Genomic DNA, 72,089 nt, shown 5'->3' on the forward strand with positions numbered 1-72,089 from the left:
ATCCGTGTGTAACCCACACCATCCTGAATCAATCCTGGAGGAGCACGAATTGTTCCAATACTGAGTGTACTGGTGGACAATGGATGGGTGATGGAAATCTTGCTGTGGGATGGTACAGATTTAACAGGTAAAGTGAGGAGATAATCACTGAGAAACTGGACACAGAAGGGGAATGTAAACAGGGGAACAAGGGATGTGTGAATGGGAAATGCAGGGAGACCGGGATCATCAGTGACTACACTGAGATGGGGAGTAAGTACAGGGAGAGGGGAGATCACACATTCTTGGGGTAGAGACAATGGGGAGGTACAACAGAGAGGGGATTCCCAGGATTGGGGGGTTATTGACCAGAGACAGGGTATGGACAGAGTGAGTGTAATTTCCCATGTCTCTCCGAGTGAATAAACTCCCTCAGATCAGAGGCTGACTCTCTGGTTGTTGTTTCAGTTCCGGAGGATGGAAAATTCCCGAGATGGTCATTCCACAGGATCACTGCTCCGGGCTGTACCCAGGCTGGTTAAATGGTAAGGCCAGAGTTAACATCAGTGGGGTTTGGTTATGTTTGGGGAGTGTCACAATAACAACATCAATCTCTTCAGAGGACCCTAGCATGGACACAGAACCCCATCTCCCTGAGAGGTCTCCCCACAGTCACTCAGCCCGCTCTACGGTCCTGTATCGTCATGGAGTCCGGTGGAGGAGTGACAACTTCCTGGAGTTGGGATACAGAACTGATCTGCCCACTGACCCCATTCTGGATACGACCCGGATGAGTTTCAATGAACCAAGACTCATTTCAGTGGTGGGACAATCTCCAGGGAGTTAGGGGAGTCTGCAGGCATCATCGTTCACCAATTAGAGGGATGAATTAATGGTTGCCATGGTAAATTAGTGGTTACTGAGTCACTATTATAGCTCGGGGTGTCAGAGTTCAGAGTTCAATTCCAGTGTCATCTGTAAGGAGTCTCTGTCCATCCTCCCCATGGAATGCATGGGTTTTCCCCGGGTTCTCCGGTTTCCTTCCACTGTCCAAAGACGTACTGGGTGGGTTCATTGGTCACTGTAAATTGTCCCATGATGACGATCAGCTTTTTTGGGATTGTTGAGGGTTGCAGAGGGAGTGTGGCTCAAAGGGTCAGAAGGCCCTACTCCGTGTTTTATTGCCAAATAGATTAATAAAACAGATTTAAACTTTTGTTGAATGTCGAGAAACAGGAATAATCCTGGAGAGTACACTGTGGATCGAGCTTTCTGAGCAAGTGGTGGATGCCATTTCAATTTCAATGTTTAGGTGAAGTTTGGTTGGTACATGGATGGGAGAGATGGACGGCTGTGGTCCGGGTGCAGGTTGATGGGACAAAGCAGTTTAAATGGTTCAGCATGGACTGGATGGGCCGAAGGGCCTGTTTCTGTGCTGTAGCTTTCTGTGACTCTCTGACCAGTCAGTCTCACGTCAGTGGTAGGGAAGGCAGTGGAGAGGATTCTTATGGATGGGACTTCTGAGCATTGGAAAGACCGTGGGTGAATGAGGGATGGTCACAAATGACACCCCCACAAATCAAATAACCTCTCAACCTCCACTTTACATTTATAAATGACGTGACCTCCACAGCCGTTTGTGACAGTCTCAAATGACACCCTTGTACTCGCGCACAAAGCACTACGAAAGGAACACAGGGAGGCAGAGAGAACTGAACTAGGAATGACTTTACTGATTCAAACTCACACGCTTTAATCTCCCCTCCCATGGGTCTCTGTGACCAGCGGAGCAGATGAGATATCAGACCGTCCCCGGAAGGTCTGCCCCGATCGGGCGGCGCGCCTGCCTGCGGCTCCCGATGGCGGTTCGAGTCCCGGGTGTGCGGACCGCCACACCACACACCCCCCCACCCCAACAGAAATGTCCATCGGGGGAGTGGGGCCCCCAGTCTGCGTGGTTTGCCTGGGTGGCCTGCCCCACTGGCGCGGAGCGGGTCCCCTCACTGGTTGCTCAATGTCCAAGTGCGCCGGTTTGAGTCGGTCCACTGTAAAAGTCTCTTCCCGGCCACACACCTCCACGACACACGTGGATCCATTGTGCCAGATCACCCTGAAGGGTCCCTCGTACGGCCGCTGTAGAGGTGACCAGTGCATGCCCCTGCGAATAAAAACATACTCACAGTCTTGGAGGTCTTTAGGGGTGAAGGATGGTGTGGGACCATGCCTGGAGGTCGGGACCGGTGCCAGGGTCCCTACCTTGTCCCGCAGCCTCGTGAGCACCGCTGCTGGAGTTCCATCCGAACCTCGGGCCTCTGATACGAACTCGCCTGCGACCATCAGGGGAGCACCATAGACCAATACCTCCGAGGAGGTGCGTAGGTCCTCCTGGGGGGCTGTACGGATGCCCAGTAGGACCCATGGAAGCCTGTCTGTCCAGTTGGGGCCCCTGAGATGTACCATCAGTGCTGACTTGAGATGCCGGTGGAATCGCTCTACCAAACCGTTGGACAGGGGATGGTACGCTGTGGTGTGATGCAGCCGGGTGCCCAGGAGCTGTGCCAGTGCTGTCCACAAACCAGACGTGAACTGTGCCCCTCTGTCGGAGGTGATGTCCGTTGGCGATCCAGTTTGCAATAAGCGTCCTGACGCAGGACTCAGTGGACGTGTCTGCGAGCGGTACGGCTTCCGGCCATCTGATGAACCTGTCTACCATGGTAAAGATATACCTGGCACCCCGGGAGACTGGCAGGGGGCCGACGATGTCCACGTGGATGTGTTGGAACCTCCTGTGCATCAGCTGGATCTGCTGGAGGGGAGCGTTCACGTGCCGCTGGACTTTGGCGGTCTGGCAGTGTACGCAGGTCCTGGCCCAGTGTCCGACCTGCTTGTGCAAACCGTGTCAGATAAATCTGTCTGCTACCAGCTTGATGGACACCCGGATGGACGGGTGGGCCAGGTCATGCAGCGTGTCGAACACCCGGTGTCTCCATGCTGCTGGTACCACGGGTCGGTGTTTGCTGATAGACACGTCACACAGGAGTCGATCCGCTGCCGGGTTGATGGAGACGTCCTCCAAATGGAGCCCCAAAATGGTGGTGCGGTAAACCGGGATCTTGGTGTCCGACCGTTGTGCTTCCGTCAATGCTGCGCAGTCTATTCCTGAGGACGATACGCCTACTGAGTGGAGGCAGGGGCGAGATAGTGTGTCGGCGACGACTTTGTTCTTCCCTGCGATGTGGCGGACGTCCGTGGTGAATTCTGAAATAAAGGACAGGTGCCTCTGCTGCCGAGCCGACCATGGGTCAGATACCTTGGTCAGTGCGAAGGTGAGGGGCTTGTGGTCCGTATACACGGTGAACTCCCTTCCCTCAAGGAAATGCCGGACAGCCAGGTGGAGCGCTAGCAACTCTCTGTCAAAGGCGCTGTACTTCACCTCTGGTGGCCGTAGGAGCCGGCTGAAGAAAGTGAGTGGTCGCCACTGGTCCTCGACGAGATGGTCCAGGACTCCGCCAACTGCCGTGTGGGAAGCGTCAACTGTGAGTGCCGTGGGTACATCAACTTTCGGGTGCAATAGGACGGCCACCTTTGCCAGCGTCTCCTTGGTCTGCTCGAACACCTCTGTGGACTCCACGTCGCATGCCACTGCTTTAGCCTTGCCGGCCATCAGGCTGAACAAGGGTCTCATGATGTGGGCCACCGCCGGCACGAACCGATGATAAAAGTTGACCATCTCTACAAACTCCTGCAGGCCCTTGACCGTGCTGGGCTTGGGGAACTGGCGGATGGCCTGGACCTTGTCCCGTAGGGGAACTGCGCCATGTCGGTTGACTCTGTGGCCCAAGAATTCAATCTCCGTCAGCCTGAACTGGCACTTCGCCAGATTGATTGTCAGTCAGTGGTCGCTCAGGCGTTGGCAGAGCTGGCACAAATATCCCATGTGCTCTTGGTGCAAACTGCTGGCCACCAGGATATCATCCAAGTAAATGAAAACGAAATCCAGGCCGTGTCCCACCGAGTTCATGAGCCTTTGGAAAGTTTGGGCTGCATTCTTGAGACCGAAAGGCATTCTCAGGAATTCGAACGAGCTGAACGGGGTGATGAGGGCTGTCTTGGGCACGTCGTCGGGGTGCACTGGGATCTGATGGTATCCCCTGACCAGGTGGATTTTCGAGAAGATGGTCGTTCCGTGCAGGTTCGCCGTGAAGTCCTGGATGTGGGGTACCTGGTATCTGTCGGCGGTTGTGGCGTCGTTGAGCCTTCTGTAGTCTCCGCAGGGCCCCCATCCTCGGCCAAGAGGCAGTTGGCTCGTAGGAAATCTGCCCCTAGTAGTGGCTGTGACACCGCTGCCAACATGAAAGTCCAAGTGAAACGGCTGGACCTGAAATGCAGTGAGATAGTTCGCAGGCCGTACGTCCGAATACTGGTGAGTTCGGGGCCTGGGATTGCGTTACGAGTGTCCATGTTTGGGGGGGGGAGGGAGGAGAGTATGTTGACTTCGGCCCCGGTCTCTAGCAGGATGCGCCGCCCGGACTGTCGGTCTGAGAGGTACAGGAGGCTGTCTCAGTGGCCAGCCGTCGTAGCCATTAGTGACGGCTGAGCCCCATCTTTGGTGATAGAAACACCATTGTTCGGAACTTTCGTTGTTTCCCCCCGTGGGTCTCGGCAGCTTCGGTTGTGGGGCCTGGGATTTGGGGTGCGTGATCGTGGCTAGGCCAATGGAGGCTGCTCCACGCTGCATACCCTGCCAAAGGACGTCTGCTTTAGCCGGGACACTGTGTGGGTCGCTGAAATCCTCACTCACGAGGAGGAGGCGAACGTCCTCTGGCATTTGCTCGAGGAACAACTGTTCAAATAAAAGGCACGGCTTATGGCCGTCCATGAGCGCCAGCGTATCGTTCATGAGCTCGGACGGCGTGCGGTCTCCCAGGCCGTCCATGTGTAGGAGCCGCGCGGCCCGTTCGCGGTGGGACAGTCCGAAGGTACGGATCAGGAGCGCTTTAAACTTAGTGTACCTGGTCTCTGTTGGTGGCTGGCGTAGGAAGTCGATGATCCGGCCTGCCGTCTCCTGGTCGAGCACGCTGATCACGTAGTAATACCGCGTGGAGTCGGCCGTAATGTCTCTGGTATTGAACTGGGCCTCAGCCTGCTCGAACCAAACGTGGGGTTGAGTGGCCCAGAATCTCGGGAGTTGCTCAAACTCATGGCTGGCTGCGGAGTCGCCGGTTCCAGATGCTGTCTGGAACGTCGGGGTCACCAATGCAGTCGCACGCAAAGTGCTACGAAAGGAACACACGGAGGCAGAGAGAGCTGAACTCAGAATGACTTTACTGATTCAAACTCGCGCTTAAATCCCCCTCCCATGGGTCCCTGCTACCAGCGGGGCAGACGTGACGTCAGACCGTCCCCGGAAGGTCTGCCCCAATCGGGCAGTCTGCCTGCCTGCGGCTCCCGATGGCGGTTCGAGTCCCGTGTGTGCGGACCACCACACCCTCACACATCAAAAAACCTCAACCTCCACTTCACATTTATAAATGACGTGACCTCCACAGCCGTTTGTGGCAATGAAATCCTCAGATTCACCACCTTCTGGCTAAAGAAATTCTCCCTTATCTCTGTTCTAAAGGGAGGTTCTTGTGTCCTGAGGCTGTGCCCTCTGGTCCCAGACTCCCCCACTATAGGAAACATCCTCTCCATGTCCACTCTATCCAGGCCTTTCAATATTCGATAGGTTTCAGTGAGATCCCCCAGACGTTTGACAAGGTCCCTCATGGGAGGCTCATTCAGAAGATGAAGGTGCTGCTGCGGGGAGGGTGGGGTGGAGAGGGAGAGGGCAGCAGCTCAGTGCTGACTGAGGCCGGACCGGACCGTGGGTTGTGAACCACTTATTTACAGTGGGTCCTGATTCACATTCCCCGCTGTACTGTGGGACCGGGTACATTTTACAGTGTTTATAAATCTCATTCCAGGTCCCCATCCCAATGTGGGAGAGGGGGAGGTGACCAGGACCGTCTGCTTCACTGAGCGTGAAAACACCTGTTACTGGAGACAGGAGATCAGGGTGAAAAGCTGCTCCGGTTACTTTGTGTATTGGCTGTGGCCGACACCCAGGAATAACTCTGTGTACTGTACAGGTAGGTCACCGTTCCCCAGTGACACAGCAGTGTGGTAGTTGTGGGGAAATTCTGGGACGTCCTGAGTCACCAACACACACCACGGGCTGAGTTTTCCAGTCGGCTGCCCTGCCCGTGGTCTGTGATCACCTTTCCCGTATCCCCCTTCACACCGGGGTCAGAATGAAACTGCCCAGTCTGACCTGTGACAGAAATCATAGAACACAGAACAGTACAGCACAGCACAGGCCCTTCGGCCCACAATGCTGTGTCAGCTGCCGGGAGAGAGTCTACCCATCCCCTGGAGTGAGGGAGGGTGAGGCTGTCAGGAAATGGAGGGAGCAGTGATGAGAGTGAGGGGAGGGGGGAGGGAGAGAAAGATAGGGAGAGGCCGAGGGGAGAGGGAGGCAGGGAAAGGCCCAGGTGGGAGGAGGCAGGGAGAGGCCGAGGGGAGGGGAAGACAGGAAGTGGCTGAGGGGAGGGGAAGACAGTGATAGGCAAGGGGAGGCAAGACAGAAAGGCAGAGGGGATGGGGACACAGAGAGAGGCCAGGGAGATGGGGGTCCAGGGAGAGGCCTAGGGAAGGGGCAGACAGAGATGCCGAAAGGGAGAGGACGAGTTGATAGAGAGACTCTTGGCAATGTGTAGGATCAGAGGGGGCTTGGGGTCCGAGTCCATAGGACACTCAAAGCTGCTGCCCGGGTTGACTCTGTGGTTAAGAAGGCATACGGTGCATTGGCCTTCATCAATCGTGGGATTGAGTTTAAGAACCGAGAGGTAATGTTGCAGTTATACAGGACCCTGGTCAGACCCCACTTGGAGTTTGGTGCTCATTTCTGGTCACCTCACTACAGGAAGGATGTGGAAACCATTGAAAGGGTGCAGAGGAGATTTACAAGGATGTTGCCTGAATTGGGAAGCATGCCTCATGAGAATAGGTTGAGTGAACTCGGCCTTTTCTCCTTGGAGCAGTAGAGGATGAGAGGTGACCTGAGAGAAGTGTATAAGATAATGAGAGACATTGATTGTGTGGATAGTCAGAGGCCTTTTCCCAGGGCTGGAATGGCTAACACGAGAGGGCACAGTTTAAAGATGCTTGGAAGTAGGTACAGTGGAGATAACAGGGGTAAGTTTTTTTACTCAAAGAGTGGTGAGTGTGTGGAATGGGCTGACGGTGACGGTGGTGGAGGCGGATTCAATAGAGTATCTAAAGAGATACCCAGACAGGAACATGGAACTGAGGAAAATAGAGGGCTATGGGTAATCCGAGGTAATCTCTAAGGTAAGGACACGTTCAGCCCAGCTTTATGGTCCGAAGGGCCTGTATTGTGCTGTAGGTTTTCTGTATTTCTAGAGCTGAGTAGGTTAAAATATTGACACAACAGTGTGGGCTGAAGGACCTGTACTGTGCTGTAGATTTCAATGTCCCATCTGTCAGAGTGTGCCAGTGAAAGAGTGGGAAGGCTTTGTCTAAACAGCCAGAGGCACAGAGAAGAAGAGGGAAGCCCTTTTTTTCAGTACAGAGTATTTAGGAAGGAACGATCCTCCTGTCAGATGTGGGAATTCAGGTTACCTGACTGTTTCCCTGATGACTACATCTGTGGGAAGTGCACCCAACTTCAGCACCTGACTGACCAGGTGACGGAGCTGGAGTTGGATGTAATTAGGATCATCCGGGACACTGAAGATATTACAGATGAGATATTTGAAGAGGTGGTCATACCCGGACAGCAGATGGGTGACCATCAGGAGAGATGAGGGGATTAGGAAGTCAGTGCAGGGTTCCCCTGTGACCATTCCCACTTCCAGCAATCCCCCTATCTATCCCCTCACCTCATCACAAGACATTTTACAATCCCCAATTAAACTGCCAACTGGTACTCCTTTGGAATGTGGGAGGAAACCGGATCACCCGGAGGAAACCCACGTGGTCACGGGGAGAACGTATAAACTCCTCACAGGCAGTAGTGGGAATTGAACCCGGGTTGCTGGTAGTGTAAAGAGTTGTGTTAACCACTATGCTACCTTGCTGTCCCCTGGGTATTAGCCACTTCCTGGGGAAAAAGTCTCTGGTTGTTCATCCGATCTATGACTCTTACCATCTTGTCCACCTCTATTAAGTCACCTCTCATCCTCCTTCAGTCCAAAGAGAAAAGCCCGAGCTCACTCAGTCGAGTTTCATAAGATGTCAATCCAGGCAGCATCCTGATAAATCTCCTCTGCACACTCTCTGAAACTTCCACATCCTTCCTTCACTGATGTGACCAGAACCACCAAACCCTGATCTGCCCTGGCACACAAGGGGAGCACGGGAAGATTGTAAAGGTGGAGGGTGGAAGGGAATGGAGAAGAGTGAAGGGGAATGGAGGGATAGGAAGAGAAAGACTGGGGTGGAGGGAAGTGGGAAAGGGGAGAGAAGGTGACAACAGGATGGGCAGCAGAGGGAGACCGGAAATGGGGGTGGAAGAAAGATCTGGTATGTGGGATGAAGAGAGGGGACTGGAAGGAACCATATTTGGGGAGTGGGGCATTTTCTGCAAGTTTCTGGCTGAGCCATACACTACCGTGCCTTGGAAATACATTGCTGCTCCTTCAGTGTCACTGGGTCAAAACCCTGGAACTCCGGATCATCATTGTGGGTGTCCCCACACATCAAGGATTGCAACAGGCCAAGGACAGGCCACCACCACCACCTTCTCAAGGGAACCTCTGGAGGGGCAGTTATACACTGGCTCAGCCTCTGAAACTCACGTCCCTTCAATGAATAAAATAAGTTATTGTTGCCCAGGGGTTGCTGAGGGTGGAAGTGCAGATGGGGGTTGTGATTGGCAGAGAAAGAGGATGGGAACGTGAGCTGTACATTAACACTGAACATCGTTCTGTCCCTCAGTCACAGACTCTGCACTCGGTGATCCGTGTGTAACCCACACCGTCCTGGATCAGCCCTGGAGGAGCACGAATTGTTCCAACACTGAGTGTACCGGTGGACAATGGATGGGTGATGGAAATCTTGAAGTGGGATGGTACAGATTTAACAGGTAAAGTGAGGAGATAATCACTGAGAAACTGGACACAGAAGGGGAATGTAAACAGGGGAACAAGGGGTGTGTGAATGGGAAATGCAGGGAGACTGGGATCATCAGTGACTACACTGAGATGGGGAGTAAATACAGGGAGAGGGGAGATCCCACATTCTCAGGGTAGAGACAAGGGGGAGGTACAACAGAGAGGGAATTCCCAGGATTGTGATGTTATTGACCAGAGACAGGGTACGGACAAGGTGAGTGTAATTTCCCATGTCTCTCTGAGTGAATAAACTCCCTCAGATCAGGGACTGACTCTCTGATTGTTGTTTCAGTTCCGGAGGATGGAAGATTCCCGAGACGGTCGTTCCACGATATTGCTGCTCTGGGGAGAATCCAGGCTGGTTAACCGGTACGGTCAGGCTCAGTTATTTTTGGGGAGGGTCAAACTGACAACCTGGATCTCTTCAAAGGGCCCTAGCATGGACACAGAACCCCATCTCCCTGAGAGGTCTCCCCACAGTCACTCAGACCACTCTACGGTCCTGTATCGTCATGGAGTCCGGTGGAGGAGTGTTAACTTCCTGGAGTTGGGTTACAGAACTGATCTGCCCAATGACCCCATTCTGGATACGACTCGGAGGAGTTTCAATGACACCAGACTCATTTCAATGGTGGGGCAATCTCCAGGGAGTTGGGGGAGTCTGCAGACATCATAGTTCACCAATTAGTGGGATAAATTAATGGTTGCCATGGTAATGTAGCGGTTAGCGAGTCACTATTACAGCTCGGGGTGTCAGAGTTCAGAGTTCAATTCCAGTGTCATCGGTAAGGAGTCTCTGTCCGTCCTCCCCTTGGAATGCATGGGTTTTCCCCGGGTTCTTCCCATAGAAATTGTCCCCTGATGAGGATCGGGTTAATTGGGGTTGTTGCGGGTTGTCAGAGTGTCATGGGTCAAAGGGTCAGAAAGGCCGACTCCACCCTTTATCTTTAAATCAATCAGTAATTTAATTTCCTTAGCATTCCATTCAATTGTGGAGAAAAAGTCTGGAAATATGAATAATCCTGGAATATACAGACCAGTCAGTCTCAGGTCATTGGTGGGGAAGCTGATGGAGAGGATTTATGATCATTTGGAAGATTGAGGGTGAATTGGGACAGTGAACCTTTCTTTGAGCGGGGCAAATTGTGACTTACTAACTTGCCTGAGTTTTTTGATGGGTTGACAGATGATTGATGAAGGTAGAGCTGTGGATGTTGTCCTCAAGGACTTTAGAGCACAAGTTTATCAGACAGAGGAACAGTATTCGTCTATTTGGCCTTTGAGTCTGCAACACCATTCCATCATGGCTGATTTATTTTCCCTCTTCATCCCATTCTCAAGACCGCCCCATGTAACAGACAGACAGACATACTTTATTGATCCGGAGGGAAATTGGGTTTTGTTACAGCCGCACCAACCAAGAATAGTGAAGAAATATAGCAATATAAAACCATAAATAATTAAATAATAAGTTAATCATGCCAAGTGGAAATAAGTCCAGGACCAGCCTATTGGCTCAGGGTGTCTGACACTCCAAGGGAGGAGTTGTAAAGTTTGATGGCCACAGGCAGGATTGACTTCCTATGACGCTCAGTGTTACATCTCGGTGGAATGAGTCACTGGCTGAGTGTACTCCTGTGCCTAACCAGTACATTATGGAGTGGATGGGAGTCATTGTCCAAGATGGCATGCAACTTGGACAGCATCCTCTTTTCAGACACCACCGTCAGAGAGTCCAGTTCCACCCCCACAACATCACTGGCCTTACGAATGAGTTTGTTGATTCTGTTGGTGTCTGCTGCCCCAACACACAACAACAAACATGTTAGCACTGGCCACCACAGCCTCGTAGAACATCCTCAGCATCAACCGGCAGATGTTAAAAGGACCTCAGTCTCCTCAGGAGATAGAAACAGCTCTGACCCTTCTTGTAGACAGCCTCAGTGTTCTTTGACCAGTCCATTTTATTGTCAATTCATATCCCCAGGTATTTGTAATCCTCCACCATGTCCACACTGACCCCTTGAATGGAAACAGGGGTCACCGCTGCCTTAGCCCTCCTCAGGTCCACCACCAGCTCCATAGACTTTTTCACATTAAGCTGCAGATGATTCTGCTCACACCATGTGACAAAGTTTCCCACCATAGCCCTGTACTCAGCTTCATCTCCCTAGCTGATGCATCCAACTATGGCAAAGTCATCAGAAAACTTCTGAAGATGGCAAGACTCTGTGTTGTAGCTGAAGTCCGAGGTGTAGATGGTGAAGAGAAAGGGAGACAGGACAGTCCCCTGTGGAGCCCCAGTGCTGCTGACCACTCTGTCTGACACGCAGTGTTGCAAGCGCACGTACTGTGGTCTGCCAGTCAGGTAATCAATAATCCATGACACCAGGGAAGCATCCACCTGCATCACTGTCAGCTTCTCACCCAGCAGAGCAGGGCGGATGGCCTTGAACGCACTGGAGAAGTCACAAAACATGACCCTCATAGTGCTTGATGGCTTGTCCAGGTGGGTGTAGACACAGTTCAGCAGGTAGACGATGGTATCCTCAACTCCTAGGCTGATAGGCGAACTAGAGAGGGTCTAAGTGTGGCCTAACCATAGGCTGGAGCTGCTCTAGAACAAGTCTCTCCAGGGTCTTCATGATGTGGGAGGTCAATACCACCAGTCTGTAGTCATTGGAGCCACTGGGGCGCGGCGTCTTCGGTACAGGAATGAGGCAGGACGTCTTCCACAGCACAGGATCCCTCTGGAGACTCAGGCTCAGGTTGAAGACATGGTGAAGTACACATAGCTGGGGGGCACAGGCTTTGAGCACCCTGGAGCTGACACCATCCGGGCCTGCAGCCTTGCTTGGGTGGAGATGTTTCAGCTGTCTTCTCACCTGTTCAGCTGTGAAGCCCACTGTGGTGGTTCTGGGTAACATTTGACTCTCTCATGATTCTAGAACCTGTCAACCTAATTTTTAAATATACCCAATGAAGTGGCTTCCACAGCCGTCTGTGGCAATGAATTTCGCAGAGTCACTGCCCTCTGGCTAAAGAAATTCAATAGACAATAGCAGAAGTAGACCATTCGGCCCTTCGAGCCTGCACCGCCATTTTGAGATCATGGCTGATCAACGACTATCAATACCCGGTTCCTGCCTTGTCCCCATACCCCTTGATTCCCCTATCCATAAGATACCTATCTAGCTCCTTCTTGAAAGCATCCAGAGAATTGGCCTCCACTACCTTCCGAGGCAGTGCATTCCAGACCCCCACAACTCTCTGGGAGAAGAAGTTTTTCCTTAACTCTGTCCTAAATGACCTACCCCTTATTCTCAAACCATGCCCTCTGGTACTGGACTCTCCCAGCATCTGGAACATATTTCCTGCCTCTATCTTGTCCAATCCGTTAATAATCTTATATGTTGCAATCAGATCCCCTCTCAATCTCCTTAATTCCAGCGTGTACAAGCCCAGTCTCTCTAACCTCTCTGCGTAAGACAGTCCAGACATCATAGGAATTAACCTCGTGAATCTACGCTGCACTTCCTCTACAGCCAGGATGTCCTTCCTTAACCCTGGAGACCAAAACTGTACACAGTACTCCAGGTGTGGTCTCACCAGGGCCCTGTACAAATGCAAGAGGATTTCCTTGCTCTTGTACTCAATTCCCTTTGTAATAAAGGCCAACATTCCATTAGCCTTCTTCACTGCCTGCTGCACTTGCTCATTCACCTTCAGTGACTGATGAACAAGGACTCCTAGATCTCTTTGTATTTCTCCCTTACCTAACTCTACACTGTTCAGGTAATAATCTGCCTTCCTGTTCTTACTCCCAAAGTGGATAACCTCACACTTATTCACATTAAACGTCATCTGCCAAGTATCTGCCCACTCACCCAGCCTATCCAAGTCACCCAGAATTCTCCTAACATCCTCATCACATGTCACCCTGCCACCCATCTTAGTATCATCAGCAAATTTGCTGATGTTATTTTCAGTGCCTTCATCCAAATCATAGACGTAAATTGTAAACAGCTGTGGTCCCAATACCGAGCCCTGTGGCACCCCACTAGTCACCACCTGCCATTCCGAGAAACATCCATTCACTGCTACCCTTTGCTTTCTATCTGCCAACCAGTTTTCTATCCATGTCATTGTCTTCCCCCCGATGCCCTGAGCTTTAATTTTACCCACCAATCTCCTATGTGGGACCTTATCAAATGCCTTCTGAAAATCGAGGTACACTACATCCACTGGATCTCCCCCATCTAACTTCCTGGTTACATCCTCGAAAAACTCCAACAGATTAGTCAAGCATGATTTACCCTTGGTAAATCCATGCTGGCTCGGCCCAATCCTATCACTGCTATCTAGATATGCCACTAATTCATCCTTAATAATGGACTCTAGCATCTTCCCCACCACCGATGTCAGGCTGACAGGTCTATAGTTCTCTGTTTTCTCCCTCCCTCCTTTCTTAAAAAGTGGGATAACATTAGCCATTCTCCAATCCTCAGGAACTGATCCTGAATCTAAGGAACATTGGAAAATGATTACCAATGCATCCGCAATTTCCAGGGCCACCTCCTTTAGTACCCTAGGATGCAGACCATCTGGACCTGGGGATTTGTCAGCCTTCAGTCCCATCAGTCTTCTCATCACCATTTCCTTCCTAATGTCAATCTGTTTCATTTCCTCTGTTACCCTATGTCCTTGGCCCATCCATACATCTGGGAGATTGCTTGTGTCTTCCTTAGTGAAAACAGATCTAAAGTACTCATTAAATTCTTCTGCCATTTCTCTTTCCCATAACAATTTCACCCAATTCATTCTTCAAGGGCCCAACATTGTTCTTAACTATCTTCTTTCTCTTCACATACCTAAAAAAGCTTTTGCTATCTTCCTTTATATTCCTGGCTAGCTTGCATTCGTACCTCATTTTTTCTCCCCATATTGTCTTTTTAGTTAAGTTCTGTTGTTCCTTAAAAACTTCCCAATCACCTGTTCTCCCACACACCTTAGCTCTGTCATATTTCCTTTTTTTTAATGCTATGCAGTCTCTGACTTCCTTTCTCAACCACTGTGGCCCCTTTCCCCCCCTTTGAATCCTTCCTTCTGTGGGGGATGAACTGATTTTGCACCTTGTGCATTATTCCCAAGAATACCTGCCATTGCTGTTCCACTGTCTTTTCTGCTAGGCTATCCATCCAGTCAACTTTGGCCAGCTCCTCCCTCATGGCTCCATAGTTTCCCCTGTTCAACTGCAACACTGACACCTCCGAGCTGCCCTTATCCTTCTCAAATTGCAGATAAAAACTTATCATATTATGATCACTACCTCCTAATGGCTCATTTACTGCAAGATCGCTTATCAAATCCTGTTCATTACATAACACTAAATCCAGAATAGTCTTGTCCCTGGTAGGCTCTCGTACAAGCTGTTCCAAGAATGCATCCCGTACGCACTCTACAAACTCTCTATCCTGTGGTCCAGCACCAACCTGATTCTCCCAGTTCACCTGCATGTTGAAATTCCTCCTCATCTCTGATCTAGAGGGAGGTTCTTGTGTTCTGAGGCTGTGCCCTCTGGTCCCAGACTCCCCCACTATAGGAAACATCCTCTCCATGTCCACTCTATCCAGGCCTTTCAATATTCGATAGGTTTCAGTGAGATCCCCCAGACGTTTGACAAGGTCCCTCATGGGAGGCTCATTCAGAAGATGAAGGTGCTGCTGCGGGGAGGGTGGGGTGGAGAGGGAGAGGGCAGCAGCTCAGTGCTGACTGAGGCCGGACCGGACCGTGGGTTGTGAACCACTGATTTACAGTGGGTCCTGATTCACATACCCCGCTGTACTGTGGGACCGGGTACATTTTACAGTGTTTATAAATCTCATTCCAGGTCCCCATCCCAACGTGGGAGAGGGGGAGGTGACCAGGACCGTCTGCTTTACTGTGGATAACAACACCTGTCACTGGAGCCTGGAGATCAGGGTGAAGAACTGCTCCGGTTACTTTGTGTATTGGCTGGGGCTGACACCCTGGAGTAACACTGTGTACTGTACAGGTAGGTCACCGTTCCCCAGTGACACAGCAGTGTGGTAGTTGTGGGGAAATTCTGGGACGTCCTGAGTCACCAACACACACCACGGGCTGAGTTTTCCAGTCGGCTGCCCTGCCTGTGGTCTGTGATCACCTTTCCCGTATCCCCCTTCACACCGGGGTCAGAATGAAACTGCCCAGTCTGACCTGTGACAGAGATCATAGAACACAGAACAGTACAGCTCAGCACAGGCCCTTCGGCCCACAATGCTGTGTCAGCTGCCGGGAGAGAGTCTACCCATCCCCTGGAGTGAGGGAGGGTGAGACTGACAGGAAATGGAGGGAGCAGTGGTGAGAGTGAAGGGAGCGGAGTGAGTGATGTACCAAGCGGAGAGGGAGATGGAGGGAGACTGAGGGGAGGGGGAGGCAGGGAGAAGCCGAGGGAAAAGGGAGACAGGAAGTGGCTGAGGGGATGGGGAGACAGGATAGAGGCCGGGTGGAGGGGGGTGAGAGGAGAGGCTGACAGGTGGGGAGTTAGTTGCTAAGTGGAGGGGGATTTAGGGGAGAGGCTGAGGGAATGGGCGCCGAGTGGAGGGGGAGGTAGGGGAGAGGCCGAGGAGATGGGAGTCCAGGGAGAGGCCGAGGGGAGGGTGAGATGGTGATACGCTGAGGGCAGGGGGAGACAGAGACGTTGAAAGGGAAGGGCCGAGGGTCGAGGGAGACTGTTGGCAATTTGGAGGATCTGAGGCATCTTGGGGTCCGAGTCCTAGGACACTCAAAGCTGCTACGTGGTTGAATCTGTGGTTAAGAAAGCATACAGAGCATTGGCCTTTATCAGTCCTGTTACTCAGTTTAAGAACCGAGAGGTAATGTTGCAGCTATACAGGACCCTGGTCAGACCCCACTCGGAGTACTGTGCTCAGTTCTGGTCTCCTCACTACAGGAAGGATGTGGAAGTCATAGAAAGGGTGCAGAGGAGATTTACAAGGATGTTGCCTGGATTGGGGAGCATGTCTTATGAGAATAGGTTGAGTGAACTCGGCCTTTTCTCCTTGGAGTGACAGAGGATGAGAGGTGACCTGATAGAGGTGTGTAAGGTGATGAGAGGCATTGATCGTGTGGATAGCACCTGACTGACCGGGTCACGGAGCTGCAGTTGGATGTAATTAGGGTCATCTGGGAAACTGAAGATATTATAGATGAGATATTTGAAGAGGTGGTCATACCCGGACAGCAGATGGGTGACCATCAGGAGAGATGAGGGGATTAGTAAGTCAGTGCGGGTTTCCCCTGTGGCCATTCCCACTTCCAGCAATCCCCCTATCTATCCCCTCACCTCATCACAAGACATTTTACAATGCCCAATTAAACTGCCAACTGGTACTCCTTTGGAATGTGGGAGGAAACCGGATCACCCGGAGGAAACCCACGTGGTCACGGGGGAGAACGTATAAACTCCTCACAGGCAGTGGTGGGAATTGAACCCGGGTCGCTGGTAGTGTAAAGAGTTGTGTTAACCACTCTGCTACCTTGCTGTCCCCTGGGTATTAGCCACTTCCTGGGGAAAAAGTCTCTGGTTGTTCACCCGATCTATACCTTTTACCAGCTTGTCCACCTCTATTAAGTCACCTCTCATCCTCCTTCACTCCAAAGAGAAAAGCCCGAGCTCACTCAGTGGAGTTTCATAAGATATCAATCCAGGCAGCATCCTGATAAATCTCCTCTGCACACTCTCTGAAACTTCCACATCCTTCCTTCACTGATGTGACCAGAACCACCAAACCCTGATCTGCCCTGGCACACAAGGGGAGCACGCGAAGATTGTAAAGGTGGAGGGTGGAAGGGAATGGAGAAGAGTGAAGGGGAATGGAGGGATAGGAAGAGAAAGACTGGGTTGGAGGGAAGTGGGAAAGGGGAGACAAGGTGACAACAGGATGGGCAGCAGAGGGAGACGGGAAATGGGGGTGGAAGAAAGATCTGGTGTGTGGGATGAAGAGAGGGGACTGGAAGGAGCCATAGTTGGGGAGTGGGACATTTTCTGCAAGTTTCTGTCTAAGCCACACACTACCGTGCCTTGGAAATACATTGCTGCTCCTTCAGTGTCACTGGGTCAAATCCCTGGAACTCCGGAACATCATTGTGGGTGTCCCCACACATCAAGGATTGCAACAGGCCTAGGACAGGCCACCACCACCACCTTCTCAAGGGAACCTCTGGAGGGGCAGTTATACACTGGCTCAGACTCTGAAACTCACGTCCCTTCGAGGAATAAAAATAATTATTGTTGCCCAGGGGTTGCTGAGGGTGAAAGTGCAGATGGGGGTTGTGGTTGGCAGAGAAAGAGGATGGGGAACGTGAGCTGTACATTAACACTGAACATCGTTCTGTCCCTCAGTCACAGACTCCGCACTGGGTGATCCGTGTGTAACCCACACCGTCCTGGATCAGCCCTGGAGGAGCACGAATTGTTCCAACACTGAGTGTACCGGTGGACAATGGAAGGGTGATGGAAATCTTGCTGTGGGATGGTACAGATTTAACAGGTAAAGTGAGGAGATAATCTCTGAGAAACTGGACACAGAAGGGGAATGTAAACAGGGGAACAAGGGGTGTGTGAATGGGAAATGCAGGGAGACCGGGATCATCAGTGACTACACTGAGATGGGGAGTAAATACAGGGAGAGGGGAGATCACACATTCTCGGGGTAGAGACAAGGGGGAGGTAAACAGAGAGGGAATTCCCAGGATTGGGGGGTTATTGACCAGAGACAGGGTACGGACAGTGTGAGTGTAATTTCCCATGTCTCTCTGAGTGAATAAACTCCCTCAGATCAGTGACTGACTCTCTGATTGTTGTTTCAGTTCTGGAGGATGGAAGATTCCCGAGACAGTCGTTCCACAGGGTCGCTGCTCTGGGAAGAACCCAGGCTGGTTAAACGGTAGGGTCAGAGTTTACATCAGTGTGGCTCGGTTATTTTTGGGGAGTGTCACAATAACAACCTGGATCTCTTCAGAGGATCCCAGCAAAGACACAGAACCCCATCTCACTGGAGTTGGGTTACAGAACTGCTCTGCCAATGACCCCATTCTGGATATAACCCGGAGGAGTTTCAACGGCCCCAGACTCATTTCAGTGGTAGGGCAATCTGCAGGGTCTTGGGGGAGTCTGCAAATATCATCGATCACCAATTAGTGGGATAAATTAATGGTTGCCATGGTAACGTAGCAGTCAGCGCGGCGCTGTTACAGCTCGGGGTGTCGGAGTTCAGAGTTCAATTCCACTGTCATCTGTAAGGAGTCTCTGTCCGTCCTCCCCATGGAATGCATGGGTTTTCCCCGGGTTCTCCCCACAGAGATTATCCCCTGATGAGGATCGGGTTAATTGGGGTTGTCGGGGGTTGGGGTGTCATGGGTCAAAGGGTCAGAAAGGCCGACTCCACCCTTTATCTCTAAATAAATCCGCAATTTAATTTACTTAACATTCTGTTCAATTGTGGAGAAAATGTCTGGAAATATGAATAATCCTGGAATATACAGACCAGTCAGTCTCAGGTCATTGGTGGGGAAGCTAGTGGAGAGGATTTATGATCATTTGGAAGATTGAGGGTGAATTGGGACAGTGAACCTTTCTTTGTGTGGGGCAAATTGTGACTTAGTAACTTGCCTGAGTTTTTTGATGTGTTGACAGATGATTGATGAAGGTAGAGCTGTGGATGTTGTCCTCAAGGACTTTAGAGCACAAGTTTATCAGACAGAGGAACAGTATTCGTCTATTTGGCCTTTGAGTCTGCAACACCATTCCATCATGGCTGATTTATTTTCCCTCTTCATCCCATTCTCAAGACCACCCCATGTAACAGACAGACAGACATACTTTATTGATCCGGAGGGAAATTGGGTTTTGTTACAGCCGCACCAACCAAGAATAGTGCAGAAATATAGCAATATAAAACCATAAATAATTAAATAATAAGTTAATCATGCCAAGTGGAAATAAGTCCAGGACCAGCCTATTGGCTCAGGGTGTCTGACACTCCAAGGGAGGAGTTGTAAAGTTTGATGGCCACAGGCAGGATTGACTTCCTATGACGCTGTGTTACATCTCGGTGGAATGAGTCTCTGGCTGAATGTACTCCTGTGCCTAACCAGTACATTATGGAGTGGATTGGAGTCATTGTCCAAGATGGCATGCAACTTGGACAGCATCCTCTTTTCAGACACCACCGTCAGAGAGTCCAGTTCCACCCCCACAACATCACTGGCCTTACGAATGAGTTTGTTGATTCTGTTGGTGTCTGCTGCCCCAACACACAACAGCAAACATGTTAGCACTGGCCACCACAGCCTCGTAGAACATCCTCAGCATCAACCGGCAGATGCTAAAGGACCTCAGTCTCCTCAGGAAGTAGAGACGGCTCTGCCCCTTCTTGTAGACAGCCTCAGTGTTCTTTGACCAGTCCATTTTATTGTCAATTCATATCCCCAGGTATTTGTAATCCTCCACCATGTCCACACTGACCCCTTGAATGGAAACAGGGGTCACCGCTGCCTTAGCCCTCCTCAGGTCCACCACCAGCTCCATAGACTTTTTCACATTAAGCTGCAGATGATTCTGCTCACACCATGTGACAAAGTTTCCCACCATAGCCCTGTACTCAGCTTCATCTCCCTAGCTGATGCATCCAACTATGGCAAAGTCATCAGAAAACTTCTGAAGATGGCAAGACTCTGTGTTGTAGCTGAAGTCCGAGGTGTAGATGGTGAAGAGAAAGGGAGACAGGACAGTCCCCTGTGGAGCCCCAGTGCTGCTGACCACTCTGTCTGACACGCAGTGTTGCAAGCGCACGTACTGTGGTCTGCCAGTCAGGTAATCAATAATCCATGACACCAGGGAAGCATCCACCTGCATCACTGTCAGCTTCTCACCCAGCAGAGCAGGGCGGATGGCCTTGAACGCACTGGAGAAGTCACAAAACATGACCCTCATAGTGCTTGATGGCTTGTCCAGGTGGGTGTAGACACAGTTCAGCAGGTAGACGATGGTATCCTCAACTCCTAGGCTGATAGGCGAACTAGAGAGGGTCTAAGTGTGGCCTAACCATAGGCTGGAGCTGCTCTAGAACAAGTCTCTCCAGGGTCTTCATGATGTGGGAGGTCAATACCACCAGTCTGTAGTCATTGGAGCCACTGGGGCGCGGCGTCTTCGGTACAGGAATGAGGCAGGACGTCTTCCACAGCACAGGATCCCTCTGGAGACTCAGGCTCAGGTTGAAGACATGGTGAAGTACACATAGCTGGGGGGCACAGGCTTTGAGCACCCTGGAGCTGACACCATCCGGGCCTGCAGCCTTGCTTGGGTGGAGATGTTTCAGCTGTCTTCTCACCTGTTCAGCTGTGAAGCCCACTGTGGTGGTTCTGGGTAACATTTGACTCTCTCATGATTCTAGAACCTGTCAACCTAATTTTTAAATATACCCAATGAAGTGGCTTCCACAGCCGTCTGTGGCAATGAATTTCGCAGAGTCACTGCCCTCTGGCTAAAGAAATTCAATAGACAATAGGTGCAGAAGTAAACCATTCGGCCCTTCGAGCCTGCACCGCCATTTTGAGATCATGGCTGATCAACGACTATCAATACCCGGTTCCTGCCTTGTCCCCATACCCCTTGATTCCCCTATCCATAAGATACCTATCTAGCTCCTTCTTGAAAGCATCCAGAGAATTGGCCTCCACTACCTTCCGAGGCAGTGCATTCCAGACCCCCACAACTCTCTGGGAGAAGAAGTTTTTCCTTAACTCTGTCCTAAATGACCTACCCCTTATTCTCAAACCATGCCCTCTGGTACTGGAATCTCCCAGCATCTGGAACATATTTCCTGCCTCTATCTTGTCCAATCCGTTAATAATCTTATATGTTGCAATCAGATCCCCTCTCAATCTCCTTAATTCCAGCGTGTACAAGCCCAGTCTCTCTAACCTCTCTGCGTAAGACAGTCCAGACATCATAGGAATTAACCTCGTGAATCTACGCTGCACTTCCTCTACAGCCAGGATGTCCTTCCTTAACCCTGGAGACCAAAACTGTACACAGTACTCCAGGTGTGGTCTCACCAGGGCCCTGTACAAATGCAAGAGGATTTCCTTGCTCTTGTACTCAATTCCCTTTGTAATAAAGGCCAACATTCCATTAGCCTTCTTCACTGCCTGCTGCACTTGCTCATTCACCTTCAGTGACTGATGAACAAGGACTCCTAGATCTCTTTGTATTTCTCCCTTACCTAACTCTACACTGTTCAGGTAATAATCTGCCTTCCTGTTCTTACTCCCAAAGTGGATAACCTCACACTTATTCACATTAAACGTCATCTGCCAAGTATCTGCCCACTCACCCAGCCTATCCAAGTCACCCAGAATTCTCCTAACATCCTCATCACATGTCACCCTGCCACCCATCTTAGTATCATCAGCAAATTTGCTGATGTTATTTTCAGTGCCTTCATCCAAATCATAGACGTAAATTGTAAACAGCTGTGGTCCCAATACCGAGCCCTGTGGCACCCCACTAGTCACCACCTGCCATTCCGAGAAACATCCATTCACTGCTACCCTTTGCTTTCTATCTGCCAACCAGTTTTCTATCCATGTCATTGTCTTCCCCCCGATGCCCTGAGCTTTAATTTTACCCACCAATCTCCTATGTGGGACCTTATCAAATGCCTTCTGAAAATCGAGGTACACTACATCCACTGGATCTCCCCCATCTAACTTCCTGGTTACATCCTCGAAAAACTCCAACAGATTAGTCAAGCATGATTTACCCTTGGTAAATCCATGCTGGCTCGGCCCAATCCTATCACTGCTATCTAGATATGCCACTAATTCATCCTTAATAATGGACTCTAGCATCTTCCCCACCACCGATGTCAGGCTGACAGGTCTATAGTTCTCTGTTTTCTCCCTCCCTCCTTTCTTAAAAAGTGGGATAACATTAGCCATTCTCCAATCCTCAGGAACTGATCCTGAATCTAAGGAACATTGGAAAATGATTACCAATGCATCCGCAATTTCCAGGGCCACCTCCTTTAGTACCCTAGGATGCAGACCATCTGGACCTGGGGATTTGTCAGCCTTCAGTCCCATCAGTCTTCTCATCACCATTTCCTTCCTAATGTCAATCTGTTTCATTTCCTCTGTTACCCTATGTCCTTGGCCCATCCATACATCTGGGAGATTGCTTGTGTCTTCCTTAGTGAAAACAGATCTAAAGTACTCATTAAATTCTTCTGCCATTTCTCTTTCCCATAACAATTTCACCCAATTCATTCTTCAAGGGCCCAACATTGTTCTTAACTATCTTCTTTCTCTTCACATACCTAAAAAAGCTTTTGCTATCTTCCTTTATATTCCTGGCTAGCTTGCATTCGTACCTCATTTTTTCTCCCCATATTGTCTTTTTAGTTAAGTTCTGTTGTTCCTTAAAAACTTCCCAATCACCTGTTCTCCCACACACCTTAGCTCTGTCATATTTCCTTTTTTTTAATGCTATGCAGTCTCTGACTTCCTTTCTCAACCACTGTGGCCCCTTTCCCCCCCTTTGAATCCTTCCTTCTGTGGGGGATGAACTGATTTTGCACCTTGTGCATTATTCCCAAGAATACCTGCCATTGCTGTTCCACTGTCTTTTCTGCTAGGCTATCCGTCCAGTCAACTTTGGCCAGCTCCTCCCTCATGGCTCCATAGTTTCCCCTGTTCAACTGCAACACTGACACCTCCGAGCTGCCCTTATCCTTCTCAAATTGCAGATAAAAACTTATCATATTATGATCACTACCTCCTAATGGCTCATTTACTGCAAGATCGCTTATCAAATCCTGTTCATTACATAACACTAAATCCAGAATAGTCTTGTCCCTGGTAGGCTCTCGTACAAGCTGTTCCAAGAATGCATCCCGTACGCACTCTACAAACTCTCTATCCTGTGGTCCAGCACCAACCTGATTCTCCCAGTTCACCTGCATGTTGAAATTCCTCCTCATCTCTGATCTAGAGGGAGGTTCTTGTGTTCTGAGGCTGTGCCCTCTGGTCCCAGACTCCCCCACTATAGGAAACATCCTCTCCATGTCCACTCTATCCAGGCCTTTCAATATTCGATAGGTTTCAGTGAGATCCCCCAGACGTTTGACAAGGTCCCTCATGGGAGGCTCATTCAGAAGATGAAGGTGCTGCTGCGGGGAGGGTGGGGTGGAGAGGGAGAGGGCAGCAGCTCAGTGCTGACTGAGGCCGGACCGGACCGTGGGTTGTGAACCACTGATTTACAGTGGGTCCTGATTCACATACCCCGCTGTACTGTGGGACCGGGTACATTTTACAGTGTTTATAAATCTCATTCCAGGTCCCCATCCCAACGTGGGAGAGGGGGAGGTGACCAGGACCGTCTGCTTTACTGTGGATAACAACACCTGTCACTGGAGCCTGGAGATCAGGGTGAAGAACTGCTCCGGTTACTTTGTGTATTGGCTGGGGCTGACACCCTGGAGTAACACTGTGTACTGTACAGGTAGGTCACCGTTCCCCAGTGACACAGCAGTGTGGTAGTTGTGGGGAAATTCTGGGACGTCCTGAGTCACCAACACACACCACGGGCTGAGTTTTCCAGTCGACTGCCCTGCCTGTGGTCTGTAATCACCTTTCCCGTTTCCCCCTTCACACCGGGGTCAGAATGAAACTGCCCAGTCTGACCTGTGACAGAGATCATAGAACACAGAACAGTACAGCACAGCACAGGCCCTTCGGCCCACAATGTTGTGTCAGCTGCCGGGAGAGAGTCCACCCATCCCCTGGAGTGAGGGAGGGTGAGGCTGACAGGAAATGGAGGGAGCAGTGGTGAGAGTGAGGGGGGGGGGTAGAGATGTACCAAGTGGAGAGGGAGATGGAGGGAGACCGAGGGGAGGGGGAGGCAAGGAGAGATCAAGTGGAGTGGGAGATGGAGGGAGACCGAGGGGAGGGGGAGGCAAGGAGAGGCCAAGTGGAGAGGGAGACAGGGAGAAGCCGAGGGAAAAAGGGAGACAGGAAGTGGCTGCAGGGATGGGGAGACAGGATAGAGGTCGGGGGGGGGGGAGGTGACATGGAGAGGCCAATGGAGGGGAATTAGTTGCCAAGTGGAGGTGGAGGTAGGGGAGAGGCCGAGGGAATGGATGCCGAGTGGAGGGGGAAGTAGGGGAGAGGCCGAGGAGATGGGGGTCCAGGGAGAGGCTGAGGGGAGGGTGAGACGGTGATACGCTGAGGGCAGGTGGAGACAGATGCTGAAAGAGAAGGGCCGAGGGTCGAGGGAGACTGTTGGCAATTTGGAGGATCTGAGGCATCTTGGGGTCAGAGTCCATAGGACACTCAAAGCTGCTACGTGGTTGAATCTGTGGTTAAGAAAGCATACAGAGCATTGGCCTTTATCAGTCCTGTTACTCAGTTTAAGAACCGAGAGGTAATGTTGCAGCTATATAGGACGCCGGTCAGACCCACTTGGAGTACTGTGCTCAGTTCTGGTCGTCTCACTACAGGAAGGATGTGGAAGTCATAGAAAGGGTGCAGAGGAGATTTACAAGGATGTTGCCTGGATTTGGGAGCATGCCTTATGAGAATAGGTTGAGTGAACTCGGCCTTTTCTCCTTGGAGCTGTGGAGGATGAGAGATGACCTGATAGAGGTGTACAAGGTGATGAGAGGCATTGATCGTGTGGATAGCACCTGTCTGACCGGGTCACGGAGCTGCAGTTGGATGTAATTAGGATCATCCGGGAAGCTGAAGATATTACAGATGAGATATTTGAAGAGGTGGTCATACCCGGACAGCAGATGGGTGACCATCAGGAGAGATGAGGGGATCAGGAAGTCAGTGCGGGGTTCCCCTGTGGCCATTCCCGCTTCCAGCAATCCCCCCTATCTATCCTCTCACCTCATCACAAGACATTTTACAATGCCCAATTAAACTGCCAACTGGTACTCCTTTGGAATGTGGGAGGAAACCGGATCACCCGGAGGAAACCCACGTGGTCACGGGGAGAACGTATAAACTCCTCACAGGCAGTGGTGGGAATTGAACCCGGGTCGCTGGTAGTGTAAAGAGTTGTGTTAACCACTATGCTACCTTGCTGTCCCCTGGGTATTAGCCACTTCCTGGGTAAAAGTCTTTAGTTGTTCACCCGATCTATGCCCCTTACCACCTTGTCCAACTCTATTAAGTCACCTCTCATCCTCCTTCACTCCAAAGAGAAAAGCCCGAGCTCACTCAGTCGAGTTTGATAAGATATCAATCCAGGCAGCATCCTGATAAATCTCCTCTGCACACTCTCTGAAACTTCCACATCCTTCCTTCACTGATGTGACCAGAACCACCAAACCCTGATCTGCCCTGGCACACAGGGGGAGCATGGGAAGATTGTAAAGGTGGAGGGTGGAAGGGAATGGGGAAGAATGAAGGGGAATGGAGGGATAGGAAGAGAAAGACTGGGGCGGAGGGAAGTGGGAAAGGGGAGAGAAGGTGACAACAGGATGGGCAGCAGAGGGAGACTGGAAATGGGGGTGGAAGAAAGATCTGGTGTGTGGGATGAAGAGAGGGGACTGGAAGGAGCCATAGTTGGGGAGTGGGGCATTTTCTGCAAGTTTCTGTCTTAGCCACACACTACCGTGCCTTGGAAATACATTGCTGTTCCTTCAGTGTCACTGGGCCAAAACCCTGGAACTCCGGATCATCATTGTGGGTGTCCCCACACATCAAGGATTGCAACAGGCCAAGGACAGGACACCACCACCACCTTCTCAAGGGAACCTCTGGAGGGGCAGTTCTACACTGGCTCAGCCTCTGAAACTCATGTCCCTTCGAGGAATAAAAATAAATATTGTTGCTCAGGGGTTGCTGAGGGTGGAAGTGCAGATGGGGGTTGTGGTTGGCAGAGAAAGAGGATGGAGAACGTGAGCTGTACATTAACACTGAACATCGTTCTGTCCCTCAGTCACAGACTCCGCACTCGGTGAACCGTGTGTCAACCACACCATCCTGGATCAGCCCTGGAGGAGCACGGATTGTTCCAACACTGAGTGTACCGGTGGACAATGGATGAGTGATGGAAATCTTGCAGTGGGATGGTACAGATTTAACAGGTAAAGTGAGGAGATAATCACTGAGAAATGGACACAGAAGGGGAATGTAAACAGGGGAACAAGGGGTGTGAGAATGGGAAATGCAGGGAGACCGGGATCATCAGTGACTACACTGAGATGGGGAGTAAATACATGGAGAGGGGAGATCCCACATTCTCGGGGTAGAGACAAGGGGAAGGTACAACAGAGAGGGAATTCCCAGGATTGGGGGTTTATTGACCAGAGACAGGGTACGGACAGGGTGAGTGTAATTTTCCATGTCTCTCTGAGTGAATAAACTCCCTCAGATCAGGGACTGACTCTCTGATTGTTGTTTCAGTTCTGGAGGATGGAAGATTCCCGAGACGGTCATTCCACATGATCGCTGCTCTGGGAAGTTCCCAGGCTGGTTAAACGGTAGGGTCAGAGTTTACATCAGTGGGGCTCGGTTATTTTTGGGGAGGGTCAAACTGATGACCCAGATCTCTTCAGTGGGCCCTAGCATGGACACAGAACCCCATCTCCCTGAGAGGTCTCCCCACAGTCACTCAGACCGCTCTATGGTCCTGTATCGTCATGGAGTCTGGTGGAGGAGTGACAACTTCCTGGAGTTGGGTTACAGAATTGATCTGCCCACTGACCCCATTCTGGATACGACCCAGAGGAGTTTCAACAACCCCAGACTCATTTCAGTGGTGGGGCAATCTCCAGGGAGTTGGGGGAGTCTGCAGACATCGTCGTGCACCAATTAGTGGGATAAATTAATCATTGACATGGTAACATAGCAGTTAGCATGTCGCTATTACACTTCGGGGTGTCGGAGTTCAGAGTTCAATTCCAGCCTCATCAGTAAGGAGTCTCTGTCCATCCTCCCCATGGAATGCATGGGTTTTCCCTGGGTTCTCCCCACAGAAATTGTCCTCTGATGAGGATCGGGTTAATTGGGGTTGTCGGGGGTTGGGGTGTCATGGGTCAAAGGGTCAGAAAGGCCGACTCCACCCTTTATCTCTAAATAAATCCACAATTTAATTTACTTAACATTCCGTTCAATTGTGGAGAAAATGTCTGGAAATATGAATAATCCTGGAATATAGAGACCATTCAGTCTCAGGTCATTGGTGGGGAAGCTGGTCAAGAGGATTTATGATCATTTGGAAGATTGAGGGTGAATTGGGACAGTGAACCTTTCTTTGAACAGGGCAAATTGTGACTTAGTAACTTGTCTGAGTTTTTCCAGGTGCTGAAAGATGATTGATGAAGGTAGAGCTGTGGATGTTGTCCTCAAGGACTTTCGAGCACAAGTTTATCAGAGAGAGGAGCAGTATTCATCTATTTGGCCTTTCCATGATGCAGCACCATTCCATCATGACTGATTTATTTTCCCACTTAATCCCATTCTAATGCCTTCTCCCTGTAACATTTGACACTCTCATGATTCAAGAAGCTGTCAACCTCAAGTTTTAAATATCCCCAATGATGTGGCTTCCACAGCCGTCTGTGGCAATGAATTCCACAGAATCACTGCCCTCTGGGTAAAGAAATTCCTCCTCATCTCTGATCTAGAGGGAGGTTCTTGTGTTCTGCGGCTGTGCGCTCTGGTCCCAGACTCCCCCACTATAGGAAACATCCTCTCCATGTCCACTCTATTCAGGCCTTTCAATATTCGATAGGTTTCAGTGAGATCCCCCAGACGTTTGACAAGGTCCCTCATGGGAGGCTCATTCAGAAGATGAAGGTGCTGCTGCGGGGAGGGTGGGGTGGAGAGGGAGAGGGCAGCAGCTCAGTGCTGACTGAGGCCGGACCGGACCGTGGGTTGTGAACCACTTATTTACAGTGGGTCCTGATTCACATTCCCCGCTGTACTGTGGGACCGGGTACATTTTACAGTGTTTATAAATCTCATTCCAGGTCCCCATCCCAACGTGGGAGAGGGGGAGGTGACCAGGACCGTCTGCTTCACTGTGGGTGGATACACCTGTTACAGGAGCCAGGAGATCAGGGTGAAAAACTGCTCCAGTTACTTTGTGTATCGGCTGTGGCCGACACCCGGGAGTTACGCTGTGTACTGTACAGGTAGGTCACCGTTCCCCAGTGACACAGCAGTGTGGTAGTTGTGGGGAAATTCTGGGACGTCCTGAGTCACCAACACACACCACGGGCTGAGTTTTCCAGTCGGCTGCCCTGCCCGTGGTCTGTGATCACCTTTCCCGTATCCCCCTTCACACCGGGCAGGGTCAGAATGAAACTGCCCAGTCTGACCTGTGACAGAGATCATAGAACACAGAACAGTACAGCACAGCACAGGCCCTTCGGCCCACAATGCTGTGTCAGCTGCCGGGAGAGAGTCTACCCATCCCCTGGAGTGAGGGAGGGTGAGGCTGACAGGAAATGGAGGGAGCAGTGGTGAGAGTGAGGGGAGGGGGTGTGTGACGTACCAAGTGGAGAGGGAGATGGAGGGAGACCGAGGGGAGGGGGAGGCAAGGAGAGGCCAAGTGGAGAGGGAGACAGGGAGAAGCCGAGGGAAAAAGGGAGACAGGAAGTGGCTGCTGGGATGGGGAGACAGGATAGAGGTCGGGGGGGGGGTGAGGGGTGACATGGAGAGTCCAATGTGGGGGAATTAGTTGCCAAGTGGAGGTGGAGGTAGGGGAGGGCCGAGGGAATGGGTGCCGAGTGGAGGGGGAAGTAGGGTAGAGGCCGAGGAGATGGAGGTCCAGGGAGAGGCTGAGGGGAGGGTGAGACAGTGATACACTGAGGGCAGGTGGAGACAGACGCTGAAAGGGAAGGGCCGAGGGTCGAGGGAGACTCTTGGCAATGTGGAGGATCTAAGGCATCTTGGGGTCTGAGTCCATAGGACACTCAAAGCTGCTACATGGTTGAATCTGTGGTTATGAAGGCATACAGAGCATTGGCCTTTATCAGTCCTGTTATTCAGTTTAAGAACCGAGAGGTAATGTTGCAGCTATATAGAACGCCGGTCAGACCCACTTGGAGTGCTGTGCTCAGTTCTGGTCGCCTCACTACAGGAAGGATGTGGAAGTCATAGAAAGGGTGCAGAGGAGATTTACAAGGATGTTGCCTGGATTGGAGAGCATGCCTTATGAGAATAGGTTGAGTGAACTCGGCCTTTTCTCCTTGGAGCGATGGAGGATGAGAGGTGACCTGATAGAGGTGTGTAAGATGATGAGAGGCATTGATCCTGTGGATAGCACCTGTCTGACCGGGTCACGGAGCTGGAGTTGGATGTAATTAGGATCATCCGGGAAGATGAAGATATTATAGATGAGATATTTGAAGAGGTGGTCATACCCGGACAGCAGATGGGTGACCATCAGGAGAGATGAGGGGATTAGGAGGTCAGTGCAGGGTTCCCCTGTGGTCATTCCCACTTCCAGCAATCCCCCTATCTATCCCCTCACCTCATCACAAGACATTTTACAATGCCCAATTAAACTGCCAACTGGTACTCCTTTGGAATGTGGGAGGAAACCGGATCACCCGGAGGAAACCCACGTGGTCACGGGGAGAAGGTATAAACTCCTCACAGGCAGTGGTGGGAATTGAACCCGGGTCGCTGGTAGTGTAAAGATTTGTGTTAACCACTATGCTACCTTGCTGTCCCCTGGGTATTAGCCACTTCCTGGGAAAAAGTTTCTGGTTGATCACCTGATCTATGCCTCTTACCATCTTGTCCACCTCTATTAAGTCACCTCTCATCCTCCTTCACTCCAAAGAGAAAAGCCCGAGCTCACTCAGTCGAGTTTCATAAGATATCAATCCAGGCAGCATCCTGATAAATCTCCTCTGCACACTCTCTGAAACTTCCACATCCTTCCTTCACTGATGTGACCAGAACCACCAAACCCTGATCTGCCCTGGCACACAAGGGGAGCACGGGAAGATTGTAAAGATGGAGGGTGGAAGGGAATGGAGAAGAGTGAAGGGGAATGGAGGGATAGGAAGAGAAAGACTGGGGTGGAGGGAAGTGGGAAAGGGGAGAGAAGGTGACAACGGGACGGGCAGCAGAAGGAGACCGGAAATGGGGGTGGAAGGAAGATCTGGTGTGTGGGATGAAGAGAGGGGACTGGAAGAAGCCATAGTTGGGTTGTGGGACGTTTTCTGCAAGTTTCTGTCTAAGCCACGCACTACCGTGCCTTGGAAATACATTGCTGCTCCTTCAGTGTCACTGGGTCAAAACCCTGGAATTCCGGATCATCATTGTGGGTGTCCCCACACATCAAGGATTGCAACAGGCCAAGGACAGGCCACCACCACCACCACCTTCTCAAGGGAACCCCTGGAGGGGCAGTTATATACTGGCTCAGACTCTGAAACTCGCGTCCCTTCGAGGAATAAAAATAAATATTGTTGCCCAGGGGTTGCTGAGGGTGGAAGTGCAGATGGGGGTTGTGGTTGGCAGAGAAAGAGGATGGGGAACGTGAGCTGTACATTAACACTGAACATCATTCTGTCTCTCAGTCACAGACTCCGCACTCGGTGATCCGTGTGTAACCTACACTGTCCTGGATCATCCCTGGAGGAGCACGAATTGTTCCAACACTGAGCGTACCGGTGGACAATGGATGAGTGATGGAAATCTTGAAGTGGGCTGGTACAGATTTAACAGGTAAAGTGAGGAGATAATCACTGAGAAACTGGACACAGAAGGGGAATGTAAACAGGGGAACAAGGGATGTGTGAATGGGAAATGCAGGGAGACCGGGATCATCAGTGACTACACTGAGATGGGGAGTAAATACAGGGAGAAGGGAGATCCCACATTCTCGGGGTAGAGACAAGGGGGAGGTACAACAGAGAGGAAATTCCCAGGATTGGGGAGTTATTGACCAGAGACAGGGTATGGACAGGGTGAGTGTAATTTCCCATGTCTCTCTGAGTGAATAAACTCACTCAGATCAGGGACTGACTCTCTGATCGTTGTTTCAGTTCTGGAGGATGGAAGATTCCCGAGACGGTTGTTCCACAGGGTCGCTGCTCCGGGGAGAACCCAGGCTGGTTAAACGGTAGGGTCAGAGTTTACAACAGTGGGGCTCGGTTATTTTTGGGGTGTGTCACAATAACAACCCGGATCTCTTCAGAGGATCCCAGCATAGACACAGAACCCCATCTCCCTGGAGTTGGGTTACAGAACTGATCTGCCCACTGACCCCATTCTGGATATGACCCAGAAGAGTTTCAACGGCCCCAGACTCATTTCAGTGGTAGGGCAATCTGCAGGGACTTGGGGGAGTCTGCAAACAGCATCCTTCACCAATTAGTGGGATAAATTAATGGTTGCCATAGTAACGTAGCAGTCAGCGCGGCGCTGTTACAGCTCGGGGTGTCGGAGTTCAGAGTTCAATTCCAGTGTCATCTGTAAGGAGTCTCTGTCCGTCCTCCCCATGGAATGCATGGGTTTTCCCCGGGTTCTCCAGAAATTGTCCCATGATGATGATCCGGTTAATTGGGATTATCGAGGGTTGTTGGGGTGTCATGGGTCAAAGGGTCAGAAAGGCCGACTCCACCCTTTATCTCTAAATAAATCCACAATTTAATTTACTTAACATTCTGTTCAATAGTGGAGAAAATGTCTGGAAATATGATTAATCCTGGAATATACAGACCAGTCAGTCTCAGGTCATTTGTGGGGAAGCTAGTGGAGAGGATTTATGATCATTTGGAAGATTGAGGGTGAATTGGGACAGTGAACCTTTCTTTGTGCGGGGCAAATTGTGACTTACTAACTTGCCTGAGTTTTTCGAGGGGTTGACAGATGATTGATGAAGGTAGAGCTGTGGATGTTGTCCTCAAGGACTTTAGAGCACAAGTTTATCAAAGGAGCAGTATTCGTCTATTTGGCCTTTGAGTCTGCAACACCATTCCATCATGGCTGATTTATTTTCCCTCTTAATCCCATTCTAATGCCTTCTCCCTGTAACATTTGACACTCTCATGATTCAAGAACCTGTCAACCTCAGTATTAAACATCCCTAATGATGTGGCTTCCACAGCCGTCTGTGGCAATGAATTCCACAGAATCACTGCCCTCTGGCTAAAGAAATTCCTCCTCATCTCTGATCTAGAGGGAGGTTCTTGTGTTCTGAGGCTGTGCCCTCTGGTCCCAGACTCCCCCACTATAGGAAACTTCCTCTCCATGTCCACTCTATCCAGGCCTTTCAATATTCGATAGGTTTCAGTGAGATCCCCCAGACGTTTGACAAGGTCCCTCATGTGAGGCTCATTCAGAAGATGAAGGTGCTGCTGTGGGGAGGGTGGGGTGGAGAGGGAGAGGGCAGCAGCTCAGTGCTGACTGAGGCTGGACCGGACCGTGGGTTGTGAACCACTTATTTACAGTGGGTCCTGATTCACATTCCCCGCTGTACTGTGGGACCGGGTACATCTTACAGGGTTTATAAATCTCATTCCAGGTTCCCATCCCAATGTGGGAGAGGGGGAGGTGACCAGGACCGTCTGCTTCACTCTGGGTGAAAACACCTGTTTCGGGAGCCGGGGGATCAATGTGAAAAACTGCTCCGGTTACTTTGTGTATTGGCTGTGGCCGACACCCTCGTATTGGAGTAACGCTGTGTACTGTACAGGTAGGTCACCGTTCCCCAGTGACACAGCAGTGTGGTAGTTGTGGGGAAATTCTGGGACGTCCTGAGTCACCAACACACACCACGGGCTGAGTTTTCCAGTCGGCTGCCCTGCCCGTGGTCTGTGATCACCTTTCCCGTATCCCCCTTCACACCGGGCAGGGTCAGAATGAAACTGCCCAGTCTGACCTGTGACAGAGATCATAGAACACAGAACAGTACAGCACAGCACAGGCCCTTCGGCCCACAATGCTGTGTCAGCTGCCGGGAGAGAGTCTACCCATCCCCTGGAGTGAGGGAGGGTGAGGCTGACAGGAAATGGAGGGAGCAGTGGTGAGAGTGAGGGGAGGGGGGGAGTGATGTACCAAGGCAGAGAGGGAGATGGAGGGAGACCGAGAGGAGAGGAAGATAGGGAGAGGCCACGGGGAGGGGTAGGCAGGGAGAAAATAGAGAAAGCGACTCTCCAACTGGTCACAGAACCCTACCACTTCTCTCGATTTCCATCCCCATTCCGGCTTCCCTCTTGGCCTTTCTCCTCACCTGTCCCTCATCTCCCTCTGGTTCGCACTCCTCCAATCCTCCACCCTTGTCTCTCAAATCCTTCTCACATCCCCTCTCTCGGTATTCACTCCGTCTGCATCACTCTTGTCAGTCCCTCCTTCATTCCCTCCAGTTGGGGTGTCACTCTCACTGATCGCTCTGCCCAACTCTCCTCACACAATCATCACTCTCTCTTCACTCACCTCATTCCTCCCACTCCAACATCCCGCCTCTCTCTCCATCCCTCTCTCCTGTGAGTTTTCACCCATTTCCTTCTGTCCACGTACTGAATTATTCAAATCCCACTCCGGTCATTTCTATATCTCATCAGTCACCGTGTAACTCCTCACAGTCATTCCTCCCTTCCTCTCTGTGACCATCCTCCCCTCCCACCTCCATCACTCCTCCCCTCCCTCGTGTGTCACTCAGTCACTCCACCCCTCTCTGCCCTATCGTGTTTGAGTGGTGGACTGACAGTCTGGATTGCGTGTGTCTGTACACTGCCAGGAGACAGTACCATCGACTGCTGGACATTGTCTCTCAGGGTCTAGGACTGTGTATGATTTCCTTTTCAAGTGAAGATGCTTCTTTGCTCGATATTTTGAACTATGTTACTCAATATTTTTGAAAGTTTGCTTGCTATTTTGAATGTTTTGTACCTTGTCCCCAGAGGAATGCGGTCTCGTTCGGCTGTATCCATGTATGGTTTGAATGATAATTAATCTTAATTTGATTTGATTTGTAGAGCTATTGTGATAGGCAAATCACAGTGGGTCCAGGTCCTCGCTCTGGCACGAGTTGAATCTAGTCATGAGTAATTCAGTACGTGGACAGCAGAAAATGGGTGAGAGGGGTGGAGAGAGAGGTGCAATGTGGGAGTGGGGAGTGAACATAGAGGGGTGGAGTGACTGAGAGTGACACAGGAGGGAGGGGAGGAGTGATGGAGGTGGGAGGGGAGGATGGTCACAGAGAGGAAGGGAGGAATGACTGTGAGGAGTTGCACAGTGACTGATGAGACACAGAAACGATCAGAGTGGGATTTGAGTAATTCAGTACATGGGCAGAAGGAAATGGGTGAAAACACATTGGAGAGAGGGATGGGGAGAGAGGTGGGATGCTGGAGTGGGAGGAGTGAGGCGAGTGAAGAGAGAGTGATGACTGTGTGAGGAGAGTTGGGCAGAGAGATCAGTGAGAGTGACACTCCAACTGGATTGAGGGAGAGACTGAAAGGAGAGTGATGCAGACAGAGTGAATGCTGAGAGAGGGAGATGTGAGGAGAGGGATTTGAGAGACAAGGGTAGAGGTATTAAAGACCAAAGGAGAGGGGAGTGTGTGTACTTCAGAGGACAGATTTGACCTGGATTTGAGCCTCCTGTTCCTGCCATTGAGTTCCTTCCTGATCGAACGTAAATCTTGTTTACTACTTTACCCTTCCATTGTATCTTTACTTATTGCAGAACCTCTGTCGGACACAACTCAGGAATGCCAGGGATCGGTGACCGGAGAGCCTGGTCCAGGGTTGACCACCAGCCCAGCAGGGTCTGTGAGCTCAGGTACAGATTCCCAGTCAGACACAACTTTTGAAGCCCAGGAAACAACGACAGGAGAGCGTGGTCTGGGTTTGACCAGCAGCCCAGCAGGATCTCTGAGCTCAGGTATTCATGATGGGGTTTGTGAGGGTCAATGAATAGAACGATCTTTCCCTCCTTTAGTCCTCGATATTCATCTGGACTTTGTCTGAGAGACATGTCCAGTCACAGAAATTTTGGGAGGGAGAGGTGGTGAATGGTGAATAAATGGATTTGGTTTCTTTTCAAATCAGAGACCTCTTTGTCCAATTCTTGTTCCGGTGGCTATCCAATTTAAATCTACTTACCATTCCCTTCTGATATGACTGTCCACGGCCTCCTCTGACTTGATGAGATCACCCCCAGGTTTGAAGAGCAACACCTCGTAGTCTGTCAGGGTCACCACCAACCTGATGGCATGAATATCGATTTCTCTTACATCCAGTAAATTCTTCTCCCTCCCACTTCCCTCTTTTTCCATTCCCATTCTGGCTCTCCTCTCAGCCCTTCCCCTCTCCTCATCTGCCCATCTCCTCCCTCTGGAAGTTAGAGAAGTCAGTGTTTATGCCATCAGGTTGGAGGCTACCCAGACGGTATATAAGGTGTTGTTCCTCCAACCTGAGTGTGTCTTCATCTTGACAGTAGAGGAGGCCATGGATAGACATATCAGAATGGGAATGGGATGAGGAATTAAAATGTGTGGCCATTGGGAGATCCTGCTTTCTCTGGCAGACAGAGCGTAGGTGTTCAGAGAAACGGTCTCCCAGTCTGTATTCCTTCAGTATTTTGTCTGTGTTGCTCTTGATTTACAGCATCTGCAGAATTCCTTGTCTGCACAAATTATTGTCCCTGTGGTGTTATTTAAGATCTGCCCATTTCCCATGTTTCTGTTACTTTGTTCCAGACCTAGAGACTTCAACAATGGAACAGTCTACAGGATTGTCTACTGGAGAGCACACCCAGGAACTGTCCTCTGTCCCAGCGGGAGACACATCCTCAGGTACCAAGTCTCATGTCTGCCTGTGTTCTTTCAGTCTCTGTCACTCTGTGAGGGTGAACCTCCCATGGACCAGTTCACCTACTGGATGAACAGTGCATTGTGGGTAGGGCTGTGAATGATGGAGTCAGTGGTTCCTCTCTCCTGTCTGTTGGGTTGTGTTTGGTGAGTCGTGAGGGGTGAGGCTCTCTTGGTGGTTAGAGAGAGTCTGGTGGGAGGAATAAACAGAGAAGGGTGGAGAGTGAGGGTGATACAGGAGGATGGTCACAAGGAGAGAGAGTGTGTGTATTTCAGACGACACATTTGACCTTGACTTCACTCTTCTGTTCCTGCGATTTAGTTCCTTCCTGATGGAACATAAAACTTGTTTGCTACTTTACCCCTCCTTTGTATATTTTCTTATTGCCGATTCCCAGTTAGACACAACTCAGGAACCCCAGGCATCAACAACCAGAGAACCTAGTCCATATTTATCCTCCACTCCAGCATGGTCTTCAAGCTCGGAAGCAGATCCCCAGTCAGACTCAACTCGGGAAACCCAGGGATCAGCGACTGGAGACCCTGGTTCAGGTTTGACCAGCACCCCAGCAGGGTCTGTGAATTCCGGTATCCATGGTGGAGTCATGTTTCCCTTCTTCCGTCCTCAATATTCATCTGGGCTTTGACTGAGAGTTGTTGTTGTTGTTCGTCCTTCGGAGTCGAAGACGACCACGACTTCTGTCAGGTGGAGGGTTTGTGTGTGGTGAGGCCAATCCGAGCCCTGAAGGCTCGCCCACATGTGGGACACATGAGGGTAGGTGCTGCAGTGGAAGTGGAGGTAGTTCGAGCCTTGCACGTGGCGTGTTTCCACTGATCCTCTGCAGTGCGTCTGATTTCTGCTGCATACGCTCCTTCAGTGGTCCTGTTCCACCAGGTTGGGCGGTCCAGAACAAGCGATTCCCAGCTACTGGGATTGATGTTGAGGTCTTTGAGGGACACTTTGAGGCAGTCTTTGAAACGTTTCTTCTGCCTCCAACTGAGCGCTTGCCCTGGCTCAGCTCTCCATACAGCAGCTGTTTTGGTAGTCGACTGTAAGACATCCTGTCGACATGGCCAGCCCATCTGGCTTGGGCTTTCTGTAGGAGGGTGTAGACGCTGTGGGTGCTAGCCCGCTCCAGGACCTCCGTGTCTGGGACTTTGTCCTGCCATCGTACGTGGAGAAGTCTGTGGAGGCAGCTCAAGTGGAAGAGGTTGAGCTGTTTAGCGTGTCTGCTGTAGACAGTCCAGGTCTCGCTGGCATAGAGGAGGGTGGTGAGAACCACTGCTCGGTAGACCTTCAGCTTGGTGGTAAGGCTGAGTCCTCTCCGCTCCCATACATTCTCACGGAGTCTCCCAAAGGCGGCACTGGCTTTGGCAATTCTGTTGCTGATCTCTGCATCTATGTTCACCACTCGTGATAGAGTACTGCCCAGATAAGTAAAGTTGTCGACTGCCAGTAGCTTCTGCCCCTTTACTGTGCTGTGTGGTTCCTGGTAGGGCTTTCCGGGTGCGAGCTGGTACATAAGTTCGGTCTTTTTGGTGCTGATTGTAAGTCCAAAGTTGTCACAGGCTCACGAGAAGCAGTCCATTTCTCGCTGCATCTTCTGCTCTGTGCTGGCGTTTAGGGAGCAATCATCAGCGAATAAGAGATCTTTGATGACGGTCTCCTTTACCTTTGACGCCGGAGGTTGAATAGCCCACTGCCAGTCCTGTATCTGACATGTATACCATCCTGACAATCACGGAAGGCATCATTCAGCATAGTAGAGAAGACCATGCTAAAGAGTGTAGGGACTGAGAGTAGTGACCGGTCACAGACATTCACCAGGGAGAGTTGCTGAACAGGGACTGGATGGTTTTGGTATCTCTTCAGATCAGAGAGCTCCTTTTCAAATTGTTGTCCCAGTGGCTACCCATTTCAATTCAACTCCCCATTCCCGTTCCCACATGTCTGTCCAAGGCCTCCGCCACAGACATGATGAGGCCAAACTCAGAATGGAGGGGCAACACCTCATATTGTGTCTGGGTAGCCTCCAAACTGATGACATTAACATTGGTTTCTTTAACTTCTGGTAATTTATACCCCTACCAATTCCCTCTCTTTCCATCTCTTTGGCTCCCCTGTTAGCCTTTCTCTTCTCCTCACCTGTCTATCATCTCCCTCTGGACCCCTCCTCCATTCCTTTATTCTCTGGTCCACTCTCCTCTCTCTTTGGATTACTCCCCCTTAGCCCTTTACCTCTTCCACATATCACCTCCCAGATTCTCAAATCACCCCCTCCCTCACCCACCCACCTTCCCACTCACCTGGCTTCACCTATCACCTGCCAGCTGTACTCCTCCCCACCTCTTCATTCTGGCTTCTTCCCCCTTCCTTTCCAGTGCTGATGAAGGGTCTCAGCCCAAAACATTCACTGTTTATTCCCCTCCAGAGATGCAGCCTGACCTGCTGAGTTCTTCCAGCATTTTGTGTGTGTTGCTCTGGATGTTCAGCATCTGCAGAATCTCTCATCTTTATGAATTATTGTCCCTGTTTAATCAATGCCACTCTCCCATGTCTCTGTTACTTTGTTCCAGACCTGGAGGTTTCCACAATGGATCAGCCCGATGGATCATCTACAGGACAACCCATCCCATCACCATCCTCTGTCTCAGCAGGAGAGAGATCCTCAGGTATTAGATCTTGTGTCCATCAGGGTCTCTCAGTCTCCCTCTGTGATGTTGAACTTCTCACAGACCAATTCAGCTGTTGGATGTGCGTCGTAACAAGCTGTCAATGAATGTTCAGTTATTCCTTCCCTCCTGTCTGTGTGAAATTTCTGCTCTGTCCAACGTTACTCACAGTTGGTGTGCTTTGTTGTGGTGATGAATAAGTCTCTTTGTCTGAGGTGGTCCATGGGGCTGGGTAAGATGGGTTGTCAGGGAGAGGATGAGGACAGAAACCCGGGCATTTAATGAGAGAGTGGCTCACTGGGGAAGTGTCTGTCAACCTTTGGAATGACAGAGATCTGGTTCACCATTCGAGGGGTGTGTTTACTGACTGACATCAGGGGTTTGTGGAGTAAAGATCACAGAATACGGGTGTAGGTCTGGAGCTTCGGAGAATGAGTGGGTGAGGTTTACAAAATTATGAGGCGTATAGATAGGGTACATGCCAGCAGACTACTTCCACTGAGGTTGAGTGAGACCAGAACGAGAGGTCACAGGTTAAGAGTGAAAGGTGAAATGATTAAGGGGAACATGAGAGGGAACGTCTTCACTCTGAGGGTGGTGCGAGTGTGGAACAAGCTGCCGACAGATGTGGCGGATGTGGGTTTGATTTCAACATCAAAGAGAAGTTTGGATGAATACATGGATGGGAGGGGAATGGACGCCTCTATTCTAAGGGCAGGTTCATGGGATGATGCAGAATATTCAGCATGGACTAGATGGGCCAAAGAGCCTGTTTCTATGCTGTAGTGCTCTATTGCTCTCGATAACTAGGAGTCAGCAGATAGTGGTGTCAAGGAGGCAGGGAGTGAAAGAGGTGTGAGGGGGAAGAGGAGGAAACAGGGATGGGGTTCACTGAAGGAGGTGAGGATGAGAGAGAGGTCTGGAGTGTGTGATGGAGTGGATGGAAGGGGAAGAGGAGTGGAATCAGAGTCAGAATCAGGTTTAATATCACTGCTTAAAAATTAAGTAAGTTTGAACTAAATTGACTTTATTTCTTACATGCTTCACAAACATGAGGAGTAAACATCATCTAAGTTACGTCTCTGTCTGAATGTGTAATGTGCAAAGTCTAGTAATTCAGAGTTGCTTTGAAGGAAATCTGTTTCATATTATAGAGGTCTGTATAGGACCTGGTTTGAATTATTTTTTCTGTCTTTTTGCATATCTCAATATTAATATAGTCTTAGGTTTATATATATATATATTCACTTACTTTTTGTACAACTTGTAAGATTTTTTTGAGAGAAAGAACTTCAGTTGTAATATTTGCTTGGTTTTATTCTTTTTTGAATGCGTGATTAATATACCTTAGATGATTTTAAGATGGCCATTGCCAGTTATGGTTTTTATTAGTGTTAGACATAACATTACAGTATTTGAAATTTGTTTATCTCTTTCATTATGGCTAGAATCGGTGGGATAAATATTATATTTTTTAATATAGCTGCAAAATGGAGGATGGGGTCAAGGGTCATTGGATTTAGCATGCGACTATCCTATTGGTCGCTTTTTTCTTTTGGGCTTTGGGGGAGGGGGCTATTAGAATAGGTTTTTTTTCTCGACTGGGCGGTTCTAATGAGGGTCATATTTTCTCAATTTTGTTGTCACTTCTGGTCAAGTCAGTGCTTTTTTTCCTTTTGGATTAATGTGTGCTTGTGCAATATATAAGAAATTAAAAACACTTAATGCGGATATTATTTTTGTGCAAGAAACTCGTGTACGGAGACAGGATGAAGATCAATTTTTCAAATTTTGGAGAAAATCCTTTATATCATTCTTTATCGACAAATAAAGTTAGAGGGGTATCTATTTTTGTTAACACTAAAATCCCTTTTGTACATTTTAATATTACTACTGATTCGATTGGAAGATATTTAATTGTCACTGGTTTATTATGTGATCAAAAGGTAGCTTTGGTGTGTGTATACGCACCTAATCAGACAGTCCTGAATTTTTTAAGAAGTTTGAGCTACCGAAACTAAATGACTATAAGTTGATCATGGGCGGTGACTTCAATTGTTGCTGAATCCGGTGATTGACAGGTCATCAACCACTCCGTTGCTCCCTAATAAAATGATGACCTGAGTTAAGTATTGTATGTAATTAGTTTTGCTACAACAAGTGTATGGGACATTGGAAAAAAGTTGAATTTCCCCATGGGGATGAATAAAGTATCTATCTATCTATCTATCTATCTATCTATCTATCTATCTATCTATCTATCTATCTATCTATCTATCTATTAACTCGTTTCTATTAGAATATGGCCTGATCAATATCTGGAGATATAAACACCCTCATGACAAAGATTTTTCTTTTTTATCACACGTTCATCATAACTACTGAAGAATTTATTTTTTTCCTAGATACACAGTTGCTATGCTCCGTTGTTGAGTGTGCGTATGATGTTATTGTGCTGCCGGATCATGCGCCTGTGAATTTAACTCTGAAGCTCTCTGATAGTCTTTTGAAAATGTCACAGTGGAGATTGAATCCCTTATTGTTACAGGATACAGCCTTTGTTAGTTTTATCAAGGAGCAAATTTCTATATTTTTTGAACTTAATACAACTGAAGGAATGTCAAATTTGGTTATATGGGATACGATGAAATCCTTTCTTAGGGGACAGATAATTTCATATTCAGTAGCTTTAAGAAGGAAAACTAAAGTGGAAGTGTTAGTGATTACTAATAAAATGAGAGAGAGAGAGATAAAGCATATTCAGTAAGACCTACTGAAGATCTGTATAAGGAAAGGGTTGATCTTCAATCACAGTATGATTTGCTTCTGAGCTTTCCCATTGAACAGCAAATTTTTAAATCTAGAAGTTTATTTTTTATACATGGAGATAAATCAGGTAAACTATGGTTGGTCAGTTAAAGGCAAACATGGTCAGAAGACAGATTTTGAAACTACACAGACCAGCTAGAACTGAAACGTTAGACCCTTATGAAATTAATAAGATATTTATGGATTTCTATTCCAATCTTTATAAATCTGAATTCTCTGACAATACTTTTAGTATGAATAGATTTTTGCAAAAATTAAATATACCTAAAATTTCGACTCAAGATATTAATATACTAGATGTACCTATTAAACAAGAGGAAATATCTAAGGCTATTTCCTCTATGCAACTAGGGAAAGCTCAAGGACCAGATGGATATACAGTGGAATTTTGTAAGACCTTCAATGAAATGCTTACACCACATCTTCGTCAAACTTTCACTGATTCTATATCTTTTGGGAATCTCCCGAAATTTATGAGGCATTAATTTCAGTGATTCCTAAAAAAAGGAACAGATCTATCTGAATGTGCATCCTATAGACTAGTGGTCGCTGACCCGTCGATCGTGTTCGACTAGTCGATCTTTGAGAATTTCCCAGCTGATCCTGAAAAATAATGAAAAATAAATACACAAATACTGTTGAGAGACAGTTTCCGGGTTACGGGGTTTTAGTTCCGTTCTTTCTGCCCAGTGCGCATGCGTGTAGCTCTGCCGCACGACACAGTGTCCTTCAGTGGTCCCCAACCACCGGGCCACGAGGAAACGATACAAATCAGCTGCAGCTTTCCTCAGAACCTGTTGAACTTGAACCCACACAAAGTCATCAGTCGCCTAAACGCAGTGACACCCTCGCGGCAGGGATCACTGGTTGGCCTCGGGTAACCGGCCGGCGGGAAGTGCCATCGCTACTGGCCTGGAGCACTGTCTCTGAACCTGTTTACCACACCGAATGTTCGTGGGGAACCCAGTGCTAAAATATTCGCAGACAACCTAATTCAGGCTCAGCGTTTCGTAGGTAGCAGAGCAGCTACCACGCTGCGATCTACTGAAACAAACTTTTGTTGGCCGATAGATCCTACAAGGGTGACAGGCGGGCGCCCTGTCACACTCCTCACTCAGTCGGTCGCTCTCTCCAGACTGCGACTGCCGCGGCCCCGGTACGGGGACCTCCGGCCCTGACCTTGTCCTCTCACCCCACCCCACCTGGCCAAAGTGGCTGGCGGCGGGCGGGCGGGGAGGCTGGAGTTCTGGCCTGGAGGCTGTCTAATGAGGCAATGAAACCCTCAAATCTGCTTCGGTACCCTGAGTCCAAGCACCCCGCTCTTAAAGACAAACCCATTCAGTTTTTTCAGCGGAAAAAATGTGAGCAAGTAGGACAGAAGCTGAGAGCCGCGAAAGCTAAATTGCGGAATAGACTGGACATAAGGAACCTGCTTCGAGTATCGCTGTATCCCTATCGTGTTTAACACCTCCCCCGGGGATATTGTCAATATCAAACCGGTCCGTGGTGCAAATATCCCTGGTGTTTATACTTTATTTCTACTTCCGGGTTGTGGGGTTTTACTTCCGGTCTTTTCTGCCCCGGTGTGCATGCGTGTAGCTAATTGATGTGTGGGTGATCTTACCTTTTACTAAGGCTGAGGTAGGGGATCTTGGGCTTAAAAAGGTTGGTGACCATTACTGTAGACCTATCTCCTTACTGAAGGTGGATTTTAAAATTCGCTCTAAGATTTTAGCCAATAGATTTTGCCTACTCTTATCTCAAATGATAAAACTGGATTTATTAAAAATAGGTATTCGCATTTTAATATTCGAAGATTGTTTAATATTATTTACTCCCCCTCAGTTAAAGTACCTGAATGTATTGTGTCTCTGGATACAGAGAAAGCTTTTGACAGGGTGGAATGGCCTTATTTGTTTCAGGCTTTGAAGAGGTTTAATTTCGGTCCAGGATTTATTTCCTGGATCAAACTGATTTATCAAGCCCTTGGTGGCTGTGGTTATAACTAATAATCAAAAATCTCCTTATTTTAGATTATATAGGGGAACCCGTCAGGTTTGTCCTCTCAGTCCTTTATTATTTAATTTGGTTTTAGAACCAATTGTTATTGCTCTTAGGGATTCTAATTCTGTTCAGGGTATGAAGAGAGGGGATAAACTACATAAGGTTTCGTTATACGCAGATGATTTATTAGTTTACATTTCACACCCTAAAAAATCTATTCCTTTTATGCTATCCATATTTACTGAATTTAGTATTTTCTCTGGATATAAGCTAAACTTACATAAAAGTGAATTATTTCCCATTAATAACTACTCTAATTATTATGATCAAATACTCTTTAATATTGCTAAAATTATTTTATTTATCTTGGTATTAAAATTACTAAAAAATTTAAAGACTTATATAAGTATAATTTCCTTCCTCTAATTGAATATACACAACAAACGTTTTCCAAATGGTCGCCTATGATGATGTCATTAATTGGTCGAATAAATGCTATAAAAATGGTAATTTTACCAAAAATTTTATATAGATTTCAAGCGGTTCCATCCTTTGTCCCAAAAATGTTCTTTGATAGAATAGATTCCATGATCCTGTCATACGTTTGGAATAATAAAAGCTCTAGGGTAAATAAATCTTTATTGCAAAAATCCAAAAAAGTTGGAGGACTGGTGTTACCAAACTTTAGATTTTATTATTGGGCAATTAATATTCATTATATCACCTTTTGGATTCACAGTATAGATAATCAGGACTGTCCTTCTGTCAAAGGCTGATCGACCCGATGCTATAGTGCAAGGTACCACCTTCAATAAAACCATAAAACAAGCGATACTTCATCAAACTTCACTTTTTATTCATAGCATGCTATGGGGGAAGTTACAGACTGATCTCCCAAAGACAGTCCGGACACTGTCCACCCCCGAACACAATTCCACACAATTTATAACATTGATCATTACAGGAAATGTTATAATTCCACGAGTTAAAACAGTTTTAGGATAGCTTCGATCACATGGTAAGATACAATGAGGTGTAAAATCATTATTAGTTAGTTATAATTATTTCTGCCCAGACCAGCATGGATACAGTCTCAGTTCCTTATGTTGACAACCTGCCCCTACTCTCCAACATTCTATCACCCCTTCCCCTACACTGTCCTTCTCCTATTTAGTTATGTTATACCTCAAAAATGCTTTGTGCAACCAAATAATTCTTTATTTAGACCTATGTCTAATGCTATTAGCAAACAATGTCTGGTACATCATTTGTTGCTGGGTAAGGTTCCCTTTTTTGGCTGTACAGCAACCAACACAAGGTACCTATAAGCTAAATAAGCTAATCATACCCCTTAATCCACTCCCCCATTTACCTATCCCTCTACCTAAGTTTACCTTTCCCTTCATCACGTCATGGTTAGAACTCAGTAAGGGGGTTTTCTTTGGCCTCTTTACTGGGGGCTCCTCTTCCTTTTTTGTTCTCAATGATAGATAGACAAGGTCTTAGTCCTGTTGTTAAACATACGTTAAAAATTTGGTTTCAGTTTCACAGATTTTTTGACTTAAGTAACTTTAAGTAGTAATAACTTTAAATAGTAATATCCATTTTAACTTTTTTTAAGCTATCATCTCTGGATAAGGCTTTTTTAAACATGGAAAACTAAAGGAATAAAAACTTTTTCAGGTCTGTTTTTAGAGGATTGTTTAATGTCCTTTTCACTGTTAATGGATAAATATGATGTATCTAATCCACAATTTTTTAGATACTTACAAGTTAGGAATTTTTTACGTGATTTCTTACTGAATTATCCATTTGTTCATTTACCAAATATGATAAATGCTATTTTTTTTAGCTCAAACCATTTCAAAAAGGATTGCTAGCTATTATATAAAAAGGCTTAATGAATTCATGTATGATATCTAATGATAAGCTTAAACGTGCTTGGGAAATGGAACTTCGGGACTCACTTTCAGATGAACAGTGGAATAAACTTTATTATTTAGTTAACAATTCATCTATCTGCGCCCATCATACCTTGATTCAGTTCAAGGTAGTGCATAGGGCACATATGTCAAAAGATAAATTAGCGCATATTTTTTCTAATATAAATCCTATCTGTGATAGATGTAATGCTGAGGTGGCTACTCTAACTCATATGTTTTGGTCTTGTATAAAGTTAAATAATTTTTGGAGAGATATTTTTAGAACATTATCAAAAGTCATAGGTGTGGATTTACAACCTAGTTCACTTACGACAATCTTTGGGATTACTCCAAAGAAAGCAGGAAATGTTTCTGTTTCCGCTCAACATGTGATAGCCTTTTCAACTTTATTGGCTAGGAGAGCTATTTTGTTGCATTGGAAGGATCCCAATCCACCTACTGTTCTTTCCTGGCTCTCCTCCATTATGTCTTGTTTAAGCTTGGAGAAGTCGGTCGTTTGATACATCTTTCAAATTTGAGCAAACCTGGCAACCTTTTATTCAATAGTTTCATATGATTTAATTTTTTTTAGGTATTTTTTTTCTTCTCCCTCCACGAAGTTTCAGATCTGACCAGAAGGATGTTTTCTCTTTTTTTTGTAATTTTATCCTCAAATGGACTGCCCAGTCCCTTTTCTTGTTTTAGGTTAGGTTAGTGTTTTTTTTCTTCCTGAAATAGAAAATTCCCATTTTTTTGTATGAATTGTCAAGTGGAGTTGTGGTTCTCTGTTTATATATACTAGCCTAATATTATATTATACATGATTTTGACAGTGTATATCCCTTTCTTTGTTTGTACGTTTATTGTACTACGTATTTGATATAACTTCTCCTCTGATTTGTATCTATTCATAGAATTTTTTTAATTGAAAATTAAAAAAATGAAGAAGGCATACAGTGTATTGGCCTTCATCATCGGTGGGATTGAGTTTAAGAGCCGAGAGGTAATGTTACAGCTATATAGGACCCTGGTCAGACCCCACTTGGAGTACTGTGCTCAGTTCTGGTTGCCTCACTACAGGAAGGATGTGGAAACCACAGAAAGGGTGCAGAGGAGATTTACAAGGATGTTGCCTGGATTGGGGAATATGCCTTATGAGAATAGGTTGAGTGAACTCGGCCTTTTCTCTTTGGAGCGATGGAGGATGAGAAGTGACTTGATGGAGGTGTACAAGATAATGAGAGGCATTGATTGTGTGGATAGTTAGAGGCTTTTCCCCAGGGCTGAAATGGCTAACATGAGAGGGCACAGTTTTAAGTTGCTTGGAAGTAGTTACAGAAGATATGTCAGAGGTAAGTTTTTTACGCAGAGAGTGATGAGTGCGTGGAATGGGCTGCCGGCGGTAGTGGTGGAGGGGGAAACGATGGGTTCTTTTAAGAGACTCCTGGGTAGCTATGGAACTTAGAAAGATAGAGGGATATGGGTGAAGACTAGGTAGTTTTAAGGTAGGGACGTGTTCGGCACGGCTTTGTGGTCTGAAGGGCCTGTATTGTGCTGTATGTTTTCTATGTTCCTATGTTTCTATCTGCAAAGTTAGTTAGCAGATTGGAGCTGTGGGTGGCGACACAGTCATGGGTGTACAGAGAGTGAAGGAGGGGGCTTAGAATACAGTCCTGGAGGGGGTCCTGTGTTGGGGGTCAGAGCAGAGGTGAGGGAGCCCACTCTTACCACCTGTAGTAGTGCAAAAAGAGTAAAAATGATTGAGGTAGTTTTCATGGGTTGATTGTCCATTCAGAAACCTGATGGCAGAGGAGAAGCTGTTCCTGAAGGAGTGACTGAGGAGAGTGATTCAGACGGAGTGAATGCTGAGAGAGGGACATGTGCGCAGGTGGATTTGAAAGACAAGTATTGGAGGTATTAAAGAGGAAAGGAGTGAGGTGTACGTATATTTCAAAGAGCAGATTTGACAATGAATTGAGCCTCTTGTTCCCCATTACTGAGTTCCTACTTGATCTTATTACAGATTCCCACTCGGACACAACCCAAGAGCCACATGGATCAGCGATGGGTGATCTTGGTCAGAAGTTAACCACCATACCAGCAGGGTCTGTGAGCTCAGGTACAGATACCCAGTCAGACTCAACTCGGGGACAACAGGGAGTAGTGACTGGAGAACCTGGTACAGGTCTGATCACCAACCCAACAGGGTCTGCAGGCTCACGTACAGATTCCCAATCGGACACAAATCAGGAGACCCAGAGATCACCGACTGGAGAACCTGGTCCAGATTTGACCACCACCTCAGCAGGAAATGCAAGCTCAGGTACAGATTCGCAATCGGACACAAATCAGGAGACCCAGCTGATCACCGACTGGAGAACCCGGTCTGGGATTGACCACCAACCCAGCAGGAAATGCAAGCTCACGTACAGATTCCCAATCGGACACAAATCAGGATACCCAGGGATCACCGACTGGAGAACCCGGTCTGGATTTGTCCACCAACCCAGCAGGAAATGCGAGCTCAGGTACAGATTCGCAATTGGACACAAATCAGGAGACCCAGAGATCACCGACTGGAGAACCTGGTCCGGGTTTGTCCACCAACCCAGCAGGAAATGCAAGCTCACGTACAGATTCCCAATCGGACACAAATCAGGAGACCCAGGGATCAGCGACTGGAGAACCCGGTCTGGGTTTGTCCACCATCCCAGCAGGAAATGCAAGCTCACGTACAGATTCCCAGTCGGACACAAATCAGGAGACCCAGGGATCACCGACTGGAAAACCCAGTCTGGGTTTGTCCACCAACCCAGAAGGAAATGCGAGCTCAGGTACAGATTCGCAATCGGACACAAATCAGGAGACCCAGAGATCACCAACTGGAGAACCTGGTCTGGGTTTGTCCACCAACCCAGCAGGTAATGCAAGCTCACGTACAGATTCCCAGTCGGACACAAATCAGGAGACCCAGGGAACAGCGACAGGAGAACCTGGTCTGGGTTTGTCCACCATCCCAGCAGGAAATGCAAGCTCACGTACAGATTCCCAGTCAGACACAACTCGGGAACCCCAGGGAACAGCGACGGGAGAACCTGGTCTGAGTTTGACCATCACCCCAGAAGGAAATGCAAGCTCACGTACAGATCCCCAGTCAGACACAACTCGGGAACCCCAGGGAACAGCGACAGGAGAACCTGGTCTGAGTTTGACCACCACCCCAGAAGGAAATGCAAGCTCACGTACAGATCCACAGTCAGACACAACTCGGGAACCCCAGGGAACAGCGACGGGTGAACCTGGTCTGAGTTTGTCCACCATCCCAGCAGGAAATGCAAGCTCACGTACAGATTCCCAGTCAGACACAACTCGGGAACCCCAGGGAACAGCGACAGGAGAACCTGGTCTGAGTTTGACCACCACCCCAGAAGGAAATGCAAGCTCACGTACAAATCCCCAGTCAGACACAACTCGGGAACCCCAGGGAACAGCGACGGGAGAACCTGGTCTGAGTTTGACCACCACCCAAGAAGGAAATGCAAGCTCACGTACAGATCCCCAGTCAGACACAACTCGGGAACCCCAGGGAACAGCGACAGGAGAACCTGGTCTGAGTTTGACCACCACCCCAGAAGGAAATGCAAGCTCACGTACAGATCCCCAGTCAGACACAACTCGGGAACCCCAGGGAACAGCGACGGGAGAACCTGGTCTGAGTTTGACCACCACCGCAGAAGGAAATGCAAGCTCACGTACAGATCCCCAGTCAGACACAAATCGGGAACCCCAGGGAACAGCGAAGGGAGAACCTGGTCTGAGTTTGACCACCACCCCAGAAGGAAATGCAAGCTCACGTACAGATCCCCAGTCAGACACAACTCGGGAACCCCAGGGAACAGCGACGGGAGAACCTGGTCTGAGTTCGACCACCACCCCAGAAGCAAATGCAAGCTCACGTACAGATCCCCAGTCAGACACAACTCGGGAACCCCAGGGAACAGCGACAGGAGAACCTGGTCTGAGTTTGACCACCACCCCAGAAGGAAATGCAAGCTCACGTACAGATCCCCAGTCGGACACAACTCGGGAACCCCAGGGAACAGCGACGGGTGAACCTGGTCTGAGTTTGACCACCACCCCAGAAGGAAATGCAAGCTCACGTACAGATCCCCAGTCAGACACAACTCGGGAACCCCAGGGAACAGCGACGGGTGAACCTGGTCTGAGTTTGACCACCATCCCAGCAGGAAATGCAAGCTCACGTACAGATTCCCAGTCAGACACAACTCGGGAACCCCAGGGAACAGCGACAGGAGAACCTGGTCTGAGTTTGACCACTACCCCAGAAGGAAATGCAAGCTCACGTACAGATCCCCAGTCAGACACAACTCGGGAACCCCAGGGAACAGCGACGGGAGAACCCGGTCTGGGTTTGACGACCATCCCAGCAGGAAATGCAAGCTCACGTACAGATTCCCAGTCAGACACAACTCGGGAACCCAAGGGAACAGCGACGGGTGAACCTGGTCTGAGTTTGACCACCACCCCAGAAGGAAATGCAAGCTCACGTACAGATCCCCAGTCAGACACAACTCGGGAACCCCAGGGAACAGCGACGGGTGAACCTGGTCTGAGTTTGACCACCACCCCAGATGGAAATGCAAGCTCACCTACAGATTCCCAGTCAGTCACAACTCGGGAACCCCAGGGAACAGCGACGGGAGAACCTGGTCTGAGTTTGACCACCACCCCAGAAGGAAATGCAAGCTCACGTACAGATCCCCAGTCAGACACAACTCGGGAACCCCAGGGAACAGCGACGGGAGAACCTGGTCTGAGTTTGACCATCACCCCAGAAGGAAATGCAAGTTCACGTACAGATCCCCAGTCAGTCACAACTCGGGAACCCCAGGGAGCAGCGACAGGAGAACCTGGTCTGAGTTTGACCACCACCCCAGAAGGAAATGCAAGTTCACGTACAGATCCCCAGTCAGACACAACTCGGGAACCCCAGGGAACAGCGACAGGAGAACCAGGTCTGAGTTTGACCACCACCCCAGCAGGAAATGCAAGCTCACGTACAGATCCCCAGTCAGACACAACTCGGGAACCCCAGGGAACAGCGACGGGAGAACCTGGTCTGAGTTTGACAACCACCCCAGAAGGAAATGCAAGCTCACGTACAGATCCCCAGTCAGACACAACTCGGGAACCCCAGGGAACAGCGACAGGAGAACCTGGTCTGAGTTTGACCACCACCCCAGATGGAAATGCAAGCTCACGTACAGATCCCCAGTCAGACACAACTCGGGAACCCCAGGGAACAGCGACGGGTGAACCTGGTCTGAATTTGACCACCACCCCAGAAGGAAATGCAAGCTCACGTACAGATCCCCAGTCAGACACAACTCGGGAACCCCAGGGAACAGCGACGGGTGAACCTGGTCTGAGTTCGACCACCACCCCAGAAGGAAATGCAAGCTCACGTACAGATCCCCAGTCAGACACAACTCGGGAACCCCAGGGAACAGCGACGGGAGAACCTGGTCTGAGTTTGACCACCACCCCAGAAGGAAATGCAAGCTCACGCACAGATCCCCAGTCGGACACAACTCGGGAACCCCAGGGAACAGCGACGGGTGAACCTGGTCTGAGTTTGACCACCATCCCAGCAGGAAATGCAAGCTCACGTACAGATTCCCAGTCAGACACAACTCGGGAACCCCAGGGAACAGCGACGGGAGAACCTGGTCTGAGTTTGACCACCACCCCAGAAGGAAATGCAAGCTCACGTACAGATCCCCAGTCAGACACAACTCGGGAACCCCAGGGAACAGCGACAGGAGAACCTTGTCTGAGTTTGACCACGACCCCAGAAGGAAATGCAAGCTCACGTACAGATCCCCAGTCAGACACAACTCGGGAACCCCAGGGAACAGCGACGGGAGATCCCGGTCTGGGTTTGACGACCATCCCAGCAGGAAATGCAAGCTCACGTACAGATTCCCAGTCGGACACAAATCAGGAGACCCAGGGATCACCGACTGGAGAACCCGGTCTGGGTTTGTCCACCAACCCAGAAGGAAATGCAAGTTCACGTACAGATCCCCAGTCAGTCACAACTCGGGAACCCCAGGGAACAGCGACAGGTGAACCTGGTCTGAGTTTGACCACCACCCCAGAAGGTAATGCAAGCTCACGTACAGATCCCCAGTCAGACACAACTCGGGAACCCAAGGGAACAGCGACGGGTGAACCTGGTCTGAGTTTGACCACCACCCCAGAAGGAAATGCAAGCTCACGTACAGATCCCCAGTCAGACACAACTCGGGAACCCCAGGGAACAGCGACGGGTGAACCTGGTCTGAGTTTGACCACCACCCCAGATGGAAATGCAAGCTCACGTACAGATCCCCAGTCAGACACAACTCGGGAACCCCAGGGAACAGCGACGGGTGAACCTGGTCTGAGTTTGACCACCACCCCAGAAGGAAATGCAAGCTCACGTACAGATCCCCAGTCAGACACAACTCGGGAACCCCAGGGAACAGCGACAGGAGAACCTGGTCTGAGTTTGACCACCACCCCAGAAGGAAATACAAGCTCACGTACAGATCCCCAGTCAGACACAACTCGGGAACCCCAGGGAACAGCGACGGGTGAACCTGGTCTGAGTTTGACCACCACCCCAGAAGGAAATGCAAGCTCACGTACAGATCCCCAGTCAGACACAACTCGGGAACCCCAGGGAGCAACGACAGGAGAACCTGGTCTGAGTTTGACCACCACCCCAGCAGGAAATGCAAGCTCAGGTACAGATCCCCAGTCAGACACAACCCGGGAACCCCAGGGAGCAGCGACGGGTGAACCTGGTCTGAGTTTGACCACCATCCCAGCAGGAAATGCAAGCTCACGTACAGATTCCCAGTCAGACACAACTCGGGAACCCCAGGGAACAGCGACAGGAGAACCTGGTCTGAGTTTGACCACGACCCCAGAAGGAAATGCAAGCTCACGTACAGATCCCCAGTCAGACACAACTCGGGAACCCCAGGGAACAGCGACTGGAGAACCCGGTCTGGGTTTGACGACCATCCCAGCAGGAAATGCAAGCTCACGTACAGATTCCCAGTCAGACACAACTCGGGAACCCAAGGGAACAGCGACGGGTGAACCTGGTCTGAGTTTGACCACCACCCCAGAAGGAAATGCAAGCTCACGTACAGATCCCCAGTCAGACACAACTCGGGAACCCCAGGGAACAGCGACGGGTGAACCTGGTCTGAGTTTGACCACCACCCCAGATGGAAATGCAAGCTCACGTACAGATTCCCAGTCAGTCACAACTCGGGAACCCCAGGGAACAGCGACGGGAGAACCTGGTCTGAGTTTGACCACCACCCCAGAAGGAAATGCAAGCTCACGTACAGATCCCCAGTCAGACACAACTCGGGAACCCCAGGGAACAGCGACGGGAGAACCTGGTCTGAGTTTGACCATCACCCCAGAAGGAAATGCAAGTTCACGTACAGATCCCCAGTCAGACACAACTCGGGAACCCCAGGGAGCAGCGACAGGAGAACCTGGTCTGAGTTTGACCACCACCCCAGAAGGAAATGCAAGCTCACGTACAGATCCCCAGTCAGTCACAACTCGGGAACCCCAGGGAGCAGCGACAGGAGAACCTGGTCTGAGTTTGACCACCACCCCAGAAGGAAATGCAAGCTCACGTACAGATCCCCAGTCAGACACAACTCGGGAACCCCAGGGAACAGCGACGGGTGAACCTGGTCTGAGTTTGACCACCACCCCAGATGGAAATGCAAGCTCACGTACAGATTCCCAGTCAGTCACAACTCGGGAACCCCAGGGAACAGCGACGGGAGAACCTGGTCTGAGTTTGACCACCACCCCAGAAGGAAATGCAAGCTCACGTACAGATCCCCAGTCAGACACAACTCGGGAACCCCAGGGAACAGCGACGGGAGAACCTGGTCTGAGTTTGACCATCACCCCAGAAGGAAATGCAAGTTCACGTACAGATCACCAGTCAGACACAACTCGGGAACCCCAGGGAGCAGCGACAGGAGAACCTGGTCTGAGTTTGACCACCACCCCAGAAGGAAATGCAAGCTCACGTACAGATCCCCAGTCAGTCACAACTCGGGAACCCCAGGGAGCAGCGACAGGAGAACCTGGTCTGAGTTTGACCACCACCCCAGAAGGAAATGCAAGTTCACGTACAGATCCCCAGTCAGACACAACTCGGGAACCCCAGGGAACAGCGACAGGAGAACCAGGTCTGAGTTTGACCACCACCCCAGCAGGAAATGCAAGCTCACGTACAGATCCCCAGTCAGACACAACTCGGGAACCCCAGGGAACAGCGACGGGAGAACCTGGTCTGAGTTTGACCACCACCCCAGAAGGAAATGCAAGCTCACGTACAGATCCCCAGTCAGACACAACTCGGGAACCCCAGGGAACAGCGACAGGAGAACCTGGTCTGAGTTTGACCACCACCCCAGAAGGAAATGCAAGCTCACGTACAGATCCCCAGTCAGACACAACTCGGGAACCCCAGGGAACAGCGACGGGAGAACCTGGTCTGAGTTTGACCACCACCGCAGAAGGAAATGCAAGCTCACGTACAGATCCCCAGTCAGACACAAATCGGGAACCCCAGGGAACAGCGAAGGGAGAACCTGGTCTGAGTTTGACCACCACCCCAGAAGGAAATGCAAGCTCACGTACAGATCCCCAGTCAGACACAACTCGGGAACCCCAGGGAACAGCGACGGGAGAACCTGGTCTGAGTTCGACCACCACCCCAGAAGGAAATGCAAGCTCACGTACAGATCCCCAGTCAGACACAACTCGGGAACCCCAGGGAACAGCGACGGGAGAACCTGGTCTGAGTTTGACCACCACCCCAGAAGGAAATGCAAGCTCACGTACAGATCCCCAGTCGGACACAACTCGGGAACCCCAGGGAACAGCGACGGGTGAACCTGGTCTGAGTTTGACCACCATCCCAGCAGGAAATGCAAGCTCACGTACAGATTCCCAGTCAGACACAACTCGGGAACCCCAGGGAACAGCGACAGGAGAACCTGGTCTGAGTTTGACCACGACCCCAGAAGGAAATGCAAGCTCACGTACAGATCCCCAGTTAGACACAACTCGGGAACCCCAGGGAACAGCGACGGGAGAACCCGGTCTGGGTTTGACGACCATCCCAGCAGGAAATGCAAGCTCACGTACAGATTCCCAGTCGGACACAAATCAGGAGACCCAGGGATCACCGACTGGAGAACCCGGTCTGGGTTTGTCCACCAACCCAGAAGGAAATGCAAGTTCACGTACAGATCCCCAGTCAGTCACAACTCGGGAACCCCAGGGAACAGCGACAGGTGAACCTGGTCTGAGTTTGACCACCACCCCAGAAGGTAATGCAAGCTCACGTACAGATCCCCAGTCAGACACAACTCGGGAACCCAAGGGAACAGCGACGGGTGAACCTGGTCTGAGTTTGACCACCACCCCAGAAGGAAATGCAAGCTCACGTACAGATCCCCAGTCAGACACAACTCGGGAACCCCAGGGAACAGCGACGGGTGAACCTGGTCTGAGTTTGACCACCACCCCAGATGGAAATGCAAGCTCACGTACAGATCCCCAGTCAGACACAACTCGGGAACCCCAGGGAACAGCGACGGGTGAACCTGGTCTGAGTTTGACCACCACCCCAGAAGGAAATGCAAGCTCATGTACAGATCCCCAGTCAGACACAACTCGGGAACCCCAGGGAACAGCGACAGGAGAACCTGGTCTGAGTTTGACCACCACCCCAGAAGGAAATACAAGCTCACGTACAGATCCCCAGTCAGACACAACTCGGGAACCCCAGGGAACAGCGACGGGTGAACCTGGTCTGAGTTTGACCACCACCCCAGAAGGAAATGCAAGCTCACGTACAGATCCCCAGTCAGACACAACTCGGGAACCCCAGGGAGCAACGACAGGAGAACCTGGTCTGAGTTTGACCACCACCCCAGCAGGAAATGCAAGCTCAGGTACAGATCCCCAGTCAGACACAACCCGGGAACCCCAGGGAGCAGCGACGGGTGAACCTGGTCTGAGTTTGACCAGCACCCCAGAAGGATCTGTGAGCTCAGGTATCGATGGTGGAGATACACATTCTTTGGAAAGCTTTTCGCTATAGTCAGTCCCTAAAATTCATCCTGTGTCAGACTGAGGACAGTGACGGAGGATTGGGAAGAACAGGGATGGTGTTGGCTTCACCACAGACCCAGGCTGAGACCTGGTGCTCAGGGGTGGGGAAATGAAATTGTCCGGTGGGTGAAGTTTGGAGTGACATTCAGGCAGGATATTTTCACTATTTGTTTAATCGTTACCACCGCTGTCTGTAAGGAGATTGTACATTCTCCTTGTGACTGTGTCGGTTTCCTCCCACATTACAGAGACGTCTGGGTTAGTAGGTTAATTGGTCACATGGGTGGTGGGGCTCGTTGGGCTGGTTACTGTGCTGAATCTGTAAATAATTGATGGCCCAGTCCATCACGGATAAAGCCCTCCCCACCATTGAGCATATCGACATGGAGCGTTGTCAGCATTCATCATCAGGAACCTCCACCACCCAGGACATGCTCTCTTCATGTTGTTGCCATCAGGAAGAAGGTACAGGAGCCTCAGGACCCACACCACCAGGGTCAGGGACAGTTATTACCCCTCAGACATCAGGCTCTTGAACCAGAGAGGATAACTTCACTCAACACTCACCCCATTCCTAAACTGTTTACACAACCTATGGACTCACTTTCAAGGACTTTTCACCTCATGTTCTTGATATCTATTGTTTATTTACATAATATTTTTATTTTTCTCTTTTGTATTTGCACAGTTTGTAGTCTTTTGCACAATGTTTGTCTACATGGGTGTAATAGGACAGCACGGTCTTGTTGGGCCGAAAGGACCCGTGTTACCCTGCTGTACCTTCCAATAAATGAGTAAATATTTTTAAAAAATTTAAAGGAAATTTAAGTTTTCCACTCCACTGTTGCTGTAAAATGACAAATTTCCAGTGATGTTAAATGGTGATAATTTGTCTGATTCTGAGGATATATATGAACGTGTAGAAGATTACAAGGGGTACAGATAGGGTTGACTCATAGAGAAAGTCAGATTTATTATCAAAGTACTTATTTGTCAATATATACTACCCTGAGATTCATTTTATTGCTGCTATTGACAGGAAAATAAAGAAATACAGCAGAATTTATGAAAAACTACAGAAACAAAGACTGCCAAACAACCAATGTGCAAAAGAAGGCAAATTGTGTAAATAAAGTATTAAATACTACTGAGCTGATGAGTTGTAGATTCCTCGAAAGTGAGTCTGTAGGTTGTGGAATCAGTTCAGAGTTGAAGTGGGTGAAGTTATCCACGCCGGTCAGGAGTCTGATGGTTGTGGGTGATAAATGTTCCTGAAGCTGGTGGTGTGGGACGTCCTGCTGGGAATATTACCACTGATCAGGGTGAATATAACTAGAGGACATAGATTTATGGTCAGTGGTCAGAGATTCAGGATCAGAATCAGGTTTATTATCACTAACGTCTCTTGTGAAATTTGTTGTTTTATTGGCAGCAGTACAGTGCGAGACATAAAAAATATTCCTGTACGTTCCAATCGAAAATACAATAAATAATGCAAAAAGAGGAATAGTGAGGTCTTGTTCATGAATTACAGAAGAACCCAAAATAATGAACAACAGAAAAACATTTGTGACTGACTGAGGTGTCTACTGCATGGAGAATGTTGGAAAACAGTCTGTCGGCCAGCTCCGGGAGTGGAAGCTCATCCGCCATAAAAAATCACAGTTTCAGTGCCCTTGCAGATCAGGATCTGGATAGAATCCCCGCCTCCTTGAAAATGGATAAAGGAGACAGTAAAGAGAGGAATTTGAGTTGTTTCTGCAGATGAGCTCACAGAAGCAGCTCCATTTTAACTCCACCCATTGGTCACAGAGAGGAAAGGAGGAAAGACTGTGAGGAGTGCCACGGTGACCGATGAGATATAGAAACGACCGGAGTGGGATTTCAAGTCAAAACACGTCAACTTTTATTGTCATTTCGACCAGAGACAACGTTTTTCAGGACCATGCTGTTACATGACACAGTGCAAAAACTAGACCGAACTAAGTAAAAAAAGAACACAGAGAAAGCTATACTAGACTACAGACCTACACTGGGCTGCATAAAGTGCACAAAAACAGTGCAGGCATTACAATAAATAATAAACAGGACAATAGGGCAAGGTGTCAGTCCAGGCTTCGGGTACTGAGGAGTCTGATAGCTTAGTGGAAGAAACTGTTACATAGTCTGGTCGTGAGAGCCCGAATGCTTCAGAGCATTTTTCCCAGACGGCAGGAGGGAGAAGAGATTGTATGAGGGGTGCCTGGCTTCACCAATCACCTGCCAGCTTGTACACTCTCCACCTTCTTATTCGGGCTTCTGTCCCCGTCTCTTCCAGTTCTGAATGAGTGCCTTGGCCCAAAACATCGACTCTTTATTTTGCTCCAGAGATGTCACCTAACCTGCTCAGTTCCTCCAGCATTTTGTGCATGTTGCTCCAGATTTACAGCATCTGCAGAATCATTCGTCTTTACGAATAATTGTCTCTGTTGTGTTGGTTAAGCTCTGCTCATTTCCCATGTCTGTGTTACTTTGTTCCAGACCTGGAGACTTCAACACTGGAACAGTCTACAGGATTGTCTACTGGAGAGCACACACAGGAACTGTCCTCTGTCCCAGCGGGAGACACATCCTCAGGTACCAAGTCTCATGTCTGTCTGTGTTCGTTCAGTCTCTGTCACTCTGTGAGGTTGAACCTCCCATGGACCAGTTCACCTACTGGATGTACAGTGCATTGTGGGTAGGGGTGTGAATGATGGAGTCAGTGGTTCCTCTCTCCTGTCTGATGTGTTGGGTTTGGTGAGTCATGAGGGATGAGGCTCTGTTGGGGGTTGGAGCGAGTGGCGTGGGAGGAATGAACAGAGAGGGGTGGAGTGACTGAGAGTGACACAGGAGGATGGTCACAAGGAGAAGGGATTGTGTGTATTTCAGAGGACAGATTTGACCTAGATTTCAGCCTCCTATTCCTCCTTCTTCATCCCTTTAGCTCTTCCACATATCACCTCCCAGCTTCTCGCATCATCCTGATCACACACCCAGACATCTTCTCACTGCCTGGCTTCACCTATCACCTGCCAGCTAGTACACTCTCCATCTTCTTATTCGGGCTTCTGCCCCCTTCCTTTCCAGTCCTGAAGAAGTAACTTGCCCCAAAACATCAACTGTTTATTCTCCTCCTGAGGTGCTGATGGACCTTCAGCATTTTCAGTGCATTGTTCTGGATTCCCAGCATCCGGAGAAACGTTCGTGTGCACAACTGCTTGTCCCTGTTGTGATGTTTAAGGTCTGTCAATCTCCTGTGTCTGTGTTAATTTGTTCCAGATCTGGAGACTTCAACACTGGAACAGTCTACAGGATTGTCTACTGGAGAGCACACCCAGGAACTGTCCTCTGTCCCAGCGGGAGACACATCCTCAGGTACCAAGTCTCATGTCGGTCTGTGTTCATTCAGTCTCTGTCACTCTGTGAGGGTGAACCTCCCATGGACCAGTTCACCTACTGGATGTACAGTGCATTGTGGGTAGGGGTGTGAATGATGGAGTCAGTGGTTCCTCTCTCCTGTCTGTTGGGTTGGGATTGGTGAGTCGTGTGGGATGAGGCTCTGTTGGGGATTGGAGAGAGTTGGTGCGAGGAATGAACAGAGAGGGGTGGAGTGACTGAGAGTCACACAGGAGGGAGGGGAGGAGTGATGGAGGTGAGAGGGGAGTATGGTCACAGAGAGGAAGGGAGGAATGACTGTGATGAGTTACACGGTGACTGATGAGACATAGAAACGACCGGAGAGGGATTTCAAGTCAAGTCAAGTCAACTTTTATTGTCATTTCGACCATAACTACTGGTACAGTACATAGTAAAAATGAGACAACGTTTTTCAGGACCATGGTGTTATATGACACAGTACAAAAAACTAGACCGAACTACGTAATGAATGAAAAAAAACACAGAGAAAGCTATACTAGACTACAGACCTACACTGGGCTGCATAAAGTGCACAAAAACAGTGCAGGCATTACAATAAATAATAAACAGGACAATAGGGCAAGGTGTCAGTCCAGGCTTCGGGTACTGAGGAGTCTGATAGCTTAGTGGAAGAAACTGTTACATAGTCTGGTCGTGAGAGCCCGAATGCTTCAGAGCATTTTTCCCAGACGGCAGGAGGGAGAAGAGATTGTATGAGGGGTGCCTGGCTTCACCAATCACCTGCCAGCTTGTACACTCTCCACCTTCTTATTCGGGCTTCTGTCCCCGTCTCTTCCAGTTCTGAATGAGTGCCTTGGCCCAAAACATCGACTCTTTATTTTGCTCCAGAGATGTCACCTAACCTGCTCAGTTCCTCCAGCATTTTGTGCATGTTGCTCCAGATTTACAGCATCTGCAGAATCATTCGTCTTTACGAATAATTGTCTCTGTTGTGTTGGTTAAGCTCTGCTCATTTCCCATGTCTGTGTTACTTTGTTCCAGACCTGGAGACTTCAACACTGGAACAGTCTACAGGATTGTCTACTGGAGAGCACACACAGGAACTGTCCTCTGTCCCAGCGGGAGACACATCCTCAGGTACCAAGTCTCATGTCTGTCTGTGTTCGTTCAGTCTCTGTCACTCTGTGAGGTTGAACCTCCCATGGACCAGTTCACCTACTGGATGTACAGTGCATTGTGGGTAGGGGTGTGAATGATGGAGTCAGTGGTTCCTCTCTCCTGTCTGATGTGTTGGGTTTGGTGAGTCATGAGGGATGAGGCTCTGTTGGGGGTTGGAGCGAGTGGCGTGGGAGGAATGAACAGAGAGGGGTGGAGTGACTGAGAGTGACACAGGAGGATGGTCACAAGGAGAAGGGATTGTGTGTATTTCAGAGGACAGATTTGACCTAGATTTCAGCCTCCTATTCCTCCTTCTTCATCCCTTTAGCTCTTCCACATATCACCTCCCAGCTTCTCGCATCATCCTGATCACACACCCAGACATCTTCTCACTGCCTGGCTTCACCTATCACCTGCCAGCTAGTACACTCTCCATCTTCTTATTCGGGCTTCTGCCCCCTTCCTTTCCAGTCCTGAAGAAGTAACTTGCCCCAAAACATCAACTGTTTATTCTCCTCCTGAGGTGCTGATGGACCTTCAGCATTTTCAGTGCATTGTTCTGGATTCCCAGCATCCGGAGAAACGTTCGTGTGCACAACTGCTTGTCCCTGTTGTGATGTTTAAGGTCTGTCAATCTCCTGTGTCTGTGTTAATTTGTTCCAGATCTGGAGACTTCAACACTGGAACAGTCTACAGGATTGTCTACTGGAGAGCACACCCAGGAACTGTCCTCTGTCCCAGCGGGAGACACATCCTCAGGTACCAAGTCTCATGTCGGTCTGTGTTCATTCAGTCTCTGTCACTCTGTGAGGGTGAACCTCCCATGGACCAGTTCACCTACTGGATGTACAGTGCATTGTGGGTAGGGGTGTGAATGATGGAGTCAGTGGTTCCTCTCTCCTGTCTGTTGGGTTGGGATTGGTGAGTCGTGTGGGATGAGGCTCTGTTGGGGATTGGAGAGAGTTGGTGCGAGGAATGAACAGAGAGGGGTGGAGTGACTGAGAGTCACACAGGAGGGAGGGGAGGAGTGATGGAGGTGAGAGGGGAGTATGGTCACAGAGAGGAAGGGAGGAATGACTGTGATGAGTTACACGGTGACTGATGAGACATAGAAACGACCGGAGAGGGATTTCAAGTCAAGTCAAGTCAACTTTTATTGTCATTTCGACCATAACTACTGGTACAGTACATAGTAAAAATGAGACAACGTTTTTCAGGACCATGGTGTTATATGACACAGTACAAAAAACTAGACCGAACTACGTAATGAATGAAAAAAAACACAGAGAAAGCTATACTAGACTACAGACCTACACTGGGCTGCATAAAGTGCACAAAAACAGTGCAGACATTACAATAAATAATAAACAGGACAGTAGGGCAAGGTGTCAGTCCAGGCTTAGGGTATTGAGGAGTCTGATAGCTTGGGGGAAGAAACTGTTACATAGTCTGGTCGTGAGAGCCCGAATGCTTCAGAGCATTTTCCCAGACGGCAGGAGGGAGAAGAGTTTGTATGAGGGGTGCCTGGCTTCACCAATCACCTGCAAGCTTGTACACTCTTCACCTTCTTATTCGGGCTTCTGTCCCCGTCTCTTCCAGTTCTGAATGAGTGCCTTGGCCCAAAACATCGACTCTTTATTATGCTCCAGAGATGTCACCTAACCTGCTCAGTTCCTCAAGCATTTTGTGCATGTTGCTCCAGATTTACAGCATCTGCAGAATCATTCGTCTTTACGAATAATTGTCTCTGTTGTGTTGGTTAAGCTCTGCTCATTTCCCATGTCTGTGTTACTTTGTTCCAGACCTGGAGACTTCAACACTGGAACAGTCTACAGGATTGTCTACTGGAGAGCACACACAGGAACTGTCCTCTGTCCCAGCGGGAGACACATCCTCAGGTACCAAGTCTCATGTCTGTCTGTGTTCGTTCAGTCTCTGTCACTCTGTGTGGTTGAACCTCCCATGGACCAGTTCAACTACTGGATGTACAGCGCATTGTGGGTAGGGGTGTGAATGATGGAGTCAGTGGTTCCTCTCTCCTGTCTGATGTGTTGGGTTTGGTGAGTCATGAGGGATGAGGCTCTGTTGGGGGTTGGAGCGAGTGGCGTGGGAGGAATGAACAGAGAGGGGTGGAGTGACTGAGAGTGACACAGGAGGATGGTCACAAGGAGAAGGGATTGTGTGTATTTCAGATGACAGATTTGACCTCGATTTCAGCCTCCTGTTCCTCCTTATTCATCCCTTTACATCTTCCACATATCACCTCTCAGCTTCTCGCATCATCCTGCTCACGTTCCCAGACATCTTCTCACTGCCTGGCTTCACCTATCACCTGCTAACTTGTAGACTCTCCACCTTCTTATTCGGGCTTCTGCCCTCTTCCTTTCCAGTCCTGAAGAAGTAACTTGCCCCAAAACCTCAACTGTATATTCTCCTCCAGAGGTGCAGATGGACCTTCAGCATTCTTAGTGCATTGTTCTGGATTACCAGCATCCGGAGAAACGTTTGTGTGTACAACTGCTTGTCCCTGTTGTGATGTTTAAGGTCTGTCAATCTCCTGTGTCTGTGTTAATTTGTTCCAGATCTGGAGACTTCAACACTGGAACAGTCTACAGGATTGTCTACTGGAGAGCACACCCAGGAACAGTCCTCTGTCCCAGCGGGAGACACATCCTCAGGTACCAAGTCTCATGTCGGTCTGTGTTCATTCAGTCTCTGTCACTCTATGAGTTGAACCTCCCATGGACCAGTTCACCTACTGGATGTACAGTGCATTGTGGGTAGGGGTGTGAATGATGGAGTCAGTGGTTCCTCTCTCCTGTCTGTTGGGTTGGGATTGGTGAGTCGTGTGGGATGAGGCTCTGTTGGGGATTGGAGAGAGTTGGTGCGAGGAATGAACAGAGAGGGGTGGAGTGACTGAGAGTCACACAGGAGGGAGGGGAGGAGTGATGGAGGTGAGAGGGGAGTATGGTCACAGAGAGGAAGGGAGGAATGACTGTGATGAGTTACACGGTGACTGATGAGACATAGAAACGACCGGAGAGGGATTTCAAGTCAAGTCAAGTCAACTTTTATTGTCATTTCGACCTTAACTACTGGTACAGTACATAGTAAAAATGAGACAACGTTTTTCAGGACCATGGTGTTATATGACACAGTACAAAAAACTAGACCGAACTACGTAATGAATGAAAAAAAACACAGAGAAAGCTATACTAGACTACAGACCTACACTGGGCTGCATAAAGTGCACAAAAACAGTGCAGACATTACAATAAATAATAAACAGGACAGTAGGGCAAGGTGTCAGTCCAGGCTTAGGGTATTGAGGAGTCTGATAGCTTGGGGGAAGAAACTGTTACATAGTCTGGTCGTGAGAGCCCGAATGCTTCAGAGCATTTTCCCAGACGGCAGGAGGGAGAAGAGTTTGTATGAGGGGTGCCTGGCTTCACCAATCACCTGCAAGCTTGTACACTCTTCACCTTCTTATTCGGGCTTCTGTCCCCGTCTCTTCCAGTTCTGAATGAGTGCCTTGGCCCAAAACATCGACTCTTTATTATGCTCCAGAGATGTCACCTAACCTGCTCAGTTCCTCCAGCATTTTGTGCATGTTGCTCCAGATTTACAGCATCTGCAGAATCATTCGTCTTTACGAATAATTGTCTCTGTTGTGTTGGTTAAGCTCTGCTCATTTCCCATGTCTGTGTTACTTTGTTCCAGACCTGGAGACTTCAACACTGGAACAGTCTACAGGATTGTCTACTGGAGAGCACACACAGGAACTGTCCTCTGTCCCAGCGGGAGACACATCCTCAGGTACCAAGTCTCATGTCTGTCTGTGTTCGTTCAGTCTCTGTCACTCTGTGTGGTTGAACCTCCCATGGACCAGTTCAACTACTGGATGTACAGTGCATTGTGGGTAGGGGTGTGAATGATGGAGTCAGTGGTTCCTCTCTCCTGTCTGATGTGTTGGGTTTGGTGAGTCATGAGGGATGAGGCTCTGTTGGGGGTTGGAGCGAGTGGCGTGGGAGGAATGAACAGAGAGGGGTGGAGTGACTGAGAGTGACACAGGAGGATGGTCACAAGGAGAAGGGATTGTGTGTATTTCAGATGACAGATTTGACCTCGATTTCAGCCTCCTGTTCCTCCTTATTCATCCCTTTACATCTTCCACATATCACCTCTCAGCTTCTCGCATCATCCTGCTCACGTTCCCAGACATCTTCTCACTGCCTGGCTTCACCTATCACCTGCTAACTTGTAGACTCTCCACCTTCTTATTCGGGCTTCTGCCCTCTTCCTTTCCAGTCCTGAAGAAGTAACTTGCCCCAAAACCTCAACTGTATATTCTCCTCCAGAGGTGCAGATGGACCTTCAGCATTCTTAGTGCATTGTTCTGGATTACCAGCATCCGGAGAAACGTTTGTGTGTACAACTGCTTGTCCCTGTTGTGATGTTTAAGGTCTGTCAATCTCCTGTGTCTGTGTTAATTTGTTCCAGATCTGGAGACTTCAACACTGGAACAGTATACAGGATTGTCTACTGGAGAACACACCCAGGAACTGTCCTCTATCCCAGCGGGAGACACATCCTCAGGTACCAAGTCTCATGTCGAACTCTGTTCATTCAGTCTCACTCACTCTGTGAGGCTGATCCTCCCATGGACCAGTTCACCTACTGGATGTACAGTGCATTGTGGGTAGGGGTGTGATGGATGGAGTCAGTGGTTCCTCTCTCCTGTCTGTTGGGTTGGAATTGGTGAGTCGTGAGGGATGAGGCTCTGTTGGGGATTGGAGAGAATGGGGTGGGAGGAATGAACAGAGAGGGGTGGAGTGACTGAGAGTCACATAGGAGGGAGGGGAAGAGTGATGGAGGTGAGATGGGAGGATGGTCACAGACAGGAAGGGAGGAATTACTGTGAGGAGTTACACGGTGACTGATGAGACATAGAAACGACCGGAAAGGGATTTCAAGTCAAGTCAAGTCAACTTTTATTGTCATTTCGACCATAACTACTGGTACAGTACATAGTAAAAATGGGACAACGTTTTTCAGGACCATGGTGTTACATGACACAGTACAAAAAACTAGACCGAACTACGTAATAAATGAAAAAAACACAGCGAAAGCTACACTAGACTACAGACCTACACTGGGCTGCATAAAGTGCACAAAAACAGTGCAGACATTACAATAAATAATAAACAGGACAATGGGGCAAGTTGTCCGTCCATGCTCAGGGTATTGAGGAGTCTGATAGCTTGGTGGAAGAAACTGTTACATAGTCTGGTCGTGAGAGCCCGAATGCTTCAGAGCATTTTCCCAGACGGCAGGAGGGAGAAGAGATTGTATGAGGGGTGCATGGGGTCCTTCATAATGCTGTTTCCTTTGCGGATGCAGCGTGTAGAGTAAATGTCCGTGATGGCAGGAAGAGAGACCCCGATGATCTTCTCAGCTGACCTCACTATCTGCTGCAGGGTTTTGCAATCCGAGATGGTGCAATTTCCGAACCAGGCAGAGATGCAGCTGCTCAGGATGCTCTCAATGAGTAAGTCAGTACGTGGACAGAAGGAAATGTGTGAAAACACACAGGAGAGAGGGATGGAGAGAGAGGTGGAATGTTAGAGTGGGTGTAATGAGGAGAGTGAGGAGAGATGACTATGTAAGGAGAGTTGGGCAAGAGAGATCAGTGAGAGTGACACTCCAACTGGGGGGTAGGTAGGAGAGACTGACAAGAGAGCGATGCAGACAGAGTGAATTCTGACAGAGGCAGATGTGACGAGAGGGATCTAAGAGAGGAGGGTTGAAGCATTCAAGAGCAAAGGAGAGGGAGTTGTGTGTATTTCAGAGGACAGATTGCATCTGGACTTGAGCCCCTGTTGAGTTTCTTCCTGATCTAACATAAAACTTGTTTACTACTTTACCCTTCCTTTGAATATCTTCTTATTACAGATTCCCAGTCAGACACAACGCAGGAACGACAGGGATCAACAACCAGAGACCCTGGTACAGATTTATCCCCCACTCCTGGGTTTTCAAGCTCGCGTACAGATTCCCAGTCAGACACAACGCGGGAACACCAGGGATCAACAACCGGAGAACCTGGTACAGATTTATCCTCCACTCCTGGGTTTTCAAGCTCGCGTACAGATTCCCAGTCAGACGCAACTCGGGAACACAAGGGTTTGGTGACTGTAGACCCCGGACCGGGTTTGACCACCACCCCTGCAGGATCTGTGAGTGCAGGTATCCATGGTGGGGTCATTGAAGGGAGTGATCTTTCCCTCTTTCAGTACTTGATATTCGTCTAGGTTTTGACTGAGACAACAAACTAGTGACTGAAGTTTTGGGAGGGATAGTTGGTGAACGGACTGGATGGTTTTGATTTGTTTTCAACTCAGAGAATTCTTTGTCAAATTGTTGTTCTGGTGGATAACCATTTTAATTCAATGTCACACTCCCACTCTGACATGACAGTCCATGACTGACATGATGAGAGCACCCTCAGGTTCGAGGAGCAACTCATGTTCTGTCTGGGTAGCCTCCAACCGGATGCCATGAATATCGATTTCACTAGCTGTGGTAGTTTCTCCTCTCTCCCACTTCTCTCTTGTTCCATTTCTATTCTGGCTCCCCTTTCGGCCCTTCTATTCTCCTCACCTGCCGATGTCCTCCATCTGGTCCTCCCCCTTTATTCTCTGGTCCACTGTCCGGTCTCATTGGATTTCTCCGTCTTCATCCCTTTAGCTCTACCTCATATCACCTCCCAGCTTCTAGCATCATCCTGCTCGCTCACCCAGACATCTTCTCACTGCCTGGCTTCACCTATCACCTGCCAGCTTGTACACTCTCCACCTTCTTATTCGGGCTTCTGTCCCCTTCTCTTCCAGTTCTGAATGAGTGCCTTGGCCCAGAACATCGACTGTTTATTTTGCTCCAGAGATGTGACCTAACCTGCTCAGTTCCTCCAGCATTTTGTGTGTGTTGCTCCAGATTTACAGCATCTGCAGTATCATTCATCTTTATGAATAATTGTCTCTGTTGTGTTGTTTAAGCTCTGCTCATTTCCCATGTCTATTTTACTTTGTTCCAGACCTGGAGACTTCAACACTGGAACAGTCTACAGGATTGTCTACTGGAGAGCACAAACAGGAACTGTCCTCTTTCCCAGCGGGAGACACATCCTCAGGTAGCAAGTCTCATCTCTGTGTTCATTCAGTCTCTGTCACTCTATGAGGTTGAACCTCCCATGGACCAGTTCACCTACTGGATGTACAGTGCATTGTGGGTAGGGGTGTGAATGATGGAGTCAGTGGTTCCTTTCTCCTGTCTGTTGGGTTGGGTTTGGTGAGTCGTGAGGGATGAGGCTCTGTTGGGGGTTGTAGCGAGTGGGGTGGGAGGAATGAACAGAGAAGGGTGGAATGACTGAGAGTATCACAGGAGGATGGTCACTCCCACGGATTGTGTGTATTTGAGAGGACAGATCTGACCTCGATTTGAGCCTCCTGTTCCTCCTTCTTCATCCCTTTACCTCTTCCACATATCACCTCCCAGCTTCTCGCATCATCCTGATCACACACCAGACATCTTCTCCCTGCCTGGCTTCGCCTATCACCTGCCAGCTTGTAGACTCTCCACCTTCTTATTCGGGCTTCTGCCCCCTTCCTTTCCAGTCCTGATGAAGTAACTTGCCCCAAAACTTCGTGCTGATGGACCTTCAGCACTTTCAGTGCATTGTTCTGGATTCCCGGCATCCGGACAAACGTTCGTGTCTACAACTGCATGTCCCTGTTGTGATGTTTAAAGTCTGTCAATCTCCTATGTCTGTTTTACTTTGTTCCAGACCTGGAGACTTCAACACTGGAACAGTCTACGGGATTGTCTACTGGAGAGCACACACAGGAACTGTCCTCTATCCCAGCGGGAGACACATCCTCAGGTACCAAGTCTCATGTCGAACTCTGTTCATTCAGTCTCACTCACTCTGTGAGGCTGATCCTCCCATGGACCAGTTCACCTACTGGATGTACAGTGCATTGTGGGTAGGGGTGTGAATGATGGAGTCAGTGGTTCCTCTCTGCTGTCTGTTGGGTTGGAATTGGTGAGTCGTGAGGGATGAGGCTCTGTTGGGGATTGGAGAGAATGGGGTGGGAGGAATGAACAGAGAGGGGTGGAGTGACTGAGAGTCACACAGGAGGGAGGGGAGGAGTGATGGAGGTGAGATGGGAGGATGGTCACAGACAGGAAGGGAGGAATTACTGTGAGGAGTTACAAGGTGACTGATGAGACATAGAAACGACCGGAAAGGGATTTCAAGTCAAGTCAAGTCAACTTTTATTGTCATATCGACCATAACTACTGGTACAGTACATAGTAAAAATGAGACAACGTTTCTCAGGACCATGGTGTTACATGACACAGTACAAAAAACTAGACCGAACTACGTAATAAATGAAAAAAACACAGCGAAAGCTACACTAGACTACAGACCTAAACTGGGCTGCATAAAGTGCACAAAAACAGTGCAGACATTACAATAAATAATAAACAGGACAATGGGGCAAGGTGTCAGTCCAGGCTTAGGGTATTGAGGAGTCTGATAGCTTGGTGGAAGAAAATGTTACATAGTCTGGTCGTGAGAGCCCGAATGCTTCAGAGCATTTTCCCAGACGGCAGGAGGGAGAAGAGATTGTATGAGGGGTGCATGGGGTCCTTCATAATGCTGTTTCCTTTGCGGATGCAGCGTGTAGTGTAAATGTCCGTGATGGCAGGAAGAGAGACCCCGATGATCTTCTCAGCTGACCTCACTATCCGCTGCAGGGTTTTGCAATCCGAGATGGTGCAATTTCCGAACCAGGCAGAGATGCAGCTGCTCAGGATGCTCTCAATGAGTAAGTCAGTACGTGGATGGAAGGAAATGTGTGAAAACACACAGCAGAGAGGGATGGAGAGAGAGGTGGAATGTTAGAGTGGGTGTAATGAGGAGAGTGAGGAGAGATGATTATGTAAGGAGAGTTGGGCAAGAGAGATCAGTGAGAGTGACACTCCAACTGGGGGGTAGGTAGGAGAGACTGACAAGAGAGCGATGCAGACAGAGTGAATTCTGACAGAGGCAGATGTGACGAGAGGGATCTAAGAGAGGAGGGTTGAAGCATTCAAGAGCAAAGGAGAGGGAGTTGTGTGTATTTCAGAGGACAGATTGCATCTGGACTTGAGCCCCTGTTGAGTTTCTTCCTGATCTAACATAAAACTTGTTTACTACTTTACCCTTCCTTTGAATATCTTCTTATTACAGATTCCCAGTCAGACACAACGCAGGAACGACAGGGATCAACAACCAGAGACCCTGGTACAGATTTATCCCCCACTCCTGGGTTTTCAAGCTCGCGTACAGATTCCCAGTCAGACACAACGCGGGAACACCAGGGATCAACAACCGGAGAACCTGGTACAGATTTATCCTCCACTCCTGGGTTTTCAAGCTCGCGTACAGATTCCCAGTCAGACGCAACTCGGGAACACAAGGGTTTGGTGACTGTAGACCCCGGACCGGGTTTGACCACCACCCCTGCAGGATCTGCGAGTGCAGGTATCCATGGTGGGGTCATTGAAGGGAGTGATCTTTCCCTCTTTCAGTACTTGATATTCGTCTAGGTTTTGACTGAGACAACAAACTAGTGACTGAAGTTTTGGGAGGGATAGTTGGTGAACGGACTGGATGGTTTTGATTTGTTTTCAACTCAGAGAATTCTTTGTCAAATTGTTGTTCTGGTGGATAACCATTTTAATTCGATGTCACACTCCCACTCTGACATGACAGTCCATGACTGACATAATGAGAGCACCCTCAGGTTCGAGGAGCAACTCATGTTCTGTCTGGGTAGCCTCCAACCGGATGCCATGAATATCGATTTCACTAGCTGTGGTAGTTTCTCCTCTCTCCCACTTCTCTCTTGTTCCATTTCTATTCTGGCTCCCCTTTCGGCCCTTCTATTCTCCTCACCTGCCGATGTCCTCCATCTGGTCCTCCCCCTTTATTCTCTGGTCCACTGTCCGGTCTCATTGGATTTCTCAGTCTTCATCCCTTTAGCTCTACCTCATATCACCTCCCAGCTTCTAGCATCATCCTGCTCGCTCACCCAGACATCTTCTCACTGCCTGGCTTCACCTATCACCTGCCAGCTTGTACACTCTCCACCTTCTTATTCGGGCTTCTGTCCCCTTCTCTTCCAGTTCTGAATGAGTGCCTTGGCCCAGAACATCGACTGTTTATTTTGCTCCAGAGATGTGACCTAACCTGCTCAGATCCTCCAGCATTTTGTGTGTGTTGCTCCAGATTTACAGCATCTGCAGAATCATTCATCTTTACGAATAATTGTCTCTGTTGTGTTGGTTAAGCTCTGCTCATTTCCCATGTCTATTTTACTTTGTTCCAGACCTGGAGACTTCAACACTGGAACAGTCTACAGGATTGTCTACTGGAGAGCACACCCAGGAACTGTCCTCTATCCCAGTGGGAGACACATCCTCAGGTAGCAAGTCTCATCTCTGTGTTCGTTCAGTCTCTGTCACTCTATGAGGTTGAACCTCCCATGGACCAGTTCACCTACTGGATGTACAGTGCATTGTGGGTAGGGGTGTGAATGATGGAGTCAGTGGTTCCTCTCTCCTGTCTGTTGGGTTGGGTTTGGTGAGTCGTGAGGGATGAGGGTCTGTTGGGGGTTGTAGCGAGTGGGGTGGGAGGAATGAACAGAGAAGGGTGGAGTGACTGAGAGTGTCACAGGAGGATGGTCACTCCCACGGATTGTGTGTATTTGAGAGGACAGATCTGACCTCGATTTGAGCCTCCTGTTCCTCCTTCTTCATCCCTTTACCTCTTCCACATATCACCTCCCAGCTTCTCGCATCATCCTGATCACACACCAGACATCTTCTCACTGCCTGGCTTCACCTATCACCTGCCAGCTTGTAGACTCTCCACCTTCTTATTCGGGCTTCTGCCCCCTTCCCTTCCAGTCCTGATGAAGTAACTTGCCCCAAAACATCAACTGTTTATTCTCCTCCTGAGGTGCTGATGGACTTCAGCATTTTCAGTGCATTGTTCTGGATTCCCAGCATCCGGAGAAACGTTCGTGTGTACAACTGCTTGTCCCTGTTGTGATGTTTAAGGTCTGTCAATCTCCTGTGTCTGTGTTAATTTGTTCCAGATCTGGAGACTTCAACACTGGAACAGTATACAGGATTGTCTACTGGAGAACACACCCAGGAACTGTCCTCTATCCCAGCGGGAGACACATCCTCAGGTACCAAGTCTCATGTCGAACTCTGTTCATTCAGTCTCACTCACTCTGTGAGGCTGATCCTCCCATGGACCAGTTCACCTACTGGATGTACAGTGCATTGTGGGTAGGGGTGTGAATGATGGAGTCAGTGGTTCCTCTCTCCTGTCTGTTGGGTTGGAATTGGTGAGTCGTGAGGGATGAGGCTCTGTTGGGGATTGGAGAGAATGGGGTGGGAGGAATGAACAGAGAGGGGTGGAGTGACTGAGAGTCACATAGGAGGGAGGGGAAGAGTGATGGAGGTGAGATGGGAGGATGGTCACAGACAGGAAGGGAGGAATTACTGTGAGGAGTTACACGGTGACTGATGAGACATAGAAACGACCGGAAAGGGATTTCAAGTCAAGTCAAGTCAACTTTTATTGTCATTTCGACCATAACTACTGGTACAGTACATAGTAAAAATGGGACAACGTTTTTCAGGACCATGGTGTTACATGACACAGTACAAAAAACTAGACCGAACTACGTAATAAATGAAAAAAACACAGCGAAA

The 72,089-nt window shown here is 49.1% G+C and overlaps 1 protein-coding gene across 1 annotated transcript; it reads left to right on the top strand.

The window, feature by feature from the left end:
- The first annotated feature begins 8,543 nt into the window (after window positions 1-8,543).
- Window positions 8,544-48,386, top strand: LOC140724235 (uncharacterized). The gene is made up of 6 exons (XM_073038715.1): window positions 8,544-8,565; window positions 32,743-32,913; window positions 34,908-35,105; window positions 35,923-36,018; window positions 38,611-38,706; window positions 47,485-48,386. Exons 1-6 carry the CDS (start codon window positions 8,544-8,546, stop codon window positions 48,384-48,386), a joined length of 1,485 nt encoding a protein of 494 aa, XP_072894816.1.
- Window positions 48,387-72,089: the final 23,703 nt, after the last annotated feature.

The sequence above is a fragment of the Hemitrygon akajei genome, unplaced genomic scaffold (genome assembly GCF_048418815.1).
Source record: "Hemitrygon akajei unplaced genomic scaffold, sHemAka1.3 Scf000176, whole genome shotgun sequence".
Classification (NCBI taxonomy): Eukaryota; Metazoa; Chordata; class Chondrichthyes; order Myliobatiformes; family Dasyatidae; genus Hemitrygon; species Hemitrygon akajei.

Excerpts from the sequence above, each read along its gene's own strand:
- LOC140724235 (XM_073038715.1), top strand. The coding sequence starts at position 8,544 with ATGGGGGTGGAAGAAAGATCTG. Across the intron at positions 8,566-32,742 it reads GGGGGTGGAAGAAAGATCTG|GTTCCCATCCCAATGTGGGA; the intron begins GTATGTGGGATG and ends ATCTCATTCCAG. Across the intron at positions 36,019-38,610 it reads AGCGGGAGACACATCCTCAG|ACCTGGAGGTTTCCACAATG; the intron begins GTACCAAGTCTC and ends ACTTTGTTCCAG.